The 72,089-nt window shown below is 35.1% G+C and overlaps 2 protein-coding genes, 1 long non-coding RNA gene, 3 other non-coding genes and 1 pseudogene across 6 annotated transcripts; 4 read left to right on the top strand and 3 right to left on the bottom strand.

The window, feature by feature from the left end:
* The first annotated feature begins 7,358 nt into the window (after window positions 1-7,358).
* On the top strand, window positions 7,359-8,654 carry LOC147485356 (uncharacterized; annotated as a pseudogene).
* Window positions 8,655-14,303: 5,649 nt separating this feature from the next.
* LOC147485355 (uncharacterized) lies at window positions 14,304-15,222 on the top strand. The gene is made up of 3 exons (XR_015202622.1): window positions 14,304-14,391; window positions 14,530-14,671; window positions 14,763-15,222. It is a non-coding gene; the product is annotated as an uncharacterized LOC147485355 (long non-coding RNA).
* A 16,299-nt stretch (window positions 15,223-31,521) lies between these two features.
* On the top strand, window positions 31,522-31,638 carry LOC147485354 (U5 spliceosomal RNA). Its single transcript, XR_015203442.1, has one exon. It is a non-coding gene; the product is annotated as a U5 spliceosomal RNA (small nuclear RNA).
* A 2,569-nt stretch (window positions 31,639-34,207) lies between these two features.
* Window positions 34,208-34,402, bottom strand: LOC147485353 (U2 spliceosomal RNA). Its single transcript, XR_015203462.1, has one exon. It is a non-coding gene; the product is annotated as a U2 spliceosomal RNA (small nuclear RNA).
* A 1,703-nt stretch (window positions 34,403-36,105) lies between these two features.
* Window positions 36,106-36,301, bottom strand: LOC147485352 (U2 spliceosomal RNA). The gene has a single exon (XR_015203454.1). It is a non-coding gene; the product is annotated as a U2 spliceosomal RNA (small nuclear RNA).
* Window positions 36,225-47,142, top strand: LOC147485351 (putative lipid-binding protein AIR1). Its single transcript, XM_086573515.1, has 4 exons — window positions 36,225-36,297; window positions 37,869-38,149; window positions 41,659-41,666; window positions 47,088-47,142. The coding sequence occupies exons 1-4, from the start codon at window positions 36,225-36,227 to the stop codon at window positions 47,140-47,142; spliced, it is 417 nt and encodes a 138-aa protein (XP_086429641.1).
* A 7,872-nt stretch (window positions 47,143-55,014) lies between these two features.
* Window positions 55,015-57,869, bottom strand: LOC147485350 (cytokinin dehydrogenase 1-like). The gene is made up of 5 exons (XM_086571700.1): window positions 57,209-57,869; window positions 56,923-57,050; window positions 56,569-56,832; window positions 56,146-56,408; window positions 55,015-55,651 (listed from the first exon to the last, which is right to left on the bottom strand). Exons 1-5 carry the CDS (start codon window positions 57,843-57,845, stop codon window positions 55,330-55,332), a joined length of 1,614 nt encoding a protein of 537 aa, XP_086427826.1. The 5' UTR covers window positions 57,846-57,869; the 3' UTR covers window positions 55,015-55,329.
* Window positions 57,870-72,089: the final 14,220 nt, after the last annotated feature.

The following is a 72,089-nucleotide window of genomic DNA, read 5'->3' as shown; positions in this document are numbered from 1 at the left end:
TTAATTTTCTAACAAATTGTTTTAAATGAAGTTTTAATTAAATTTTAAAAACCCATTTTTTCAATTGGGAGAGAGATCCTGTTTTAATAAGAAAATAATTCTCGTTTTAATTAAATATGCTAGATTTTCTCTTTTCAATAGGAGAGGAATCCTTAGATATATATTATAGCTATACCCTCTTGGCTCTATTTTTCAAGGCTTTACATAGTCTCCAACTTTTTGTAAACTCTAATACTAATTAAAAAAAAAAAAAAAAAATCCAAATCTTTAGATATTTATTATAGTTATACCCTCACCAATCTATTTTTTGGAACACTCATAGAGACTCTAGTTTTTTCTAAACTCTATTATTAATTATGAAAAAGTATGATATAAATAAAGAAACAATTCTATCTAGAGTTTCATAGAGTCTCCAACTTTTCCTAAAAAATATAGCTAATTACAAAAAAAAAAAAAATGCAAAAAACAATATTTTCAACCAAAAACAATTTTCTTACAACCCTTACGCCACAAAAAATAGTTTCCACACTAATCTCAGGTGAAGTTTAATATAACAAAGTTTATTTCTAGAAAATGATAATGAAACTATGAAAAAACAAAGGAAAAAATGAATTAAGTTGCTTTAACATTTACTTTATCTATTTGTTAACCACACATGTGGAAAAAAAAATAAACTAATCATAAAATAAGTAATAGTGTACACCCAAAACAAATAAAATTGTATTGTATGCACTATATATATTAACATAATAAATAAAGTTGGATCAATTTGAGGTGTCATCCACTGTGAGATTTAGACATTTAGTCATAGTTAAGGATTTCAAAAATCACAGGCCACAATAATTATGACATATTCTAATTAAATTTATGAATTTTATAATTTCTAATTTTAGTGAAATAACGAGGACTATTTTGTCTTTTTATGTGTTTATAAATTTTCAGTACTAATATTGTCCTTAAGGCTCTGTTTGGCAGTAGAAAAATTTGTAGTAGCCAACCTGGATTAGCTGATCTAATTCTGTAGATGTGCAACTTAAAGCGAGGTTAATCTGGAAGTTGTTTGGCTGCCAATTGTTAAATCACAAGTTCAGCGTGCCCATTGTTTGGTTCACATTGTATACATTAATCGATAACTGTTACATATTTGAAAAAATAATAATAGAACATTATAAGTCAAAGAAAATAATAACTTAAATACAATGTCCATATTCTCACCAAAAAAAACAATTCCACAAAATATTTAATTTGAAACAAGTATAAGCTGGTCATTTCATTCTTAACATGAAACAAATCCAAAGCAAAATCAAAAGTATTACATCAATCTGCATTGTGATAGTCACAATAGTCATTCCACATTGCAATGGCAATAGACTTTCTATAATCTGATGCAATTTCTCGTATTCTATTTCTACTAAGGTTTTCTAGATCTTGTCTCCTCATTCCAGAGTCTCCTTCAAGTTCTTCTTGCTCTCTTTGATCCTTATCAAAAAATTCATCATTATGTTTCTCTCTTCGTATGTGATTGTGTAGAATGCAACATGCTATTACTATCTTTACTTGTGTTTCAAACGGATATGGAGGTGGAAGAGCCAAAATAGCAAACCGCTTTTTCAAGATTCCAATGATACGTTCAACAGTATTCCTCAAAGATGAATGGCGAAGATTGAATAACTCTTTGTAATTTGTAGGATGCAACACTCCAAATTCTTTTAAATGATAACGAGTGCCACGAAATGGAGCAATAAAATTTGGTGCATTGGCATAGCCCATCAACCAAATAATATTTACCTACATTTCAAATTAAATAAAATTAAGCATTATGATCATAAACATGTTCAAATAGTATAAAGGGTTTTGGAATATTAAGCATGACAAAAGAATCCACAAGATTTAACATAATAATAAGCATTATGTACCTTCAGGTACTTGTAATTTAATCTTCCCTTGTTAGTGCTGAATTTAAAACATTTGAATCTGAGCGAACCTTCCCAACCGGCAAGAACATATTGAAACTGCAAGTCAAACGAACATGCCACCAAAACATTTTGCGTAACAATTCCTTTCCTATTTATAAAAGGAACTCTCTCCTTTGAACCAATCAATGCAGGGATATGTGTTCCATCTATTGCTCCAACACAATCCTAATAGACGTATATTTTAAGTAATAAAAAAAAAACAAACTATTTAAAATGCATCATGCAATTTAAGTTTAAAAAAAATTATAATCATACGTAGTCAATACCTTAAAATACGGATAAAATCTATAACCACCGTCAAGAATTTCAGGAGGAGTACTAGATCCTGCTGGTTGTAGAAAATCTTCGGATAGTGCTACTATTGCATTCAAGACATTGTTGAAGTGGCGGCTAATAGTTTCTCCAGAATGCTGAAAGCGTTCTTGAATGGTTCGATTCGTTCGATTATGACCAATTGTATACATAAATATTGCTAGTTGTTCCTCAACCACATCTTTGTATCGAGTGAGTGAGTAGACCTTTCGTTTGTAAAATATCACACAATCGCAAGAACCGTGGAAAGTTTTCTTGGCACCGCAGCACCATGTCGATAAGCACTTCTTCAACCCACTCTGGCCACTAAGAGCGAGAAGCGCGGCAAGGAATTTTCTTGACATAATATTGATAATAACCATTTTGTTAACATGGTAGTAACACATCTTTTGCTTGCATTATCATATCTTCTTCATCAGAGTCGTCAGACATAGTATAGCCCCTGTCAACACATTTATTAAGCAAATAATATATTTAAGTTGTATTACATAACACCTGATAAACATAATTTTCATAGCAAATATAAAAATACTACTCCATTGCATAAATAGAACAAACTTCACGGTCAAATAAGTTTTGCATTCTCATTAAATACATAGAACAAACACATGTTCAATCAAGCAAATTTTGCATTCCCATAAGTGACCATAATTAACAAAATAAATATATATCCAATACGTACCCTTGCAAAATATATACTACTAGACTCATAAAGTCTACGACACCTGGACACCTAATGATCTCCAATAGACCAACAAACAAAGTATGCATTTTTCCACATCAAATATATTGGGGATCAACAAAAAAATAAGTTATAAACTTGCTTATCACTTTTCTTCAAATTGATAAAGCAACCATTCCTTTCGCCTTTCCATACGCAGCCCCATGAACACCCTTGCTTTCTTTTCATCTTCTAAGAAATCCAAGGCTCGCATGAAAATACGGTCATCAAGATCAGGAATGGCTTCTAATTCAACAATCAACTTTGCTTTAGACGATGGTTCAGAATTAGGTGTTGCAATTTCTTTCTTCTTGTTTGCTATTTCAGTAAATGCTGTTGCCATGCTTTGAATAGCATCTACCATACCCTCTCCAGTGCTTTTAGGACGCTGCTTTTTAGAATCATGATGGTTTGGCGTCATCTTTGGTCGTCTCTTTTTGAGTTGGGCACAAGCTTCAAACTCACTGTCCAAATTGATCGGTTTTAGAGTATTATTACCCAAATCATCAGAACCAACAAGTGGACTTTGGGACCCCTCTCCATTCAGATTCCCGCATCTTTGGAATATGTTTTCATGGTTCATAACTTTCTCACTAGGCGCACGACTATGTTTCCCACTAGCCCCACCATCACCAAATATTATGCACAAGTCCTCATATCCTGTAATAGACTTAGTTCTCCAAATTCGAAATCCGGGTGTGCCTGCATATGGTGAACATAATTTTCTAGTGATGAATTATGGTTCTTTGGAAGACAAAAAGTTCTTAAAGTAAAGTAAGAAAATCACCTTGACATAATCATCCCAAACCTGGTCATCATCGGCATACACCATTTTCTATCATTATCGACCAAATCCACTTTGATCAATTAAAGTTCTTATAGCACTATGGTTCTTCTTCAATGCTCTATAGTGATTCTTTAAAATTTCTAGATCATAATTGGGACCAAATTTAGCTTTGAACTGCTGTACTATATGCTTCCAAGCATGTTTACTAAATTGGCCATCAAGGTATTGTCCATCATGCACTTAGCCACCATAAGTTTCATAAAAATTTTATCCATTGGAGGCGTCCACACCGGCCCCTCTTCTTGCTTTGGCCTTTAACATTCTGTGTCTCTTTCTCCATTCTTTCAAAGTTAAAAACATAATAATTCAGTGGTCGAGTGGTGCAAAGAGTATAACCCAAATTAGCTGAAAATATATATAAAGTGCGAGTTCTCAATTCTCTATAATATCACACAAATAAATAAATAAAAAAAAATAGTTTGGACATCATTGAAATGGATCTGAGGGGAGTGGACTCGTAAGTTTCCGATACATTAATGCTTGTGAATTATCTAAGGTGCATGAGGGTGTGTATATATTAAGAAAGTGATAATAGGAAGTTGTTTAAGATATCCCAAATATCAGAGAAGATAACCGATAACCAGTGCTAAAATATGGATGGGAACCAAATTATTGGTGTAAAAGTTTTTTTTTCTAACACTTTAAAGTGGAGAGGGAAAAAGTTAGTCAAAGTTATTTACTTCACTCCTAATATTTAGATCGCTGATGTGATACTTCACTCCTAATATTTAGATACTTCACTCTAATATTTCATAATCTCCATAAGATTATGTGAAGTGTCACTTACATGATTCTGAGGCTCATATATAGAGATTGATGTCTTGATACTTCAAACTGAAGAGCAAGCATTGGTATCTTTTCATTTTATGGTTATCTTAAAATGAAATAAGTATCAAAAAAGTTTGCTGAAGAGCTTGGTATCTTTTCATTTTGATAAAAGGTAATTACATTTATCTTTTAAGTACCAAAGCAAGCGAAGCGTGGAAAATAAGCAAAATGAACCAAACAGAATAGCATACCATCAGTATCAATAAGCTTCAAACTCAGCATTGGTATTATTTTCATTTTGCTTATCGCATTTTATCTTGTTTCATTCAAGCGCGCACCTAGCCTTGTACCGTGCACTTTGAGATCAAGAAGCTTCGGCACTCTTGAGTATGCTGAACAATAGTACATTCCATATATATAGTGGATTATAGAACTTCTTAACAAAGGCTCTGTCAAGAGAATGACAGATAAGTGTACTAGACAGAAGTAAAAGTGTCAAGGATATATACCCTGAATACAGAAACAGAACTTGTTTCATACTTATTAACAAAGAATTAGTAGGCCAAACTATGGAAAGAAACGACATATTTTTGTTTTGGTAAAAAAACAGGCAATTTTATTTATCTAATATCAATATTATTTATTTTAACCTATGATTCTCCCATTTGTTTATTTCTTCGAAAAGATTTAGTGGATTTTATAAAGACATACTAAGAAAACATCTCATCAGGGAAAGCTATATACTAAGCATGAGAGAGAGATAGCGACAGCAGGGGATAACATAAAAGATAAAATATGTAAGATAACAACTTCCATTACCTTACCAATAGCGAGAGAGAGAGAGATAGTAGCAAGAAGTGTCGAGAGACACACATTTCTTCTTATTTCTTGGTCTTTTTTTTTTTTTTTTTTCTTTCTCGTTTTTTTTTTTTTTATTTTACGTGTATACTCTAATGTAGATCAGAATCCATTGCTTTCCAATGGATACCATTATCCGTAGTTTTGGGGTTGGGCCAACCAACTAATAGCATCGGTCTCTGAGACTTGGGCCCAAAATATAGGAACCAAACAGAATAACAGGGATAGTGCACCCTAACCCATGAATAGGATGGGCTATACAGGCTACCAAACAGGGCCTAAATAAAACAATTGCTTAACACCTTTAAATGAGACCAATCAGTCTTTTCATGTGGGAGTATATTAGAAAACCAAATCCACGCAATTCTCAATTGTACGCATTACTATAAATGCTATTTATTAATTATTAGTGATAATTGGGTTATTTAATAAGAGGTTCATTTAATCAGAGAATACGAACCGATTCATTTCCCTTCTCTCCCGTCTCTTCTCCCTTCTCTCCCATCTCTTCTGTTTCTCATAATTTTTTTTGCTCATAATGAAACTACTACAACCAAAAAAAAATTCCAAACCTTGAAAACAATCCCAATTCTCGGAGGAAAACTGTTTGGTCTGCATTTTTTGCAAAACCCCACTTCTCATTCTCAACTAATATATGGGGCTTCTACATCTATCTCTCCCAATTGATATAGCCAATTGAGTCACTTTGTTGTAATATTAATACCACAGGGACACGAAGCAACAAAGACATATTTTACGTAAAGAGACAACATTTAGTTCGTTTGGCTGCTAAGACTGCATCTCTTGACATTAACGACATCTGCAGAAAGGGGTCAGATACTTTCCTAGAAATGAACTCCTTTCTATTTGTCTGATTTCAGTTATTGATTGGATTGAAAATTTTCAGGTCTATCCCTAAAACAATCTCTAGGGTTTTATCCAGAAAAAGAAGTCATCGAGGGCATCGAAACTCATCTGTAAGTCTTAATATTTTCGTCATCATCATTTAAACATTTGATATTTTCAAATTTCAGCATATTTCATATATCTAATTGCAATTTTACTCCAAATCCCTTATTACTGTAAACTTGAAATATATTAATCTTCAATGATTGGAAAACAAGATAACTCTATAAAGGTGTTCATCATATTAGTTCTTTTATTCGAGGATTAATCCATCCATTTTACGTTAATCGAACAAGCGGTGCTGCTCTGACTAATTGAACTAAAATACCCAGAAACACATACAAATTGGTCAATGCACTATCTAAGATAATGAAGGAAACAAAGAACATATCTGATTGAGATATGGTATAAAAAGCCAAGCTATCTCAACATGTCACTTCTATATGCAAGATGACAATCTTCAAGTGAATGCTAAAATGCTAACTATGATCATCGCATGCTAACTACAACCTAAAGGATGAAGTGGGATACTCCAAAGAGAGGAGTTTGGATGGCCTCTAATGGTCTAATTAAGAGGACGATCTTAAGAGAGTTAGAGCTGATAGTACTGCTGAGCTTCATTCTTAACTAATATTTAGTTTGAAGTTTGTCATGCAGTTTTCGTGTTTAGTTGTAGAATTCTAACTGTCTAAAATAGTTCAATAGGATTGATAGGTTTGTCGGTATATCTTAGATCAAATTTTAAAAGGCTTATGACATGTAATCATAATATACCTTGGAGTACTCATAAATTGGATGAACTTTAGGGTTTAGGGTTGCCAAGCCACAAACATTTACTAGTTTTTTTGTTTATTAATTTGCAACTGTGAACGCCTCCGGTTGATGTGCGTGAGGAGACTCAGGATACTAATGGGGGAAGAGGTGCATGAAAGTCATCTGGGTGCCTCCAATTAATGGACAAGCTAAAACTATGTTTCCTCCTGAATATACTTCTTCTGATCCAATACCAAAGCATACTAATTCCTTTGGTTGTCTGAATAATAATATTATTCTATTTTCTGGTCTTGATGAGTCTGGAAATGAAAAGCGTCCAGCCCAAGTAATTCTTGATGGCCATTTTCTTTCTTTGGATCATTAGAGTCGTGGAGGCAATTTAGGGGACAACCAATGTGGCAGTTTTGCTTACTGCCCTTCATCTCTAAGTTTGTGCATTTTGTCTAATTTTATTTTATTTCATTTTTGTGTTTGTTCATGTGTTTCAACGAAAAACAGACTGGGGCTGGGGCAGGAATCATCCGCGATGGATTGGGTGCATATGGAGAGAGAATTCTTGGTTCGAGCTTTGAGTATGTGCAAAGCAATGTATGTATCTTGTTGATAAAATATTTCCAGAGTGCATTAGGCAATGGGATATACAACTGAGTTGTGAAATTTATGGGAAGTAAGATATACTAATTCTTCTTTTTATCCTGTGATCGGGTAAGCAAGTACTTCTCGATCCTCGATTACTACTTCAAGTGAATGGACAATACGTGAGGAACAAGCTAAAAGTTATTCTTTTTCCTTTTTTACACCGAGTAAGCGCAAAGTGATTTGAAATTTCTCTAATGCTGTTTTTTTTTTTAAATTTCTCTTGGGATTTTTGTTTTGTTCTTTTGTTAATCCACTTTTGACTCTTCTATTCAGGGCCATTGGACAAGAATAACTGACCAATAGGTGGCAGACTCTCCTATAAAGCTCTTGCTTTTAACATAAATGCTCCTGACCTGTACATCCCCCTGATGTCATTTGGTACCTATGTGGTCCTTGCTGGCTTCACATTAGGCCTCATTAGAAAGTAAGACTGCATAATTAGGGCCATACAATGTTTTTTTCCGCTTACGAATACGTTTCCAATGTTCCTCATTTCCTTCATGTGATGCAAGTTTAGCCCAGAAGCTTTGAGCCTTCAGTTCACAAATGGACAACTTTGATGGTTTTAAGTGAATGCTGGCTTTGCTAAAGGTATCATTGTATTCATTGGGGAGTTGGGAAGCACCGTTGTTCGACATTGTCGCATATGCTGGATATGCTTTTACTGGGATGTGTGTGCCTGTTATGGGAAGGATCATGTGGAGTTACTCGTACTACTTTCTCATGCCGTTTATGTGCATGCATGGGGGTTTACTTGGTGAAGACCGTGAAGAGAATTCTATTTGCAGAGATAAGGACTTATGATTCCAACAGACAGAACTACGCTTTGCTCTTTATGGCTTATGCCCAGTAAATGTTTGCAGAGGACATAGAAGGATGGATATAGATGGAGGAAATATGGCCAAAAGGCTGTGATCAAGAATAGCCCTTATCCAAGGTTTGTTAATTTACTACATACACACAGAGTTAATGAGCACTTTTGCCTCTTTTTTTTTTGGTCGATAAGCGAGGTTTTTTTAGAGGTCCCCAACCCCTTTTTAACAGTGCAAGATTATCTTTAAGCTATGTAACTGTATATATACTTCTTTTTCTTCGAAAGTAAGATGTATTTGATCCATATAGTGAAGCCACCACAATTTGCTAACCGTTTAAAACTGATATGGTTATTAGTAAAATATTTCAGTTTGATATATATGTAGTGTTTATAGGTTCTAAAATGGATGTAAGATCATCTATCAATGAACTTCAATCCTTATCTAATTTGAATATATATACTTCTATATGTGCTTTAATCTGAATGCAAACACTATGATTGATAGTGTGATGCTAGCTAGAATTGCATTGCATCATATCATAGATTCTTCAACAAGGTAATTAAACTTCAGTTAGATGACTTGAGTCACTAAGAATGTACCCCTACAATTTCTCTCTTCCTTATTTCTTTTTTGTTTTTCATTTCATTGTCTAACAGGCCTTTGTTTGGCCATTGCAGAAGCAATTCTGGATGCACTAGCCGGAGCACCTTGTGAAGAAGCGATGTAGAGATATCATTTCAGAATCCATCAATTGTGATAACCACATATGAAGGCCAACATAACCACCATTGCCCGGCAACACGTACTGCGAGGAAATGCTTCTAGACTGCTGGCTAATCCGATGTTCACTTCAACGCCAGGGGGACCAAGTTTTCATCAAGAGCTACTGATGTAGGTTCCTCGCACTAGGTGGGTGAGGATGCTCACTTGCAACGACGTTCAGCACATTATTAGATTTATTTTGCTCACGAGGAATGACAAAACAGATAGGAACATCAACACAGCAGGAACTCCAAACCCCCATTTCCATCCAAAACGATCTGGAATGTAAACTATGACAGTCATTGAAATTAAAATAGAAAGTCCAATTGATGCATTGTACTAGCTGAAGTAACTCTGTAAGATTCTCTTATAATTTGGACTGTCTTCTTTTCTTTTTAGTTGATCTGCTCCAAAGCCCATGGAGCATGGTCTAATGCCGCCACTTCATATGGCCATCAGAACAAATGATGAATATAGAAGTGCCAACTGCCTTGAATTTGGGGATTTGCTTCGTTTGTGGCCATTTCTTTGGAATCATTTTTGTTAGCCATAGTAGAACTACTCTGCGAAGCGAGATATAAAAATGGATTCATAAATAAAAAGAAATTTTCTTTTTGTGCACTTAAAGATGATCGATCTCGACCAGATCATAGTATAATCCGGCTACCTATTGTTCGTGTTCTAAGCAATTTTTTATCCTTTGAATTTTGTTATAATCAATTAGCTTCGTAAAGGCATTTTACAGTTTTAGATTTAACAAGAAGTCATGCACATTTTTAAGGCCAATTAAAATGTTTGAACTTCGTAACATTACTTACTTCAGTGTATTGATGAATTAACCAAAATTTAACATGCTAAGTGAAATCAAAATAATTGGAGTTCTGCACAACTATATTTCAGTCAATAACTCTATACGTACTGTACAGGAAGGTTGTCAAGTACTCAAGACATGTTCTAAGTATATCCACGATTAACCACCAATCCATACAATTATTAACATTCTGTCTGGCGAACCGGTTACATAATTATCTTCTTCTTTTTTTCTAAAGGAAATGAATGTAATTAATTTGATTTCTTAAAATGGTGATTTCTTTCTTAATTGTTGCCAAATATCAATGAAAGTTGTACAAACTAATGGCAATAAGTTTCCACCCAAAAAAAAAAAAAAAAAAGTAAAGAATTTAGAGAACGTTAATAATTTGGTAAATGTTGTATAACTTCATCAACATAATACCTATTTTTTTGGTAAATTAGTTTGTGGCATATACACTAATAATTATATATTGACTAAGTTACAGGCAATTAAATACCTTTTCGAATATATTTATTCGAAACATGACAGTGCAACAAAAATCAAAGCAGACAAAGAACACAACTAGCATATTGAAGTGTTTTTTCTTATTGAAGTTTTATGTCAGACCTGAACCTGTATTAATCTAAACCATGTTATATAATATATCCATTCAAACAAATGTAATATGTTACTAATTTACATACATTCATTCCTTTGATTTTCTCCACCCCAATTTTCTTTCTTAGCACGTGCAACGCACATGCCCATTTACTAGCATCTGCATAAAAAAGATTGAGCGAAAATGAAAGTTGCAGCAAAAAAGGCATGTGGATGCCATGAGTCCTCACTTTTCGAATCTGCGCAAACAGACAAGGCAAAAAATAGGTAGTACACAAGTTCACATCTATTCCCATACAAATGTTCATATGGATGGTACAAGTACAACAAGGACCACTTCGATTTCTATTCATGATGATCAACTTCTATGTAATAAAATAGCAGCAAGTAAGCATACATGTTTTTTTGGTATATATAATCAATCAATTTTTTGTTATTACTTCGACCTTGATATTTAATTATGGTTTTGCTCTCTTTATATACCTTTGCTATCTTCAATGCAGGTGTAGTCTAAAGCCACCAATTTACTCTAACAGCTCATTTTAAGGTGTACCAATGCCTGTGGGGTATCCGTGTTTTGTGGAGATACCTTAAGTTGGAATAAGGGTTTTTAAAGGACTATTCTTCTGTATTTCTTTCATTTCGTTATTTCATACCAATAGGCACTCGCTGTCTTTTTAACATGTACAGAAGATATAATGTAAAACATTGGTGGGCCCTTTCAGAAGGTTTAAATAAAGCGTAAAACGTGTTTGGACTATACATGCAGCATATCCTTCAACCCCCACCTATAGCATCTCTGTTACCACTAAAGGATCTATGCTCCTCTATCCTTCTTCACATGTAGTCTAGAAATTTTGAGCGGTGCATCGTACCTTCAGTGATAATAATTCTTGCAGGCATGCTTGCTGAATGGCCAAATGATTGTAAACTTGGAATAAAAACAACAATTTGTATATCAGTTGCAAGGCTCTTAGTGCTTTTTCTATTTGGGATTGGTGTCATTGCTTTGGCAAGTAAAATAGTTAACATATTGGATTGTGGTGATCAAATATATAATTTTGTGCTTCTACCGCAGAACACAACTCCAAGTGTCATATTACTTGTTGGGAGCATTTGCCAGCTTGAAGCGGTATGCAGTTCATGCGGCTTCTTCCCTTCTCTTCTGGCCAGTATATCTTTGTCATTTTTTCTCTTACCCATGTAAATCGCCATTTTCTTTAATTTGCTACCATGTATTTGAGATACACAAGGAAGATTTTCTTTAAATATTCAAATTTTTTATTATGTCTACGTTCTCCATCACATGTCATCATGTCAACAAATGTTGCGAAATATCAGAGCCAACATCCTCAGTCAAATAGAAACAATTGCTCAAAACCACCTCACCAGTTCACGACTTCACACTCAACGAGCGTGCCCAAAAAGCTTTTAATTTATTGTCTAGCATGCAGTCAAGCGAAAAAAAAAAAGACTATGTGAGTAACTCTATATTAAATACTATGCCATTGTAACTCTATTTTGGATGATTGATTAACAAACCAAATGACTCAGCTTTTGGAGAGTATGTCCCATTCTTCCAATTCAATACCTACGGTTGCATATTACCTATTTACCTAAGATTTGGATATTGGTTTCAGTGCATAACTTTACATAGATGCTTTTGCTGCACTAGCCTTTTATCTTTGTCGTTTGCAACGTGCACTTGCTAGGATGAGCGGCTTAAAGTACATGTGATTTGGAGCTATACTTAGAAGTTTATTGCTTACGTATGTCTGGAAATCAAATAGGCATGGAGTTCCATTCAATTCAAATTTTAAACAGCTGCCAGTGTGTATGCTTAGGCATAATGTCAATTGTAAGTGTGCTCACCCAAATTATGTTTACACTAATCTTTCAGTTTTGTTTGACATCGCGTGCATAGCACGTGCATCTTGCTAGTGTTCGTAATGCAAGCTAGAGAATGTAAGCTTATAAGAGAATGTAATATCAAGTTGGTATTTATAGAGGGACGGTGATGGAGACTTGTTTAAATTAACAACTAATGATTAATAGTTTATTTTTTTTTAATCAAGTCGTATAACCATGTTTCGCCATGATTTAATTTGGATATAAATATGTGGATTCCAGAATTAAAGCTAATATGCAGTCCCTAGTGCGCCTCTGGATAAAACATGCATGTACAAGTCCAAGTTCACCATCTGGCTCATCCCTACGTAGTGGTAGATGTACATATAAAAAATCAGGAAATGTGATCATTAACAAATTACAGCCGTTATATTATTCTGAAATCCAATTGTTAGTTAACTGCCATCATCCTTCATAAAGGGATTTCTTCATAGTGTTTTAGTCCAAGTCCAAGAAGCTAGATATATATCCAACTAATTTTAAAGTGTTAGTTAGTCCAACAAGATATCCAACATATTTATGTCAATTCCCTAAAATGATGTCACATGGCATTTTAATCAGGGATGATAACAAAGGGATGATAACAAGGAAATTCTATTATTATTATTATTATTATTATTATTATTTATTTAATTTTTTTTTGGGCGGGGCAATACCAATTTCAGTGTGATATGAAACCCCGATGTTGGAAGCAGCTCATAGTCTGGAGGCTAGGCACCCACCACTACTACATAAAGACATATGCCACGTACATGTTTATATACCATTATTTTTGTAATAACCGTGCCTAATATTTGTATACCACGATATATAGTCATTTGATTTTTTTTTTGGATCTTAGTTTATACCACTAATTTACAAAAACCGTGGCATCTTGTTAGTTTATACCACGACACATTCATTTTCCACTTTTCTGTTATGAGTATCCCACAGTTTCCTGACAAACAGTGGTTTATATTTCGATAAATTATAATACCATGGGGATTGAAGATATCTCAGAGAAGAAAAAAAAATCCACTCGCTCTAATTTTCAATTTTCTTCTGCAACTTCCATTAACTCTATGGCCAATTTCTTGAACCCGAACTTTAAGAGAAGAGATCAGTGTATGTGCTTCATCAGGTTGTGAACTTCTCCGTTTTGTGCATCACAAGATTGTGCTTGTTTCGTTTTTTTTTATTTTCTTCATTCTCATATGGTAAGAATTTCTTGTTTATACTTTGAAATTCAAAGTGTTTTTTTTTATTACGCGTATAAAGTCTATTAGTTAGAATTTCTCATTTTCACTTTGAAATTTTTTGTGTTTGATCTATGTTTGTCGTTTGAGGAAATCTAATTACTAGAGTTCTTTCCAATTAAATTTGAGAGGGTTCGATACTAAATTGGTGATTTAGTTTCTCTCTGTGTTGTTTCTTTGTGATGATTCACTTTAGTTGGTTGGTTATTCTCTAAATTGTCGTTTGTCTTGCTCTTAATGTGTTTGATAGAATGAATGTGTGGGTTGGCTGGTGTGGTCTTGAAACAGGAAACAATGACCAAGTAGCATCATCTGGATTTAGTTAACCGTCCATGATAAAGTGTTTTACAACAACTCACACTAACATGATGTTTTTTCACGAGTATGCAACATTGGTGATCTCGGTAGATTATATGTCACAACCAACTAATCATACTTCAAGAATCTTAACGAACCAAGGTATCATAAGTGGTTACTTATACAATTTCTAAATTGTTTTACTTGTACTTTTCTTTATTTTTTTTAATCACAACTTTATATTTCATAAGGTGATCAAACTTTGCTTATTTTTGGTTGAATGTTCTCGGGTGATATGAGAAGAGAATGTTCATGGTGAAATTATATATAATATACGGTTTGGCTAGGTGAACAGCCAAAACCGAAACAGCCATCGAAGAACCCAAATACAACCGTTAGATCATCCAAATCTAAATCAGAAATCAAAGGCCCAAATCTAAAGGTATGGAAATCATAATTACGAAAGGTTTCCTCTCCTATTCCTCTCTCTAGCACCGAAATTGAATTCTCCAAAATCGAATTCTCCATTGCAGCTCCTCCAAAATCGAATTCTCCAAATTCAACCCATTGCAGCTTCTCCAAAATCGAATTCTCCAAATTCAACCCATTTTAACCTCCAAATTCAACCCATTTTAACCCAAATTGCGACTCTTATGAATGATGTTTTCGAACTTTCAAGAAGATGGAAGCCTTGAATTAGATTGCAGAACTTTCAACCTTCATGGAGTTTTTAAAGAGGTAAGTTGTTGTCACCTGATTTACCTTCATTAATTATCACTTACACTAATGTTGTCACCTGATTTACCTGTATGTACTGTTGGAAATGAGAAACAAATCATGCAGATAATATTGAATGTTGTTGGTAATGCTGTGAAGTTCACTAAGGAAGGCTATGTTTAAGTTCTAGCTTCTGTTGCCAAACCAGAATCCCTCAGAGACTGGGGGGATCCTGAATTTTACTGTGTCAAGTGACAACCATTTCTATTTACGTATACAGGTCAGTGAATGGTGCATGTGAATTTATTGTGTGTTAAGTAGTCTAAATTACTATGTTGTTCAATAAAACTGTTAATACTTGCTCCATACAAAAAAAGAAAAAAAAAATATACTCAATAAATTCTACAATATAATTGATATAGACGAATTTAAGAATAACAGAGAAGAAGGGCGGGGTGGTGAGGAATACTAATTTGAACTTCAAATATACTATGAAGTGTTTCTGATAGACATGTTACAGGAGTTAATGTTCATAAACATGGTGAAACGGCAATTGTTGAGACGTTTGGTTTCTTTTTATGTTGCACGTTAATTTACATTGTCACATTTTTTTTATTTGCAGGTTAAAGATTTCGGGTCGGAATCAATCCACAAGATATTCCACATCTTTTTACTAAATTTGCACAATCTAAGTAGTGGACCAAATCGGATTAATGATGCTACTGGGACTTGGACTTGCTCTTTGTAAGAGGTACAAATAAATAATCTGGTTATTATAGTCGACTCATGAGTAGGAACAAAGAAAACCGATAACTTCATATTTCCAAGTCAAACTTCATTGTGGTCACTTCTTGGTTTAATTTAAATTGCCACCGATGTCTGTTGATCTAGTGGCATATGTTTTACTACAAGATTCTAATGGAATGAGAAATGTAGGTGCTTGAGCTGTTGAGCTATGAACGATAGCACAGACTCTGCTAGCTTGATTTTTTTAATGGCATAATTCCATTTTTTATTTTTTTTTTATTTTTTTTTTGTTTTTTGTTTGGGCCCTGATAGTCAAGCTCAACTCTGTAAATTTACGTTTTAGTTATTGGCTTTTGTTGAATTTGTAAAATTATCATCTCACATTTCTAGGATGAAATCAGGTTTCTTAATCTCATGGAAAGTCATATTTGGATTGAAAGTGATGGTCTCGACAAAGGTTGCACAGTTACTATCATTGTGAAACTTGGAACCTGTGACAATCTGAGTGAATCATCAAGTCTACAGATTGTGTCTAGAGTAAATGGTTTTAACTTTCATTTCCAACAGTAGATTGATAATAATTAACATCACATGACGTCGAGTCTTTTTTAAATGAGTAAAAGAAAACTAGATATTCAGTTCAGAGATATTGAGAACGTAAAAGAGATGTATTTTTGGATAATGTTGGAAAATTTAAGTGTTCTGTTTTATATATTGTTAGGGCATAGCGTCTGCTGCAACGTTCATGAGTTCGAGCCATATTTCTACGTTAGTTGTCCTCAAGAAATGGGCCTTGATGATGTCGCTCGTTTCCATCACATTGCTCAAGCTGGAGGCATTTGCTGCAAAGTGTTGTCATTGAAGTTTTCTTAGACTGAAGATGATAGAACACCTTGAAGGCCTGAACCACTGCTAAATTGCGAGAATTAAAGAACTGATTGGTCTATACTAGCTATTGGTTACAGACAAAGATTAAATAACTTCATCAAGTTCATGGTGTGTTTGGTGGAATTAGTCTTCTGTTAAGATGAGGAGGTTGATATAACTATACAAGGACCATATACAAGGACCATGAAGTAGGATCATTTTTATTTTCATTTTGACTTGTAAGTTGTAACATCGTAGGAAAAAAAAAAAGAGTTGGCATTCTTCTTTGGCATGTTTCGCTTATATTCACTGATAGTAGCGTAATGTTTCATTTACAGAGTTCACTGAAAATTAAAACTCTGACAGCCAGCCAAAATTAAAACTCTTACATAGTTTTAGTCTTACAGAGTTCACTGAAAATTAAAACTCTGACAGCCAGCCAAAATTAAACCTCTTACATATAACTCTGACAGCCACATTATATAAAATTCAAGCCAAAATTATATAAAACTCTAACAGCTAAAATTCAAGCCACATTGTGTAAAACTCTGACAATCAATTCATTGAACCAATCCAACCTCTGAGAATGGTTTCTCCAAGAGTAGAAACAAGAAGTGGAAAGAACTACATAAAGGTTTGAAATATAATTTCCATAGTATGACAAAGTGACCAACATAACAAGCCGTGCAAAGAACTTTTGGGTGAGACTCTGATACGCAGTCCCCAAGCTTCTTCAGAAATATGGAGGCCAATAACTATACAAAAAATACGACCTTAAATTAAACAGATTTTACAACAGAATTCTTGAATTCTCTTATTGCCGCCAAGACCCAAAGACTACCAAAAATCAAGTTACAGTAAGTTAGACATAAGACGTCCTACTTCGAACATTTAATCTTCTTTGAGGCATCTACAACAATTTGGCCCTTTTGGGAGAGTTAACTTTAACAACTTTTGAAGTCAAGGAGTAGCATCAGGTGAGCTTAGCCTCATCGGCGTCCTACTTCAAACACTCAATCTTCTTTATGGAATCAAGAATAGTTTGCCCTCTCTCGGTGTGAATTAACTTTAACAGCCTTCTAAAGTTGAAGAGTAGCATCGGTGAGCTAGCCTCATTTGATGAGAGGGCCATGGGAAGGGCAAAAGAACCTCATTCACATCTTCCTCAAGCTTAAGGCAATATAAGTTGTTGAAGACACGAAAATAAGTTACGCACTAAGTAAATACCTACCACTTTTAAAAATATAAAGTAAGTAGAGCTGCCCTGCTCTAGCTTACGCCTTGACCAAGTAGTATATGTTCTCTTCGCCGAAAGTCTGAAAAGAAAAATTAGTTTATTTTGGCTTAAGCCAGAGAGAGAGAGGAAGGGAATTTAACCCATGTGATTCCCAAGGGAAGCTGCATGGATACTAAACTAAAAGGCGAATCTGAGGTGGAACCAACAAATTGAGTCTAGGTCACTACTGACCCGATTTCCGACGGTGCCGGATCACAATTGTGTTGGCAGATCTGCAGGCAAAGCACCTCTAATCATGAAGACGCAAACTGACGCCCTTATATCATTAAACAACCAAGGATGAATGCTTAAAAAGATCCTCTAGGATGAACTTCATGGTCACAAAGGTGTCCCTAGTAGGTCTTTTCCTTGCATGAACTAGGAATCATCCCAGGGATACGATCATACTTATGGTGCATAGTCGGGCCAGAGAGAGATTGGCACCATCAAAATGGTCCAAATAACAACCACCCACTCTATCGCATGCAAATGAAATATGTTGACTAGACTGATAACAGACAATTTAATACATCGGCATGGGAGAAGAGCTAGGTGGGACTACTTATAGAAGTGTTCCCAATCTTTGCAAATGATATGTGTAGCCAAGCTGTTGTTATTGATAGGGTTATATACTAAAAGCATTACTTTTGTATTAACTCTAATTCTTTATGTTTTAAATGAGAATCATATGGGCAAATGCTATGCATATTATATATGTTATTAGTTATATACATGTATCTAATACTTTTTGTTGTAGATGATATGGTGTGAACACACAGAAGATCATATCATCAGTACCTTATAAAGTATAAGTAATCGTTCACAACCTAGATGGATTTGGACAAACTATTGGTACGGTTGTAGTATAATCTGGTATTAGTCTATCTTGACTATAGGATTACACTAGTACACTTTGTGTGTATTGAACAGGACCAAGTGAGGTTGTTTCTCTTTATACTGACTATATAAGAGAACAAACGCCTCTGTTATTATGGATGTTTGTCCTCTTAATCCGGATATAATAACGGGCACTTACGTGCATTGTACATTACTTTAAATCATCAATGAGTGAGATTCATTTGTGAATCAACAAACTAGATGGATTGGGTAATGACATTGTATGTAAGGTCTGTTGTTGATTATAGAAGGAATTCGTGGCCCGCAGGAAGTCGGATTGATGATGTCCCCTTGAGGAGCTCAAAAAGATTGTCATGTAAACCCTGCAAGTGGCCGGATTTATTCCGACATGACAATGAGGTTGAGTGGTACTACTCAAGGACATAAGAAGTTGATTAATGTAGTTGTCAGTAACTTGACTTAATCAACGGGCATTCAATATCTTAAACACGGGGAGATCAACAAGCATATAATATGGAGCCCATAAATGCTGACACGTAATTTGGGATTAGGGCGGTAGTCCAACAATGACCTTTATTGGAATAAGTCATTTGTTGACGGACTTAGGCTGTGTGTTCTGGGCGAACATGGGAGGCACAAGCCCGTCGGGAGGCCCAACCCTAATTTCTCCTCATGGTCCCTGTTGTAGCCTATAAATATAATCTCTTCTCTCCTGGCCGAAATTAACTATTTACTGGATTGAAAAGAGAGGCAAGGAAAGATAGATCCAAAATTGGATCTAGCTTTGTGAGAAAGAAGGGGGTTAGTAGATCGTTGCCCACACAACGTCCAATCTATTGAAAGGAATACAATAAAAGATTAAGGGGTTGATTGTTGATTTGATTTCATAGCTATTGGATTCTCAGAGATATCACAATCGGATCTAAAGGTATGTTTCCTATCCAAAACCGTGAACCCCATTAATTCCGCTGCGCATGGGTTTTCGCGGTTTGTAGAAATTTGTATTATGAAATAACGGTTCCTACAGTTATAACACCCAATTTTTTTTTACAAAACATGCCTACTATTTACTCTGGGTAAATATTGATGCTAAACAAAATCTGTTCTTATTGTTTTAATTCTTGAAACAACCGTCTCCCTTATAGCTGTGGACCTTGAGACCAAGTTAATGACAAAGAGACCTCCTTCAGAAAGAGATTCCTTCACAGACATGAGAAAAGACTCTTCCACAAAGTCTGGATGGGGAGATGACAATCCCAAGCTGCAAAGGAAGGAACACACCAGTACCACTATAGCTTCCTATTTCTTGATAATCAGATAGTAAAGTTTACATCACAGATATAAAAATTGTATGAATTCTCCTCAGCTAGTGTATAAGGAACACACCATTATAGCTTCCATTTTAGTGTATGAATTCTCCTCAGCTAGCGGTCTTAGAAGCTCCTCAGCTTCCTCTGCTTCGATGTTAGCCCGCTTTCCACAGCTGAGCTTGGGTGAGAAGTAACTTTTTCAGTCACTTTACATGATCTAATTTGAGAAAGTTCTACAATCTAATTCGAGGCTTCCATCTTCTTGAAAGTTCGAGAACATCATTAATAAGAGTCGCAATTTGGGTTGAAATAGGTTAAATTTGGAGGTTAAAATGGGTTGGATTTAGATAATTCAATTTTGGAGAAGCTGCAATGGGTTGAATTTGGAGAATTTGATTTTGGAGGAGCTGCAATGGAGAATTTGATTTTGGAGAATACAATTTCGGTGCTGGTGAGAGGAATAGGAGAGGAGGAGAAAGAAACCCTTCGTAATTATGATTTCGATACCTTTAGATTTGGGCCTTTAATTTCTGATTTAGATTTAGATGATCTAACGGTTGTATTTGGGCTGTTTGATGGTCGTTTCGGTTTTGGTTGTTCACCTAGCCATATATATATACATATATATATATATTTATTTATTTATTTATTTATTCCTTTGTTGCAATATAATTTGGAATACAGAAGAACGTACAAGATGGAATATGTTCGTTTAGAGGTTCTTTATAATAAATTTGTATTGATTAAAATTTGAATTTTCGATTGGGAATAGATTGTTTAAAATTAGTCATGTGGTGGACCATTGTGTTTTGAATTTGTGATGAAGTGGAATGTGATATGCATAATTATTTTCTGAAGTTTTATTATGTGATTAGAATATTTTTTTTATCAGGATTTTTTTTTATATACCACGGTTTTGGAAGAATTGTGGTAAATATGGAAACTATATACCACAGTTTCTGAAAATACAAGTAGTTCATGATGGTCATATACCACGGTTTTGAAATACTTATTATCACAGTTCTAAGCTAAACAATGGTTAATAGATATAAGTTTATACCACGGTTTTGCTAGAAGTATTTACCACCCCAGCAAATACCACGGTTTAGAAATAGTAGCAAAAGGCCTTTTACCACTCTAAAAAACAGTGGTATATGACTTTTTCTGTAGTAATGCACGCCTATTTTTGCGTGCCAACATTCCTAATAACTTGGGGTCCCCAAGTGATGTACATAAAATATATAACCTATGTTTATTGTCTAATTGTTTTTAGTAAATTTGAATTTACTTAAAATAAATTACTTTTGTTTTTATTCTTTAAGCCTAGCGAATTTAGAAATGTATAGAAGTCTAGTTTGTGACTTCTAGTAGTCTTAGAAGGTTACTATTATCGTAGAGGTGTCAAAATGGCCCTCAAGCCCCCAACCCGCCCACCCCGACCCAGCCCATGGGCCGTAAAAGCCCTCAAAATGAGGCCCTCACACATTCGTGGGCCGGGCGAGCCTACCCGGCCCTCAAGCCTTTTAAGGGAGGGTAAGGGCCTAGACTTTGAAACTTAAACCCTCCTTTAAGTCCGGCCCTCAACATTTATCACATATATTTTAATAAATCTTCATACAATATATTTCATTTTAGCATTAATACACTAAAAATCACTTAAAAGAACGTTTATCTCTTAAGTTTGCCAACCATATAATTTCATTATAATATTTTATGAAATGGATTTAGTTGATCTTAATTGACTAATACAACTTTACCACGTTTTTTTAGTAGTTTGAAGGTTTAATTGTGAAGTGTATTCAATTTTATAATTTTTAACTAATGTTTATAAATTTATTTTGTAAATCAAATGTATAACATAGTATCCAACCCTCACATTTGGCCCTCAAGCCCGACCCTTCAAGCCCTCTCGAGAGGGATGAGGGGCGGGTAAAGGCTTCGAGATTTAAGCATTGGCCCGACCCGACTCGGCCCTGGAGGCAAATAAGGATAGGGCTGGCCCGACCCTCAAAGCATGAGGGCTTCGTTGTTTGAGGGTCGGTCCAGCCCGGCCCAGCCCATTTGACACCACTACTATTATGATATAGATAAATTAGGAAAATGTTTCTTAGTGTTTTAGTATGTTTATAAGATGATTTGATGGAGTTTTCTATATAAATAGTTTCATGGGCAAAAATTGTAATCAACTCTTCAATATTATCAATAAATTTATGTTTCAATTTATCTCTTTAATGTTCTAATAAACTTTTAATATCGTTTCCGCTACGTCACCAAAAAGTAGAGACCTCCCCTGAGGTGTGGGGTAATCCAAACTAAATGGATGCATGTTAATGTGTTAGTTTACGTTCAGCTTAAATGACTGCATATTAAGACACATCTCCACAAGTCCACACGTACTAAGTAAGGAACTAGCTTTCGAACCAGTCTTACGAACCGGTGTCGTTATATTAAATTATTCTAAAAAATATTAGCAACTATTCATAGCTATAAGATATGGAAAATATATAAACCATTTGTTCAAATTTCTTCCACCACTCTCTATCAAAAGAAAACATCAAACCTTGGTAAAACCCATTGATTTATTTTTGTTGTTATGTTTTATAATAGAAGTTTGATTGAAATTTTGTGAGAATGCCCAATGTGGCGAAGATGATATTCAAGCTACTTAAATAGCAAGGCATTCCCAATCATAATAAAATAATTATAATGAACACTACTTAAAATGCAAAACTATACTTGTCGAGATATTATATTCTTCCTATATATAATACAACTATGTTTTGAGGTTAGTTCAATGCATTTGCATAAAGTTTCCGATTTTATGTTAATTATTCTTTGAGGCTAACTAGTTCAATGTAGTTGTATCAAGTTTCTGATTTCTCGTTAATTATTCTTTGAGGTTAGTTCCGTGCAGTTGCACCAAGTTTACGATTTTCTGTTAGCTATTCATTAAGATTAATTCAGTGCAATTCCATCTAATTTTCAATGTTTCGTTAATTACTCTTTGAGATTAGTTAATTGCATTTGCATTAAGGTTCCAATTTTCCGTTAATTACTCTTTGAGGTTAGTTTAATACATCTGCATCCAGTTTCTAATTTCTCGTTAATTATTTTTCAAAGTTAGTTCGCATTTAGGTTCCAATTTTCGGTTATTTATGCTTTGAGGGTAGTTCAATATAGTTACATCCGGGTTCCGATTTCCAGTTAACTATTCTTTGAGGTTATTTCAATGCATTTCCATCCTGTTTCTGATTTCCCGTTAAATATTCATCAAGGATATTGCATCCAATTTCTGATTTCCCGCCCTGCTAGTTAATATATGATTTTCGTTTAATGCAGTTGCATCCAGTTTCGATTTTCCGTTAATTATTCGTTGAGGTTAGTTCAATACAGTTGCATCCAATTTCCGATTTTCCGTTAATTGTTTTTTGAGGTTAGTTTAATGCATTTGCAGCAAGTTTTCGATTTCCCATTAATTATTTTTTGAGGTTTGTTCAATGCAGTTGCATCAAATTTATGATTTCCCGTTAATTATTCATTGAGATCAGTTTAATGCATTTGCATCTATTTTTTTATGTTTTATATTCGTTAATTAGTCTTTAGATTAGTTCATTGCATTTGCATCCAGTTTCCGATTTCTCATTAATTTTTTAGGTTAGTTCAATACATCTGCATCTAGTTTATGATTTCTGATTATTTATGTTTTGAGGTTAGTTTGATGGATTTCCCGTTAACTATTCTTTGAGGCTATTTCAATGCATTTGCATCTAGTTTCTGATTTCCCGTCAATTATTCTATGAGGTTAGTTCAATGCAGTTGCATTTGGTTTTTGATTTCCTATTAATTATATTTTGAGGTTAGTTAAATGCATTTGCATCTAGTTTCTGATTCACCGTTAATTATTATTTGAGGTTTGTTTGTAGCATTTTTGCATACCGTTTCCGATTTCTCGTTAAATATTTTTCAAGGATTTGCATCCAATTTCTAATTTCCCATTAGTTATTCTCTGACGTTAGTTTAATGCAGTTGCATCCAATTTCTGATTTCTAGTTAATTATTTTTTGAGTTTAGTTTATTGCATTTGCATAAAGATTCCGATTTCCCGTTTATTACTCTTTGAGCTCAGTTCAATGTATTTGAATCCAGTTTTCGATTTCCTTTTAATTATCCAATGTGATGTATAATACCAACTTTCTACTTATCCATCTGTAATGTCTTTGCAAACATGACATAAAAATAAATTATGCTTGATTTACTATATGGGATCATCAAAGATTATCCAGTTCTTGATTTTTCTTTAATTATTCTTTAAGTTATATACCTGACTCACTATGTGGGATCTTCAAAGATTATCTACGAACAGGTTCTGTCATATTAATTATTCTGAAAAATATATGCATAACTATTATATACAAATATTATATTGCTTACTCATCCAAATTTCTTATAACATGAAAACCCCACGTACTCTTTACTAAAAAAAATAACTCACCATTGATAAAACGCTTCAACTTTATTTGTTGTTTAATAATAGAAGTTTGATTGAAGTTTTGTGAGATTGTCTAATAAGACGAAATTCATATTGAAGCTACTTGAATAGCAAGGTGTTCTCAATTATACGAAAAAGATAAGATAAACACCGTTTTAAATGCAAAACTATACTTATCGAGACATTCCCACAACATATAACACAACTATATTTTGAGGTTAGTTCAATGCATTTGCATTCAGTTTCTGATTTTCTGTTATTTATTTTTTGAAGTTAGTTCAATGCAGTTGCATCTAGTCTCCGATTTCTTGTTAATTATTATTTGCAGTTAGTTTAATGCATTTGCATCCAATTTCTAATTTCCTGCTAATTATTCTTCGAGCTCAGTTCAATGCATTTGCATCCAGTTTCCGATTTCCCGTTAATCATTTTTTGAGATTAGTTCAATACATTTGCATCCAGTTTCCGATTTCTCGTTTATTATTCGATGAGATTGCATTTGCATCTAGTTTCTGATTTCTCGTTAGTTATTGTTTGAGGTTAGTTCAATGAATTTGCATCCAGTTTTTTATTTTCCATTAATTATTTCTCGAGGCTAATTTAATGCATTTGCATCCAATTTATTTTTTGAAATTAGTTCAGTGTAGTTGCATCCGGTTTCCGATTTCCCGTTAATTATTTTTAAAGATTAGTTTTACGCATTTGCATTCTGTTTTCAATTTATAGTTATTTTCTTTTAGGTTAGTTCAATACAGTTGAATCGAGTTTCCGATTTCCTATTAATTTAATCTCTAAGGGTTAGTTCAATACATTTGCATCCAGTTTCCGATTTCCCAACAATTATTTTTTGCGGTGTTAGTTCGATGTATTTGCATTCAAGTTTTGATTTCCCATTAATTATTCTTTGAGGTTAGTTTAATGCAGTTATATTAATATTCCGATTGTCCATTAATTAATTTTTAAGATTAGTTTAATGCTTACATGTGCATCCAATTTCCGATTTTCCGTTAAATATTATTTGAGGTTAGTTTCGATGCATTTGCATCTAGTTTTCTGTTTCTCGTTAATTGTTCTTTGACGTTAGTTTCATGCAGTATTATATATATTTTAAAAATATTTGTTATTATTGGGTGGGTTTTCTTTTTTCCATTTGCTATTATATATTTTGTGATGTTATTTTTTGTATAATTTAATTTTCCACATGTAATTTGTTTTGGTTTGGTTTGATATATAATTTATTTAAGCCCAACGTCCACTTTAACTAAATCAATAGTTATATAATTTATTTAAGTCAACGTCTGTTTTAACTGAATCTTGTTATTTCGCTAAAATTGGAAATTATAAAATTCATAAATTTAATTAGAATATGTCGTAATTATTGTGGCATGTGGTTTTTGAAATCCTTAACTATGCTAAATATCTAAATCCCACAGTGGATGACACCTCAAATTGATCCAACTTTATTTGTTAGGCCTATATATATAGTGCATACAATACAATTTTATTTGTTTTGGGTGTACACTATTACTTATTTTATGATTAGTTTTTTTTTTTTTTTCCCAGTCACATGTGTGGTTAACAAATACATAAAGTAAATGTTCAAGCAACTCAGTTCATTTTTTCCCATGTTCTTTCATAGTTTCATTATCATTTTCTAGAAAGAAACTTTGTTATGTTAAACTTCACCTGAGATTAGTGTGGAAACTATTCTTTGTGGTGTAAGGCGGTAAGGGCTCTAAGAAAATTGTTTTTGGTTGAAAATATTGTTTTTCGCAATTTTTTTTTTTTTTTCGTAATTAGGTATATTGTTTAGGAAAAGTTGGAGACTATGTGAAACTCTAGATGAGATTGTTTCTTTATTTATATCCTATTTTTTCATAATTAGTAATAGAGTTTAGGAAAAACTGAAATCTTTGTGAGTGCTCCAAAAAATAGATTGATGAGATTATAACTATAATATACTAGCTATGCAGCCTGGCCTATGGCCAGGTCAGTTAATTTAAGGTCTGTTGCTTTAGGTCCTTATGTTGGGTCTGTTATTTGTGGGCCTTTTTTTTTTTTTTTTTGCAATAGTTTGTACGGATATGCCTGTTAATTTAAATCTTGTTAATTTGTATTTCAACTTTTTATGTGGTTGGGTCAATGAGTTTCTGATAGATATAGCTATATGGGGAATACTTTTATGTATTAGATAAAGTAGGCGTTAAGATTAGATAAGTAAGAACAATAGAACTATTAATAAAGGGTTCATCTCCATTTACATCCTCTCAAGTGATGTGTCACAGTTCATTCAACGTGTTACATAAGATATTTATACACCTAATTTGCTGACTTCAACCTCAGAAAATGGGTTCACTTTTATGTATTAGCTTAAGTTGGTAAAAAATATCCTAAGTTTTCCCGTACTACGCCAATGCAGATGGGAAAAAAAAAATATGTATAAAATAGTTGTCAAATAAAAGGCAATTAGGACGATGCAATCATCTCTATGGTTAAGCATATGCCCAAAAAAATCTCTATGGTTAAGCTAATTAGGCCATTAATCTGAATTAAGATGCAAAAATATCCAACCATATCTATTATATTCAACATGATTTTGGTGTAATATGTTTCACCTCTGCATTTTCAACTTAAATATATTTTTTGATATATGTTGTTCTAACCTTAACATATATGTTATTACTATTTGTTGGAAACTACTATTTAAGCCACAAAGAGCAAAATCAATGGGTAACCTCGCCAACTTTCCTAGCATGTGAAGCCATGAAGGTATTATAAAATTTAGTTATTTATCTACTTGAATCAATAAGAGAAAATAGGGCAGATTGCACTTTAAAATCAATGTAATAGAAATGTGTTGTCATTAAAAACAACAGTTTTGAATCCACACATACATATAGAAGAAAACTATAAGTGAAATATCATTTTCTGAAATATAATATAAGACATAAAAAATAAACATTGGTCGCACATATGGCAAACCGGCCTGCATGCTATTTCAACAAGAAAAGTTCACAATTGTCATGTGCATTGTAATTTGTACATTCGATATACCAAATTATTATGCTTGCCTATTTTGGCCATATATATAATATAAGTTACATTCCAAGGTTTCGATATCTAGGAATTGGGTTTTGAGATTACAACACACAATTGATTGAAGCATTGCTATACTAACACGTAATAATAAGGTTAATTCACTTAGAATGGAAAAAGAGTGAACATATTCATATAGGTGTGTAACTTTTTTTTACTGAAATTTGATCAATATAGTTTTCGGTAGCAAATCAAACACATCAACTTCCATGATTTATTAGCACCTTTGAAGGCTAGCCAACGTGCACCAACCCTAACTATGAATTGACATATTCATATATCAAATCTGGTAATGCATGACATATAACCAATTAACCAAAACATTCTCACATTAAAACCGACATAAAAATCAAAACATGAGTGAGCATTACCAAAGAAAGATCATATCGAAAGGATGGCGACCACCTAATATCCTCAAACACACTTATGTTCACTCTACTTGGTGCAACATTCAAATCTTATAAAGAAAGAGATATATCATCCCCGCCACTGAAATAAAACAAACAAAAGTCCCAAGCTCATCATCTAAAGGATGATTCTAACCGTGTCCTCCAAAACAAGCTACTACCATAGCACGCCAATATTTGCACCACCACTAAAAAGTTATCACTGCCACCTCCATTAGTGAGACCATACTCTCCACCGCCTCCACCATAACCGGCCACCAGCAATAGCACTTCCATCAAAATTGCTTCTACTACTATAGACACCACCTCCACTGCTACCACAACTTCCACCACCACCACCATAGTCTCCGTTGCAATTGTGTAGTCCTCCTGACCGATCTGTTGCAAAATTTACCCTTATCTTTCTGCTATGATGTTCCTGTTGGTACATGGTCTGTATAGCACTCTGTGCATTCTCATGAGATGCGTACTCAATGAAACCAAAACCTCTAGACTTGCATAGTCTCACGATCCATGCACACTTGTTAAAAGTATTCTTTAAAATGAAAGAAATATCAACTATATAGCATTGATTTATAATATGAATGAGACAAATGTTTCACTTGGATGAAGATGGCATGGGACTTTTTAAACTCTTCAAAAAAAAATTCAAAGTTTAGGAGAGCTAAGTTCACTTGCTACATTAATAGGTTATATGTTTAAATCAACATAAGATGAAAGTGTACGTCCCATGACTGGTAAAAGAGGTGAAACACCCTCCATTAGGTTTCCTTCTAAAACCGTGCAGAAGGATTTAGAAGCTTGGATGAGTTGTTCTCATTGAAGACAAATAACAATAAAAAGTAGAGATTTAAAAAAAAATGATGAACACCATACCAGTTGTCTAAACTCTTATGTTAACTTTGAATGTTGTACCCACATAATGTTACCCTTTTGACTGAAACGTAACATCAACACATCAGTACCTATTAAAATAAAAATAAAACACAGGTGGGGGTCTGCCTTAACCCCATAACCATTTCAAATATATATAGTCATGCAAGGAGCAAAATAACTCGAGCTGACTCACCTCACATCCCGACTCCAATGCAAGCTTGAACAATGAAAGTGAAACCGAGTGCTTTGCTTTGGTTTGAGTGAGCGTGATCTGTGATAACCAATATGAAGCTGAGGATATAAGAATGAACTTCCTTGATTTAAGAAAAAATGATGAACATCATACCAGTTGTCTAAACTCTTATGTTAACTTTGAATGTTGTACCTACGAATGTTACCCCTTGACAATGATATGAAAACATAACATCGACACATCAAATTACCTATTAAAATAAAAATAAAAAAAACGAGGTGGGAGTCCGCCTTTAACCCCATAACCATTTCAAATATATATAGTCATGCAAGGAGCAAAATAACTTCGAAGTGACTCACCTACAATGCGATCCGACTCCAATGCAAGCTTGAACAATCCGAGTGAAACTAAGTGCTTTGCAGTTGACTCAGAGAGTGTGATCTGTGATAAACTGATAACCAATATGAAGCTGAGGATATAAGAATGAACTTCCTTCTACTCATTGAAACTCGTTTTTCACTACTACTCCCTTGCCCTTTGCTAGATATCATTTTTGTATTGGTCTTTAACTTAAACAACTTAAAAGCTTATCTAATACTTATTTTGACTTTTTTGGAGAAACCAAAAGATGATCCTAAAACCCTGGATATCTTATCAGATGGTTAAGATTGTCAGTCCATACAACTATACTTCCTAAGACTTGTACAATCCATCAAAACAAAGTTTTGATATGGCTAGCTGAAATTACTCTTTGACCCATCTATATTAATAAATAGGATATGATATAAACCAACTAAAAGTAATGTACACACACAGGAACAAAGAGTAAAGTAGACACTTCTTAAAATGACATTCTAAGCAAGATGACTAACACACTTTAGGCATTAATAGGAAACAAATGCATATCATTGAGGAAAACAAAATTCTACTATTGAACATTGAAGTAGTGATGAGCAATACTTTAACATAAACAGGATATATTCGCTAACCAATGTTTTTTACAGTTCCAATTACCTGCTGTCATTTATCACCATGAATTGTAGCTGCTAGAAAACCATTCGAGCATAACCAATATTCCAGTGAGTCAGCTCCTTTCTATGTCTCGACAAAAACTGAAGTCAGAGCTTGCTGTGAAATCAATAATAGGAATCACTATACAACAATTTACACTATCAAATATTAAATAAACCAAGTCAGAAAGGGGAAAACAACCTAGGAAGAATAATAGAAAAAGGACAGATTTCCAAGAGAGTGAGGAACAGCTCCTGCGAACCCCGCAGAAGAGAGATAAAGATATATCAACAATTTGAATTCGCCAATGAATAGGGGAATTTCACTTGCTGAAAAATTGTTAATACTCAAGTCCAAGTATTCCAAATGCTTCAGCTTCATTAGTGAAGGATTTACCTCACTGGCAACTAACCAAGTACTCTCGTGAAGTGAAGAATATTCATTGTTTGGATTTCGAAGGTCGAGTTTGATGACTTGCCCTGTGTTGTTGTCGCACTCCACTCCAACCCAGATGCAGCAATCTTCGCCCACCCAAGAGGAGAGTCTGTTTGAAGGATCTGTGAAAGATTGCTTGAGGTCATGAAGAGCTTGTTTCTCTATTTCGATGCACCAACTGAAGTCAAAACAAAACACAACCAAAGCCAAAGCCAGCAGAACCAAGTGAATATTATGACGGGACCTCATTCCCTTGATTATATATGCAACACTAAACCAATCAGTTCCCCTGGTTTCTGATCAAGTGCAACAAAGCGAAACCTTTTCTTATGTGTACAAGGCAAAATGCAAATTGCAAAGTGCATGCCAACGCATGGTAGTTCTATACTTCTATTTATAATAGGACACTGCGTCGGTGCTCTAAAGCTTATTAAAAATAGTCAAAATTTGAATAGCTAATTGGTTACGCATGTACTTTAACAAATACAACTCGCAACTAAACATGATAGCCAGTTCATACTTGATAGTCTTCAATTAGGTTACTTGTGGTTTTCTTATGAATGGCAGATGATTGGTGAAGGTTTGTTAAAATAAAATCATTACCTTAAAATTGCTGAAAGGAAGATTGGAGGAAAAGGAAAATTCTTCAAATCAGGTGAAAGCTATATGAAACAGCTCATATCAACCGTACTACCTTTCCATGAGTATCATTCTTAACCTATGAGGTCCTCCTAAAGAACCAAGTGGGACAATTGTTTTTAGCTAAGAATTAGAATTAGATTTTCAGGAATCTCTCCTAATAATTGACACAGTTCCCTGTCTTTAGGGTTTGTAAAGTGGCACTAGTACTTTTCCCACTTTGGATGTTTTTTTGTGGAGTGAATGAACAATGAAAGCATGGCTAACTTTTAAATTCCCTAGTATAGTGATAGTCCCACATTGCTGAAGTAACAAAGCACAAAGTTCAGTGTTAGTATATAGTAAGCTACTCTTTTTCTTCAAAACCACGCAGTTACGCAGTGAGCACAGAGCGAACTATTCTTTCGCCTTTTACTAAAGAATACCGTGTGCTCGCTGCACATGGTAGCATACGCCAATTTTTGGAGGGTTTTTCAGTCTGAAAAAGGCCCTAACAATACAAAATGAAAAATGTTTTGCAAGTGTTCCTGGTTATTTTCGTTGGGTGGGTTTTGAGGCACAACTATTATCTCTAGTGATGTCTTGACTCTTGACCCGAAGATCTTTTGTTGTTTGACACACTGGGGGGACCTGGAGTGGAGTTGTTGCCTCCCTCCTAAGCGTTGAAATATTCAAGATGGGCCGTGATAATAATTATGCTAGGAAAGGCCTTGGACTTTCATGGGTTCCCAATGTAATTGTGGTGGCTAATGCGAACGGTAGCCTTAATAATATGGCCTGGATCCCTGGACATGGTTGACATCAAGGTGGGCATACGTTTGGCCATAGTACAAAATATCATGATATAGGTATTTATTGATACTCAATTTCTGGATATGTATAGTGGATATATCTCTCTTTGGGGATATTTGATATTGTTTCACATGCAAATATCGTGGATATATCCAAAATATCGACAAATATTGTGGATATTTCTTGATATATCATGATACATTATTTATATTTATTTAAAATATAATGGTAAATATTAAATAAAATTGTTATATGTACAAAATATCGCTAAATATCTCAAAATATTGTAAAATATCTCCAAATATCACAAATATCGCAAATATCATCAAAATATCACCGATATTTGCAGTTGTATATATCTCTTAATATATCATGATATTTATATATCTTTTTCTGAAATCTGGATAGATATCTCCAAATATCGCGATATATCGGGATATTTTGTACTATGCGTTTGGCAACTGCTTGTGTGTGAGTGACGATCAGAAAGCTACATTTTGGAATACCAAGAGCATTGCTTTGATGTGAATTGTCTTACATATTCACCTGATTCACAGCTGCCTACTGGAGCTGATGTCTTGCATTGCATAGTTGCATGTTTGAGCTTGCAATTTAATATGCTATATTGGCTCTATTGATCTAATTTATTTAATTGCATTCGGGGATGAGGAAGGCAATCAAGACTCAAGAGAGCTCTCACTGGGTTAACCAAAAGTACTACGATACTAACGATTTGTCTGTTCTACACAAGCCTAGAAGAGCACCCATTACAGTTTTTAAGAACCACACCCCCAACCAAAATGACTTCCAACCCCAGTTCTTTGCTTTTTAGGTCGCCCCCTTAAAACTCGCAGCATGACCGAATCAACTAGGGTTGACTGTGATCCTTCCATCCAAATCACATGAAATGTCCTAAGTACCCTTTGGAGCATGAAATTACACAAATGCCCCTTGACTCTCTCAAAACCAAAAGGGAGTTAATGACCCGTGTCAAGATATCAAACACTTAAATCAACAGCTACGATCTAATAAAATAAAATCAAAATGTCTATTGGTATCTCTTTTGCGCCATTCGAGATCAATCCTACAACTAACTCATCTTCATCTCTATCTTGCCAAAAAAATTCATCTTTGAAACTTCTTATTTTGATTTCCCAATTCAATTTCATTTTCCATTTTCAATGTGTATCAATAACTTAATCAACAATGAACTAACCAATCACCATTAATATTCTATTTAGTTTTTATGGGATTTGATCCAACTTAGGAAGGTTATTATGCTTTAATTTGAAGATTGGTTTTTTCTAGCAGTACCTACAAAACTTAGTTTTTACCCCAAACCTAATTAGAGGCGGTAGTGATGTTGCAAACTCTTAAAAATTAGTTCTTGAGAATAGGGGAGGGGGGCGGGATGTTACTAATTTTTGTAGATACGAGGGGAGGAGGAGGAGGAGGAGGAGAGGTAATACTAATAAAACTTTTTTGTGCTTTTTCAATATCAACTTAGATTAAGTTTGTAAAATAGTGGCACGTGTTCTGTGTTTTGACTTGATTAAATTGTAGCCATTCATTTAGGTGTTTGAGATCTTGACACGTGTCATTAACTCTATTTTGATTTTGAGAGAGTAAAGGGGTATTTGTGTAATTTCATGTTCTAAATGGTACTTAAGACATTTCATGTGGTTTGGATATAAGGATCACGGTCAACCATAGTTGACTCGGTCCTACTGTGAGTCTTGGGGGGAGTCTTAAAACCTGCACCAATTATGGTCAAATATTATTGGATTGCATCATCAAATGACATGACAAATATCAATACTACGGTTCCTCCTTGGGGAACTCGGGACATTCAGGTTAGGGTGGAGTATTCAGAGACAATAGTGAGAAACTGAAACATCATAGGTCTATATTGGTGGCTTGGTGTTGAGAACAGTTATGTTGCGGAAACACAAGTCATAGTGCAATGTATTGCAAAAGCAGTTGGTTTGGGCATGACTAAGCTAATGATCGACTCTGACTCGGGCAATTGTTGTTCAAGCTAGTTGGAGGGAAGCAAATTATTAAGACGTGTCTCAATGGAGGGAGCAGTAGACCAACCTTTCTTACTAGAATTGCGTATTTTTCTTTTTCCTTTAATCCAATAGGTTAGACGCTTTTTATAAATCATGGCTATTGCGTATAAATCTATTTATTTATTCAAACCCATAGTTCTTTTCTTTCATTATGAGCAAGCAGCTTTTGCATGTTAATAATTTTCATTAATTTGGTAGTTGAGCCAGCCCAAGCAAGTAGTGCAACGAATGGGCTTACTCTTGAAGGACTCAATAGCAAGCTATTGTGGCAAACCTCCCCAATCAAAATTAATTTAATATCGTGTGAGGCAATGCCTCACATATCAGATATTAAACTGATAAGAACAGATACTACACTTGATCTTAGCCAAAAGGCCGAGAAAGGTATGAATTGTTTATTGTTCAATGTCTGCTTTTGTATCCTATTGCTCTGCAAATATATTTTGTACGTAGCTGATGTGGGAGTAAACACATAGTTTGTGTACAAGTCACAGCACGCCCTTGGACGTAAGAATGATATTCTAACATAAACGAACATAATATAAATCCTGGAAAAAGTTGTAATCCACAAGGTTAAGAATGTGAACGGATCGTAAATGCAATACGCATTTAAAGAGAGAATGAAGTCTCAAGATAATTATGCTTTGATTTAAACAGTCAAGAGATGCATATTTAGGTTGGGAACTTCGGCAATTCAGGTTGGGGGTGGTGTATTGAGACAACAAAAGAGAAACTGAGAACATCATAGGTGTATATTGGTGGCTTGGGTGTTGAGAACAGTTATGTTGCAGAAACACAAGTCATAGTGTAATGTATTGCAAAAGTAGTTGATTTGGGCATGACTAAGTTATTGATCGAATTTGAGAAAAGGGTTTCATGAGGGGTGGGATTGACGATGGTTTTTTTGCTCTGGTCATTTTTATAGTCTGACCAAGGGTTTTCAATTTTTAGGTTTGTATTACTAACGCGAACAGTAGAATCATGCGTGAGTTTTGTTTTTTTTTCTCGAAATATTTGAAAAGACCAAAAAGTGTTTTAAGAAATTACAAATTACACCAATATTAAGGTTAGTTTGGTGATTACATAATTAATTATTTTTTAAGTGGGGACTATTTTAAAATTTTGGCTGAAGTGGCTCACTATGAGCATTCTGGGAGAATGGATATTAATGTAGGTAGGATATCTAAGGATTTGGAATTTCATTTTTTTCGTAATTAGCATTAGTGTTTACAAAAAGTTAGAGACTCTATGAAGTCTTGAAAAATAGAGCCAAGAGAGTATAGCTATAATATATATCTAAAGATAAGTTCAATAAGTTTCTTGATTTAAAACCACAGGCTTATGGCCAAGGCTATGCTACTTTCACCACGAGTTACCGAACAAATGCAATCAGTGAAAATTCAATATCAACTTAGATTAAGTTTGTAAAATAGTGGCACGTGTTCTTTGTTTTGACTTGATTAAATTGTAGCCATTCATTTAGGTGTTTGAGATCTTGACACGTGTCATTAACTCTATTTTGGTTTTGAGAGAGTAAAGGGGTATTTGTGTAATTTCATGTTCTAAATGGTACTTAAGACATTTCATGTGGTTTGGATATAAGGATCACGGTCAACCATAGTTGACTCGGTCCTACTGTGAGTCTTGGGGGGAGTCTTAAAACCTGCACCAATTATGGTCAAATGTTATTGGATTGCACCGTCAAATGACATGACAAATATCAATACTACGGTTCCTCCTTGGGGAACTCGGGACATTCAGGTTAGGGTGGAGTATTCAGAGACAATAGTGAGAAACTGAAACATCATAGGTGTATATTGGTGGCTTGGGTGTTGAGAACAGTTATGTTGCGGAAACACAAGTCATAGTGCAATGTATTGCAAAAGCAGTTGGTTTGGGCATGACTAAGCTAATGATCGACTCTGACTCGGGCAATTGTTGTTCAAGCTAGTTGGAGGGAAGCAAATTATTAAGACGTGTAAATCATGGCTATTTCGTATGCCTTCGCCCTATTTATTTATTCAAACCCATAGTTCTTTTCTTTCATTATGAGCAAGCAGCTTTTGCATGTTAATAATTTTCATTAATTTGGTAGGGCGAGCCAGGCCCAAGCAGTAGTGCAACGAATGGGCGACTCTTGAAGGACTCAATAGCAAGCTATTGTGGCAAACCTCCCCCAATCAAAAATTAATTTAATATCGTGTGAGGCAATGCCTCACATATCAGATATTAAACTGATAAGAACAGATACTACACTTGATCTTAGCCAAAAGGCCGAGAAAGGTATGAATTGTTTATTGTTCAATGTCTGCTTTTGTATCCTATTGCTCTGCAAATATATTTTGTACGTAGCCGATGTGGGAGTAAACACATAGTTTGTGTACAAGTCACAGCACGCCCTTGGACGTAAGAATGATATTCTAACATAAACGAACATAATATAAATCCTGGAAAAAGTTGTAATCCACAAGGTTAAGAATGTGAACGGATCGTAAATGCATACGCATTTAAAGAGAGAATGAAGTCTCAAGATAATTATGCTTTGATTTAAACAGTCAAAGAGATGCATATTTAGGTTGGGAACTCGGGCAATTCAGGTTGGGGTGGTGTATTCGAGAGACAACGTTGAGAAACCGAGAGAACATCATAGGTGTATATTGGTGGCTTGGGTGTTGAGAACAGTTATGTTGCAGAAACACAAGTCATAGTGTAATGTATTGCAAAAGTAGTTGATTTGGGCATGACTAAGTTATTGATCGAATTTGAGAAAAGGGTTTCATGAGGGGTGGGATTGACGATGGTTTTTGCTCTCGGTCATTTTATAGTGACCAAGGGTTTTCAATTTTAGGTTTGTATTACTAACGCGAACAGTAGAATCATGCGTGAGTTTTGTTTTTTTTTCTCGAAATATTTGAAAAGACCAAAAAGTGTTTTAAGAAATTACAAATTACACCAATATTAAGGTTAGTTTGGTAATTACATAATTAATTATTTTTTAAGTGGGGACTATTTTAAAATTTTGGATGAAGTGGCTCACTATGTGCATTCTGGGAGAATGGATATTAATGTAGGTAGGATATCTAAGGATTTGGAATTTCATTTTTTTCGTAATTAGCATTAGTGTTTACAAAAAGTTAGAGACTCTATGAAGTCTTGAAAAATAGAGCAAAGAGAGTATAGCTATAATATATATCTAAAAATAAGTTCAATAAGTTTCTTGATTTAAAACCACAGGCTTATGGCCAAGGCTGTGCTACTTTCACCACGAGTTACCGAACAAATGCAATCAGTGAAAATTCATACGCATATAAGGCATATTAGTAGTCACTGGTAAATGTACTTAAGTTTACAAATTCTTCGAGATCTTCAACACCTGTTTTATTATGATAAGTAGACAGAACAACAGAAGTAGATAACAGATAGAATGATAGATGAGATGGACTGATAGTTAGACTCTTAATGCTAAAAAAAACTAAAGGGGTACAATTATTATCACTGACTGGTAATGGCAATGCCAATAATTGAAGATATAAATCAAACTCAACGTGCATCCACGAACGATTTGCGTATCCAAACATTTTGATTTGCCAGCAGAACCATAGCTGAACATGGCCGCATTGCTGATTAATCTAAATTACCAATTTTACAAAAATTCCCCCTCTTTGAATGCCTATTAATACACTCCTGAATCCATTCCCTCCATCACACACCACCTTTCTCGCCCTTCAATTATATTCTCGCTACAACTATTACTACAGTACTACCACAAACATTTAAAACAAACAATTAAAATGCTTTCAAGAACTCTACATCAGCTGTTTTGTTTCTTTCGCTAAACATTCTCTTCTTTGCAGTAGTCACTGCTTGCTCTCACCCTCCTAAGCAAGCACCAAACCCTTATGTCCCAACTCCTAGCACTCCCACACCTGCTACCAAGGGTACATGCCCAAGAGATGCCTTAAAGCTAGGCGTCTGTGCTAATTTACTTGGTGGGCTTGTTACTGTTCAAGTGGGTAGTCCTCCTGATATCCCTTGTTGCACCCTTATCAAAGGCCTTGTTGACCTTGAAGCAGCAGTGTGCCTTTGCACTGCCATCAGAGCCAATGTCTTGGGCATCAATCTTAATGTCCCACTTGTTGGAATCTCTTGTGTATTTCTAAATACTAGTGTGTGTGTGTGCAAAGTGGAGGAGATGAACAAATGGTGTTCTCGCCACTTTAGTGCATAGTAGATAGTCCCACATTGGTTATCCACCACATCGGGTAAGGTTCGGGCCTGGGCTTGGGCTTACTATTGTGGGTAGTGGTTTGACCAATAGCCTAAACTTGTTTTGCCTTTTTCTTGAGCAGCAAGTTTCAGTGTTCTATTAGGAGTTGGTCTCTCTTCCTCCTAACCTCTATAAATAGGATTTGTGAGTCCATAGAGAGAGGAGACTTGATCGAAACTCAACTCGAGAAAACGTAAAACTCAAACCAGGTCCTTTTCTTCTTCTCTTCTTCTTCCCCGCCCGAGAGAGTTATATTATCGTTTCCAGAGGGTTTAACCATTGAATCCTGTGAGGAAACGCATTGTTGCCTTTCTCGCACCATTGGAAGGGGCTTAAATCTTTCCTTAAGGACGACCTTTAATCCGCGCGCCTTGGTTGTTCCCGATTCATCTTTGTCCTTGTTTCTTCATTGCTTGTTCCTTACGTTTTTACTTTAGTTCTTTGTGTTCATACAACTATTCTAACAATCTTAAGGAAAGATTTTTGTAGTAGAACAAAGGAGAGTGTTTTAATATCGACAATCAAAAGATAAGTCTTTTACTTTGAGTTATTGTTTGTGTTATTGGGTTATGACTTTAGAAATTTTTTAATAATTTCGTTTTTGGTAGGGAAACCAATTAAAGATTGAATATTTATTGATCTTTTGTGGTTTATCAAACCCTATATGGTTGTAGACCTTTCTCCTACGTTTGTGGGAGTCAAATATGAGATTTCTATCAAGAAAAACGTCAAAGTTCGTCTTTTTGACAGCTGCGTCACTCGTTACGGAAACTGTTATAACTTTCAGTTCAGAGCTCGGTTTTGCAATCCGCTTTTTGTGTTGGATAGCTGATTCAAAGAGCTTTCCAGTGGTATAAGGCTTGATACCCAATTCTTCATGAGCTGGTTCAGAATTACAGTTCTTTTGAACTGTTTTTTCTAGAAGGAGGAAAATATGGTAATCCGATTTTTCAATCGGTTAGGTATCGTATTCTTTCACTCTTTGCAATTCTTTTGGTTTGATTATATGGTGATATTCTTGCCTTGAGTTGCATGCTAGTTTTTCTTAGGAGGGAAATCCCTAAGTTTAAACTTATTTAATAACCTAGTCAACAAATTATACATGTTTATCACTAAGATATTAATTGGTTTGATTAGAAGTAGTTTGATATTATTTTTCTTTGTACATATGTAGATGTATGTAGATGGTCTAAGAGAGACCTTAAGATATTTAATATCAATCACACTCAAATCTTGGATAGTAATTATAATGTATTCAATGCATAATTACTTACCTTTATTGAGTGAACGTGTTGTTAGACGATGGTTATAATTGTACTGTTGTGAAAATACATGTTAGATGAAGTAACTTGTAGCTTATATCTAATATAGCATATGTTAAAGTTGTAAAGCATGCTAGTTTTGGATATTAATCATCGTGGAATTGTTTTGAACTTGATGATAGTTTATTGATAAAATTTTCTAGTTGAAGACATTAATGGGCTGAGCCATTAGATGTTGTGGTAGTACTTGAGGTCTTGTTAATAAGGTATTTTATCTTGCTTGAGCTCATGTAAAAAGAGGAGGTGGAGTTCTCAATTATTTTGCATATTCAGTGGCTAGATTTGCTTAAATATCGTATACTTTTTGTTGTGAGAGGTACAGTTAAAGTTTACTTTTTCTGAACCTATGATATGATATTTACCATGTTTGGCATGAATGCATTATTTAACATTGACATGAAGTTTAACCATGTCATATATTATTAAGTAATAAATATCGTTGTCTACGAGAGGAAACAATATGGAAACAATCAATATCCTCTTAAACCTAATTTAGTCAAGGAGATGTAAGGGTTTGTCTTCTTAGACAATATCCTCCAGTGACTATTTTAGATAAGGAGATGTAACGCTTGTAGATTGTCTTATTAGACATTATCCTCCTATGACTATGGATAAATAGCCAAGGTGATGTACAAGTGCGTGGATTGTCTCCCTATGACAGTTGGAATGTTGAATGATGAAAAGAATGATGATAATGATATTATCTCGGGTAAAACCCTTTTCATCTAATTCTTCTATTTTTTAAGATTCATTAGAATCTTTTGTGGATTTCCTTTCATATAGATAACATGAACATAATATGACTATGTTTAATATGATCCAGAATCATAGACTTGAGTAAAGTATATTCTTGTCATAAGAGTGCATTTTATTGTTGTTGTTTTTTCTTTTTGTTGTTAGAGGTATAATGTGTTTTGCATGTAAGTTTGATTAGATTGAGTAACTATTGAACTGTGGGGGGTGGTGACCCATATGCATAACACTGTTTTACCATAGTTCATATCACAAGATAATTGGAAAGACATTGAACTACAAAGTATGGAAAGGTCTTGGGCCTATCCAAAAATACTTCAAAATGTGGGGGGTGTCTTGCCAAGGCTATTGTGAATGAATCTAAAAGAAGTCTTTTTGAGACCTAGAATTATCTAGTAGATGTTCATTGGTGAAACTCATAATAGTGATGTTTGTTTTCAGTTGTCATGAGTGATAACAATTTTGTAGATACCACACTATTATTGAATGTCTTATATGCTAATTTTATTTGAGGTTGTGCTTTCTGAGAAATTGGCATAGAGTGGTTGAATGTTCATAATGAACTACATAAGATAATCCCATTATTTCTGCACAAGAAATTTGGAAGACTATCAATGAGTGTTTCCACCATTCACGGTGATGATGTTTATATGTTTCTTGAGGAAGATTCATTAACCTATAAGGAAGTTGTCTGTCTATGAGAAGTGTCCTTTTGAAGGATACAACTCCTCTAAACCTGGACTCTTGATTTATTGGGGGATCTATAGGTTGAATTGGATCTTCAAGAGAAAACTAAAGCGTGATAGTTGTATTGCAAAATACAATGCTAATAATAATAGCCAAGGGGTTTCAATCGAGAGACAAGATTTATACTATTTTGAAACCTTGCTCATATAACTAGAATTTCTTCTACATAATTCTAAAGACTCTAGTTGAGTAGTTGTCTTGGAACTACAATACCAAGTAGTACCGGTGATGAAGTCAAGGTATACAATTTAGTTAAATCTTTGTATGAGTTGATTCAAGCTTCTATAAATGGCATGAGCAATTCAACAACATATTAGTGTCATATGGATGTCAAAGTACAGTTGTTGATAAAAATGTGTACTTTCTTTAGAGCAAAGCAAGACATATGTGTTAATCTCTTTGTTTAGATGATTTAATATCATGAGTGCTAGCATTGAGAATGTGTATGAGACAGAGAAATTCCTATTTTGAAACACATCATAAATCGTCATTGAAAATGATAGTTTATTATGTTGTTAAACTCATTTCTATAACTGCTATATTCAGGTTGTCAAGATGTTGACGTTTGAATATGGTTGAAGGTCACAACGCATACTTTAAACCGGACCGGCCGGATGGTATAAAGGGAATTTTGGGCACTCTGAATTGAATTTGGTGAATATAGGAATTAAAACTCATGTTGGTCTCATTATATTGTTATAGCACTTAGTAGAAATATTTTTCATTGAAAAGTATGGGTATTATGATAGTAAGCATGTGTTAACACCTTTTGTGGCAAATATCCATCTTATGAAAAATAATCTCCTTGTGTTTTCTCATACTAAATATGTCAATATCATTCGTAGTGTCACAGCCCGATTTTCTAAACAATTAAAATAATGAATATTTGAAATATAAATATCTCAAACATCACTATATTCAATTGTCTAAAAACCCAGGCTATGACGGGGTGATACAACACATGTCAAAACCTAAAACCCACATCACAACAGGATCAACTTAACAACAAAAAAAAACTCCAAATTCCTCAACTATCACTTTATTAAAAACTTTCTTCCATCCCAATACAAACATAAACAAACTTTAAGAATAAGTGTCTTCAACATTGTATTTCATGTCATATGAAAATGTAACCTACGTTATTACATCCTTCCAAAAGATCATACCTAATAAACTAAACTCCCAGACTGCTCCAGGCGAGAATCCCAATCACACGCCGCGATTCCACTGCCTTCCACCTATGTTCCCAATAACACACCCACGTTGCCAAAACAAAGCAAACATGGGTCAGCAAATTGAATTTGCTGGTATGAGTAGACTAACTACATATAACATTATCATACTTTAATTATCCAAACAATCACTTTATTTTATCCCATAACTCAAACATTCTCAGCTTGGAAGACAGGTAGTTCCGTCATTTTAACTGGCATAATTTCTTCCCAAGCAAGACTTCCATTATATAACTCATTATAATACATCATTTTAATATCTAAACCTTTGAATTAAAACTTACCGATATCCACTGCTGTATAAGGGTAGGACCGCGTCCCTGCACAAAATATTATTAAGTCCTACCCTCCTGCAAAAGAAAGTTAGAACTTCTATCATTTGTCGATATCCTATAGGTATTCAAAAGTAAACCCAAACACACTCGCACAATCAAAGAAATTTCTCTTATTAATTAATCAATTACTTTTCTTATACACCCACCCTTTAGTACCTACTCCACGATTTGCACTCCACACATTTGCCAAATCACACATTTCTGTGTGCCTCTCTCCCAATCGAATACCACAATCTCATAGCCATCTCTCGGGCTTTCATACACATATTTCACGGCCTCTTTTGGGCACAAAACTCAGGTCATTCATGGCACATTCAATGAATACCTTAGGTCATTCCCGCCACATTCAAGGAACACCTATCATATCACTAATCGGGTCATTCATGGCACATTCAATGAATGCCCCGGTCATTCTGCCACATTCAAGGAATACCCAATCCTACATTCCTGCACACTCAAGGAATACAACTAACCCAAGGCGAATACCTTAGTTCCTTTGGGGCGGTCTAACTACAATCGGTCATTCATGGCACATTCAATGAATACCCAGGTCATTCATGGCACATTCAATGAATACCCTTATATAACACTAACGGACCATTTATGGCACATTCAATAAATGCCCACCTACATATGACATCATCAGTCATAAAACTCAATTCCAAAACTTGAGGCGTGGAGAGTTCTAAAAGGGTGCGGTAAATTTTGTTTACGCATTATTGTACTTTATTGCATATATTATTTCAGAGAACGTAGGAATATCTTGATTCAATTATTTTTGTGTACGCGTTATTAATTTCATGAATGTATAAGTGTCGTAACGTTGTGTATCGCAAAAGACTGAAAAATCACAAAGCAGTAAATACACGTACACAAGTATATTTATAAAGGTCCTAGCCTAAGGTCAAGTATGCTAATAGTCCTAGACCTATCTTAATAGCCCAAATCATAATCTGAGTTAAAAAGTCAAATTGGGTCAACTGGTCAAAGTCAACCCTGGTCAAAGTCAAAGTCAACCATCATGGTCGAAGTCAAACTATCGTTTCCATGTTCAACAGGTTCGAGGTCATAGCCATGGTTCATGGCTAAGGTCAATGTGCATGGCTCATAGGCTCATGACTAAAGTCATGGTTCGGACCCAACTGGCCAAGCCCAAACCTTAGAACCCGAAAGTCTGAACATTGAAAGACCCAAAAAGATCTATTTTAAGTCCAATGGACTGGCCCCAATCAATATTAGAAACTGGCCCAAAACAGTTAAGTGGTTCGGTCCAAAAATTGAACTGAAACCGACCCTAAAACTAAAAACTGAAATTTCGGCCCAACCACCATTGAAATTTCAGCCTAGCCACTAAAAGAAATCGGCCCAAGACAAAATACTTAAACATTTCGGCCCAACAACTTAAAATAGAATCCGGGCCCAAACAAAACCAAAAGGTTTTGGCCCAAGGCCCAAAGCCCAAATCGGCTTGGTAATCGTTTCATCTTCTTTCCCTAGCTACCACCACCACCGCCACCAAAATTTTCCGGCCACCCACTCCCATTTCGACAAGTCGGTTGGACTCACAAACAAAAACCCTCTAACATTAATTAAGGCATAAACCTCAATTCCTTAAATCTAACCTTCCCCAAAACTAGATCTGGACACAAATTTCGGCCACCATTAAAGCTTGTTCCAAGCTCCAATCGACAGCCCCCAACCATCCCCACTACCACCAAACATCATCAAACCCAACCAACAACAATATCAAATGATTCAAACAACGAAAATCACCCATCAAAAACCCAACCCTCAGTATCACAGTAATGGCGTTCGGCGCCATTAAAGCCTCCCTCAAAGCTTCCCAATCGCCTCGGCTCGACAAAGCCCCCCACACACACAACCAAACAATCCATTCAATCCGACGAAATTTAGAATCACAAGGACAAGGTTTCAAACCGCATCAGTACCGGCGATGCCATTACTGCCGGATACAAAGCTTCGACAGTTCTATCAAACCCACAAATCTCCAAATCAAAACAAACAACATGAGTTCACACAATCATCATGCTAGGCGACGCCATTAGCGCCTGTTCAAAGCTTGAACAGAGCTTCCACAGTTTAATTACAAAAAAACGAAATTCAACAAAGTTAAATTATACAAATGACACGAAGTCCAATACAACAGGTTTTAACAATGCTACAGGACGCCGAGTAATGAACAGTAAAAATTTAGTGAAAACATTGGACAATAAAACGGGTTCTATATTCCGGTGAAATAGCAAAATAGCTACTCACCTTAACTAACAGCTCGACGAATTTTCCTAGCCTGAATCGTCGTGCTCCACCTCTCCAGCAAACCAGCTTCTTTCTCTGCCTCCATTTTTTATATTTTATTATTTTTAAAACCCTATTATCTAGAACAATGTGTTTATATACTTGGGTCCGAAACCCAAGCCCAACACCGACTTGGGCCCAAAACCAAGCCCACGTATCCCGAGTCCAATCCGACGAATTTTTAAAATAAACAATTAAATTAATTAATTAAATAGAAAAATACGTATAAAAAAACACGGGGTGTTATAGGTAGCCAATTGTACTTGATGGATAATGTATGTGAGACATGACATTGCCTACATTAATGGCATACTGAGCTGATAACCCATTGTGTCCTTATAAGGAACTTTGATGTATATTGTCAGATTATCCAAGTACTATAGCAGAGCCATTGATTATGGATCGATATTTAGTAGATTTCCATCATTGTTAGAAGGGTAATATGTTATAAAACTGGATCCAAGAATGTTTATGTGTTTACCTTTGGTGGAAATTGAGTGTCTTGGATATCATCCAAGCTAATCGCCTTAGAAAAGGCATGTGATGATGCCGGTTTGGGTTAGCAACCTCTTGGCAAATCTTCCCATTGGCTCTAAACAGCCTCTCGATGTGTATATGCTTTTTTGTCTCATTGCAATAGCTAAGACATGTTATCTTATGTGCAATGGGAAAAGAATACATGTAAGTTGAGATATAACTTAATCAAGCATTTGCTAGAGATTATGTTAGGTTGGACTTAGTTTGGCCACATGTCTAACCGCACCACTTCTTTGGAGGCAAGTGGTTTATCGTCGAGGGGATGGGACTTTTGCCTTAGATAGAGGGCTTATTAATCGACGGCAACCCCACCTATGTGATTGGAGATCCCATGAAGTAGGTTCAAAGGGAAAAACAAGTCACCTCGCAAAATTAAGCTCTGGTATGCTATTGTCTTTTTTGAGACGTCCCACCCTATGACTAGATAGCATTATTGTATACTTTGTATAACTTGAATAGCAATGAGAAAGAGGATGAGTTATTTTACTCTTAATGGAATCCATAGTCCATTATTTTTATGAGATAATGTATTTTAACTGCTATGTACACTTGATGGATATCCACCTACGTGAATGTAGAACTGGTCGGTTCTTATGAGTATTCAGGCAAATACTCTAGAGCATTCACATAACACAGGCAGCGCAAGGGCCAAAAAGCGCAACACCGTGAGAACGGGCATATAATGAAAGAGCAATGTGGGTGCATGTCCTCTATTTTACTACAAGGGAATGTTGGTTCAAAGATTTTTAATCCACCACTTTCACGTATTATAAGACATGTTACCCTATGGTGGTTCAAGCCCGTAAAGCACCAAGATCTTATGCATTGTTTTTCGATTCTCTCGGCATTTCGTTAACCCATTTCTTTTGTAATATCCTATTCCAAAATAGTGGGGGACTATTAGTATTTTGAAATAGTGGGGGATTGTTGGAATCTCTTGTGTATTTCTAAATACTAGTGTGTGTGTGTGCAAAGTGGAGGAGATGAACAAATGGTGTTCTCGCCACTTTAGTGCATAGTAGATAGTCCCACATTGGTTATCCACCACATCGGGTAAGGTTCGGGCCTGGGCTTGGGCTTACTATTGTGGGTAGTGGTTTGACCAATAGCCTAAACTTGTTTTGCCTTTTTCTTGAGCAGCAAGTTTCAGTGTTCTATTAGGAGTTGGTCTCTCTTCCTCCTAACCTCTATAAATAGGACTGTGAGTCCATAGAGAGAGGAGACTTGATCAGAAACTCAACTCAGAGAAACAGAAAACTCAAACCAGTCATTTTCTTCTTCTTCTTCTTCAGCCGCCAGAGAGAGTTATATTGTTGTTCTAGAGGGTAGTCCGTTTCTAGTGCAAAGTCAGTCTTTGTTAACCATTGAATCCTGTGAGGAAGACGGCATCTTTGTTGCCTTTTCGCACCATTGGAAGGGGCTTAAATCTTTCCTTAAGGATGACCTAAATCCGCCTTGGTATTCCGATTCTTCATCGTCCCTTGTTTCTTCATTGCTATCTTTCTTTTCGCTCTACTTTAGTTCTTTGTGTTCATACAACTACTCTAACACCACTTTCACTCAGCTTGCTTCTTAACACTTGTGGAAAGAAAGCCCCAACTGGATTTCAATGTGCTTAAACCTGTTTATTCATCTCTTCGATTCGTCTACCAATTGTTTTTGTATTTTTTTTTAATCTTATACTGGTATTCAATTGAATTTGATTTATTATGTCAATTATTATTTGTTAAATCAATGAAAGGTGTTATTACATAAATAAATGGAATAATGGTTGTACCTTTTCTTAGACTTCGATTTGTAACTATGTTCTTGAAGGTTTCGAACTTAATCACCAAATTGGAGATTTGAATTCGTATATATCGCCCCCAAGTCCCCAACGAAAATGGAAATGCAAAACTATAACTAGGCTCTATCACCAATTTCTATTAGTACTTGTAACGGCTATATGGGCACCTACAGTACGTATTAGCTGACCTCTACTTACATTGACTTAAAATTTATCAACTTCAACATGGAAATTTACTAAATTTATTTGTAGAAGTATATCATCATGGCATAAAAATAGGAAATAGGAAATTGACAAACAAACAAGAAACAACAAAGAAAGAGGCATGCTCAGTTCACTATAAAACCCGCAAATTTAGTGGCACCTTGAATCCTTGATCACCTGTTAAAAGGTAAAGAACAAAAAGATGGATGTTTAATTTGGGGGTTTCCGACCCTTCAGTGTGCCTCTTCACTTGTGACATGGTGGTAATTTGCGGCCCGTTTGAGCACACACGTCCGATTGCAGATGGCAATCAGGTTGACCAATCGTTTGACGGTCATGGACTAACCAACATGGCTGAGTCAACCTGCTGGAACAGCAGTACCCGCTGAGATCAGCAGGCCCTTCCACAACATTGAGGACGCACACGATCATGTCGGAACCCCTATTACAACAATTCATCCACTTTAATGTCCCCACTTGGGTTACAAGCCCGCGTTACAGAGCTCGGCGTTTTCTAGAGAAAATGGATGATATATAAAGACGTCAACTTACAAGTAAGTGATTGGTGTGGGACTAAAGTCTACGTGCCCGCCGAAAAATATTGTTTATCTCGGTTAATCAATTTCGTAATTGATATCGGTACCACCGGTAGAACAAAGATTAAGTACAAATGTAATTTAGGATTCCATCAGTATTCAGTAACTGTCCTCTAAGCTAATTTTAGGCTATGCTATAACCTTCTTTAGGCTAAGTCCAATGGTTTGGTGCGCTATTCCACCAAACCACAATAGTACAATGGATAGTGATAGCGGATTAGCGTTTCCAAAACCAACGGTTTTTTTGACAGTCGTCAATACCAATGGCGTATATGAAGGAATTTTTTTTTTTTTTTGGACTCTCCACTCTCCAGCCGCCATTCCCAAAAGCTTGGGGGGAAAAAAAAAATTTTTAAAAATATACCCGCCACACAGTGTGGCGTGTGGCTTAGATTTCTTCTACCCACCATTCATACTGGCGTGTAGACTTCACGCTATCTTGTTAAAACTGGCGCTATATATAGGTAAACTTATACCGATAGCGTTGGCGGGTTAGTGTTTTGACGCACCATTAGATTAGAATTTTTGTGATATTTGGTGTTTTGCCGCACCATTGGACTTGGCCTTAATCACTTATAAGTCCAAGAAATTATAGTTTTGATACTAGGTTTTTCCAAAATTAAAAGCAATATGAAAAAAAAAAAAAAAAAAAAAAAAAGTTTTATAGATCTGTACTCCTATTTTGAAATGAAATTAGACTTGCCCCAACTCACACACCATGAAATGTCTATGTTATCTTGTGGTGAAATGTCCTAACTACCCTTTCTTGGTTATTTTAGAATGGAAGTGTTTCTCTTGTTTCAGGCTTGTATTAGGAGGGCAAGTCTAAATAAAATAGTAATGTTGGGGGTGTTTCCCTAATTATAGGTTTATATTAGGGGTGTAAGTCTAAATAAAAAGTTAGAGAATAGTGTAATTCAGGTGTAGTTATTCTACTTATAGTTTTGATTATTTGAAAACCTTATAGTTATGAATTTTGATTACTTTTGTTATTAAACCAAGTTAGGTTTTAGGTAAAATGAATGTTTTACACAAATGTACAACTAGAATGCCAAGTTATGACATTTCACCACGAGATAACATAGGCATTTTGTTATGCGAAGTTTGGGGCAAGTCTCATTTATGGATTTAGGTTTTAGTTTCAAAAAATGAATGTTTTTACACAGGGTGTGTTTGTTACAACTAGAATGCTTTTACACAAGAAAGGAAAATAGTTATGACATTTTTTCGTAGTTTTAAAGACGTTTGACATTTTGGGAAATGAAGCTTTTGGGGGAAACAAAGAAAAGGTTTTTTGTCTTTAGCTAACCCTGAAATTTGGAGGGGAAAGGAAATCTAATTTAGGAACTTACTTCAAAATAGTTATAGGTTTATATTAGCTTTTGTAAGATTATTCCTTTCTAAATAAAAAGTTAGAGAATAAATTATTTCCTTTCCATTCCAGTTATTCTAGTTTTATTTCCTTTCCTTTATAGTTTAAAATTTAACAAAAAACTAAACTAGAACTTTGAGTTATGAATGCCAAACTCGATGTACTTTTGTTATTAATGGTCTGAAGTTATGGAGTTAGGTTTTAGGTAAAAATGAATGCTTTTTACACAAATGTACAACTAGAATGCTTTTTACAAAAGAAATAGTAGTTATGACATTTCACCACGAGATAACAGAGACATTTCACGGTGTGCGAGTTTGGGGGGCAAGTCTCATTTCCCTGAATTTGGAGGGGCAAATCTAATTTCATTTCAAAATAGGGGTGCAGATCTATAAAACCCAAAAAAAAATGAAGTCTAGCTTCATTTTAAACGTATTTTGTGTCTAGGTGAAGTATCTTTACCCTGCAAACTTCGGCTTTAAAAGGCTGTTTCTTTTTTGGGTTTTTTAGACTTTGGTCCTAACAATAGTTGGTTTATTAGGGTTTGGTCCAGAAAAACTTGAATATTAGGGTTTAGTCCTAGTTTTGGTTGTTGACTGTCAGTAAACTGAGTTGACTGTGGTCAATCTGCTTGTATTTTTGGAATGACAATAATACCCCCGATGCAACATCACGTGAATATATAAGTTAGACTTTGATACAAGAAATAAGGTCATCTTTTAGGACTTGGTCCTTACTGTTATTTGACAAATTAGAATTTAGTCCTACTTGTCAACCATTAAAGAATGGGCCAAAAAAGGGACTGAACAACAAAAGGCGCTAAGATGACTTGACTACTATGAAGAAAGCAAAGCTCTCTCCATGTTTACCAGGACCAGACGAATTAGTGGTTTTTCTCGACTGTGGTGGCACAGAAAGGGCTCTGTTCTTACTACGCTACAGGATCGAACAAGTTCACCTTCCACATCGAACAAGTCTTGCCGCAAGCCAATCTAGAAGCGAACAACACACTGAATCAAATCAAAGACCAGACTCATCGAATCGAGGAGAACGACAGGGATCCCTAGCCGTCGAGGGAGGTTATGTCAGCCCAATTCCCAGGCCTTGGAACAAAATCGGGTAGTTCACTCCTGAAGCGGACTTTAGAGTCCATTCAGGCTCTTATTGAACACTTTACCAATCGGAAACGTCGATTTCAACACTCGACGCACATCAAACGCAGTTCAAGGATTGGAATCGTACCTTCGAGTAAGGTCAGCTAAGCTAAGCTCAATCACAATCCACGGCTCCATTAGCGACAACTGAAATTGAAATAGCAATAATACCCCTCCTCTCCTTGGTGAGGGGATTTATCGAAATCTCATTCAGAGTCAATGAAGGTTTGCTTGTGGTTCTATTGATATGTGTTTGCAATGGGATTTCGTCTCAGGCTCAGGTAGTTCAGTCTCCGGTGAAGTAGGGTTAGATAGGTCTCAGGGTCCGAAGGAGATAGAGTTATGGCATTTCTGAAGACGTTAAAGAAATGGGCTGGTCTTGCCTCAACTATTAAAGGGAAAGGGCTTTGGATCTCCCCTCGGTCGATCCTGGTGAGAGAAAGGTTTGTTTACCCATAATCCATAGAAGAGGAACGAGCATAGGTTATAGTTGTTCCTTTTCCAACGTCTGAAGTTGAGCCAGGGCCGGGGCAAATAAGAAGGAAAAGGGATCCTCCTAATGGTTGACAAGTAGGACTAAACTCTAATTTGTCAAATAACAGTCGGGAGCAAGTCTTAGAAGATGACTTTATTTCTTGTATCAAAGTCTAACTTTTAAATTCACGTGATGTTGCACGCGATGAGTATTATTGCCATTTCAAAAATACAAGAAGATTGACCACAGTCAACTCATTTGACTAACAGTCAACAACCAAAACTAGGACTGAACCCTAATATTCAAGCTTTTCTAGATCAAACCCTAATAAATCCACTATTGTTAGGACCAAAGTCTAAATACCCCTTCTTTTTTTGTTTTTATGAAAAAAATGCTGATATTTCGTTTAGGTGTAGTTTGCTCCTCAAAGGCTCAAACACAGTGCCGCTTTGTCACATAGAAGAGCCGCCACCCCTAGTGACCCGGCTCGGAGTTATAATTTGAAGTTGGTTTGGGTTTTGAGTCTGGATGCAATTGTTGTAATGAGTATAAGTCAATGTGTACGTTGCACAGCCATTTGTTAGTTAGTTATAGCATTTTTGTAACGAAAATAGGGGTGTAAAATGTCCGCCCCCCCCCTTTATTTATGCTATGAGGGTCGGGCCTGTGAGGGCCAACACTTGAATTATCTGACCTTTGCCCTCACCTCACCCTTTTAGAAAACTATGGGCGGGCACGAGGGCGGGTCTATGGGTATGGGTCATAACTTGTCAATTATTCAAAACTCTTGAATACAACTTGTTTAGACTTCATTAACATATTTGTTTTTATCGATTTCATTAACTCGATTAACATATTCATTACAAAAATTCTTGAAAACCTATCAAACTTCATTAACATATACAATAGAATATATGAATATATTCTATAGGATAGAGATATATCCATATAATACAGCTATATCCTATAGAATATATTCACATATTCTAACAATATATTCATTACAAGACTTCATTATATCAACTACTATGCTTGAAATTTACATTTCTACCCTATGTAATAATAAGTAAAACTTAAAACCCTAAGAGGATATTATACGTAATTTTGTTTAGAAAATCTAAATATCAATGAAGGCCTTAATACGGGCTTTGTGAGGGCTTTAGAGGGTCGGGTGAGGGGCCCTCATGTTTCCATATTCCAGGTTCTTACCCTCCCCTCAAAACATGAGGGTCGGCCGCCCCCCTCAAATTGCATGCGGGCTTAAATTTGAGGGCTTTTTTTGTCTATGGGCCGGGTCGGGTCAGGCGGGCCGAGGGCTTGAGGGCCGTTTTTACACCCCTAAACGAAAACATAAATGTACATGCAAACTAGATGCTCTATAGTCCACATTATTCTCCGCTTGTTTGATCAAACTATTACTGTATTAGTCTATTAGCATATCCAAAACTTTGATTTGCCTGTACGCCCAGTCGTATGTCACGGCCAAACTTGGCTACATATTGCTCTAGTTTATATCCTCTTACGGTCTTACCTATTTTTTATCCTACTAATTCAAATGAGAGTGTGTTTGTAATGATAGAAACACTAGGAAAAGAAAATAAAATAAGAGTGGTCCACCTTTTTTTTTATAGTTTTTAAAGTATTTGTTTATCCATGGAAAAAAAATGAAATTTTCCATAGAGAAACAAAATCATGGAAATGGAAAAAGTTTTGTGTCCTTAGCTAACCCTAAATAGCACTAACACACCCAACAATACAATTATTTCTTTGCATAGTTTTTACAAACAAACATTATTATTCTTTTTCCCAGTTTTTACTTTCCTTTCCCCAGTTTACCAAACACATCATTTAGAATTATTTCTTTTCTATTCCATACTGGACCACCCATTTTATTTCTTTTCCTTTCCATGAGCTAAAATTTAGCAAAGATACCCTGACTCACCTATTTGCACATAACTTAAATGATATGAATCCATGAAACATTCAAACATGTGCGTGCAAACTAATTAGTGAACTAAGTTAATCTCTACGGAATACCTCTCACTCCCTGATAAAGTGATAATAATCAAAATAGCATATCCACATCTGGATTTGACAGCAAAATTCACTTCTTAACACTACTTAAATTCTTGTATGATTAATTCAAACAAATCTTTCTAAGTTTCTATATAACACCCATCACTCGTTGCTTTCTCTCCATCTTAAAGTACACTTGTTGCTGGCTAAAACAACTTAAAAACAGTTAATCTAGAGTACTGAAATGGCTTCCAAGAACAATGCGTATTTAAAATAATTGATTTTGGATGTTAAGGCAAACAACTTTATCACTAATACATGATACAATTGAAAATTAATTAAAAAATTAAATAAATAAATAAAACAAACAAGCAGAATACAAAGCATCATAATACAAAATATCGTGATATATCATGATATTTATCGATATCTATTGAGATTTCAGATAAAGATATATAAATATTACGATATGTTCAGAGATATATACGATTGTAAATATCGATAATATTTCGATAATATTTACGATATTTTGTGATATTTAGGGATATTTTACGATATTTTATATATGTAACAATTTTATTTAATATTTATCATTATATTTCAAATAAATATAAATAATGTATCATGATATATCAATAAATATCCACAATATCTATGATATTTTAGATATATTTACGATATTTACATGTGAAACAATGTCAAATATCTTCAAAGAGAAGGATATATCCACAATACATATCGATAAATTAAATATCGATAAATATCCATATCATGATATTTTGTACTATGCAAAACATAACGTCAATTTTAACATCAGAGAAACTATGGACCACACATCCGTAATGACACCAAGCAACTAACACAACTGGGTGATGCAAAAAGTACAAAATCAACTCTAGGCACATTGAAGACAGGATGGGGGCTTCTTTCCACAGGCATTAAGAAGTAAACTGAGAGAAACTGGGACATTGAGGATGATACCCAATATATTGGCTTTGATAGCTGTGCAAAGGCATGCTGCTGCTTCAAGGTCCGCAAGGCCTTCAATTAGGGTGCAACAAGTTGGGTCAGGAGGAGAACCCACTTTAACATGACAACAAATGCCTAGTTTTGACACATCTCTTGGGCTTTTGGCCAGGGAAGGTGTGAGACTACCATTAGGAGGCTAGGAGCTGTGTCATAGCAAGCAGTGACGAGTCCAAAAAAGAGATGCTAAATAATTAAAGCGGAAGCAAATAGATCGACGTACCTCAAACCATTGCAATTAGATTTGATTATGAGAAATGTTATTCGTATGTTTGATATCAAAGTTGATGTAGTACCACTCACAACGAATTATGATCAATAGCAAATGTCTGTCACTAAGAATCTTCTAGTCTATCCACATACTCGTAAATGGATTCACAGGCCGAGAACTCTTATGTTAGATTAGGGACCCTTGTGTTTAATTCCTATTTGTACTCTTTCCATTAAAGAGAATCAGTTAGTTAGTGAAACTAACTGGAGGATAGTTTATTGTTGAAACAATTCAACCCGACTCTTAGAAAATACATAACATACGTGAGAGTTCCAGTAAAGAGAAAGTTAGTTGCCAAAATGGTGATGTGGCATATGTGCCACACAAGCATGTCTAGCAAGAGAATGTTTAGAGTGAGAACGAGAACAACAGATGGCGAGTTTATGGAACCCCTTAACTTTCAAACTTTTAAGAGTTGTAGTAGTAGGTTTGTAGGGTTTTTTTTTTAGCAAAAAAAAAAGTTGTAGGTTTGTAGCGAACCGGGAATATTCTGCTTGACGCGATGGTGAGAATGTCGCGAGGTGGGTTGATGCAAAGAGGGAAACTAATTTCAAAAGCAATGTTTAGTAGTAATATATATTAAGAAGCAGCTGATCAAACGTGCAATCAAGTTTATCAATGAGTTAGCTGGCAAATCAAGATTTGTCATACACTTTTAAGAGTTGTAGTTGCATACAGGATGCAGCGCATCATGAGATACATTTTAAGCGCGTCAGTTTGTGCATAAAATTGAGCGCATTCAACTAAACTTAGGGTGTTTCGCGAACAAATTTTATCCCAGAAGGCATTTGAAGTCATGAATGTAATCTTACAATCAAATGAACCATTTGATCGAGTTTTGGCATTCTCCCAAGTCTCATGAAAGATTATGTAAAATTTTGTTTTCTGCCGAGTGGCAAAGCAATGTCAAGAAAAGGGAATTGCCTTCTGAAAAATCCCATGCCCAGGAGCAAGTATTGCTAAAGGATCATGGGAAGACTTTCTCTTTACAAAAGTTTCCCATTGAGGGCCAAAATGTGATTCCCACTCTTTCTTTGAGTCGTAATGTGCCAAATATTGCTTCATCCCAATATTAGTTCTGTCACAAAAATTCAAGATTCTTTTGCTCTGGTTTAAGATATTCTCAAGGCTATGGTCTCCTTTGCTAGATGGCAATGCAGAGAAAAGGAATGACACTATGTAGAAAATATCTTCATCTGGAATAACAGCAGAAGTTCTATTGTCCCACCTGCAAAAGAAAATTGCTCAATAAATTGGTAATTCAAACATAGGTTTGGCTCAAAAGCTGGATTGAAGACTAACTTGGTGAACTTCATAAAAAGTGAAAAAAAGGTGAAAGTTCATGGTACAAAACGGCAATTGTTTCCATTTCCAACTATTCATATAAACTTCCTATATATATAACTAGGTGCTTATTTATGAGTAGTGCTACACGGACTTACTTTTTAGACCTACTATTGCGACTGACCTATTTGGATAACGTTAGTTTGCATGGCAATACATACGGACAAGTATCTCTATGTAAATCAATAATTAACACTTTTGACACATCAGTAGGTTCAAAGAGTAGGTCAAATAAGTGGGTCGGTTTAGCATTACTGGCTTATTTGTAGCTTATATTTTCTTTCTAATATAAGCTACAAATAAGCACCTAGTTAAGCATTCCAAACTGATTGAAAGATTTCATGGATTATTATAACAAAGTAGTAATAGTTGTATTACTTGGATTTGTTAAGTGGGTAAAGTAGGATAAGACCATCGCTAGAATCTGTAAGAATCTTGCCAAAAACCTCCTGAGCAAATTCGTGAATTCTACTTCGAGGAATGAGAAGATTGAGCCATGGGTGCGGAACTTCCCAAAGGCCTTTGGACCGAAGATTTATTTCAGCAAAATGCACCCTGTCTAGAAATTCTAAATATGAGACTTCTGTTACAAAAAGCGTCGATGAAATGAAGTTCAACTCTGATAAGAGAATATCCAGTTCCTGCACAATTATGAGCGAAAAGTTTAGGCACTATTATATTTGTTCCATAAAGTGCTTCCATGCATATGCCCGTATAAGCGAACATAATTGTGTACTAAATAATTTTGTTCAAGCAGGCACTAGTGACTGTTAAGTACACACTGTCAATTCATTGTTTCACCTGATTTGTGTTATTATCTGTCTCACTGGGGGTGAAGTACATGGCCATTTCTAGACAGAAGAGTATTTTCCCATCCGAGTTAAACTGACTGGCTTCAAGTGGATATCGGGGACTAAAGGAAGATCTCCAGTTATTGAGCAGACCTGATCTGTTTATTGCAACAAAACCTTCAATAAAATCAAATGTCTTCTTGGAAGATATTAGATGTTCTTGGTCTTTGGTGAACATGAAAAAGTCCATGTACACAACTCTAATCCATTTTACCTGCGCACGGATCATGGTCCATTTCAAACTAAATAAGTAACTATCAAGTCTTGATAACTAACAACAACAACAAAAGTATATGTTCCTTACCATTTTTGGTGCAGGTTGTAGCTTGATTTTAGCTCGAGTTATGATACCAAACTGACCTAAACCCCCTAGAACACCATGAAAGAGATCCGCATTTTGCTTTTCTGAACATATTTTTAGTTCTCCCGTCCCTACCAGTCACAAGATAAGTATTTTATTCAGAGTTTCAGACTCGATACCAATTTGAGCCAAGTCAAATTAGTCTAGTTTCAAGTGGACTTTTAGAAAATTAGAAACAATAAAGTATAAGCAGAATATGAGCATGCATGTAATATACCGATCTACAAACCTGTAACAACCTCTAACTGGTGAACGTTACTGATTTGAGGACCATGCTTGAATGCCTGACCACTAATTCCAGCATTCGATAAAGTTCCACCTACAGATAAATGAAGGTAATCTGTCCAAGACTTTGGTGTGAGTCCATACTTAAGACTCTCATGCAGAACATTTATCCATAACTCTCCACCAGAAACATCAATGTAAGAGAACTTCTTACCACTATGAACCTTCGGTTCAGGTGTTAAGAGTGATTCCATTTTAATTACTACACCTCTATGAGATTGTGCTTGGCCTTGGGTTGAATGACCATTGCCTCTAGCAGCAATCGTGAGTTCTGAGTATGACCCCATTTGGAAAATATAGCTAACAGTTGTAGCTATATCTAAAACTGAATATGGATGAAGAATGGCCAAAGGGTAGTAGTGGTATTGGTTACCGAAGTCTTTAGCAGCAAGACCTACACTGTCGAAGTCGAGATAACCATCAAGATTAAGTGCTTTTAGTGAACTAGTTGATGAGGTGAGAGGGAAATTGCAGCAGAAGTTAGTCATAGCAGTAAAACAGCTTAAGAATGTCACCATGATGAACCTTAGGAATATAATGTGATTGTGCCTATGGTAGAGGATGGGAAATAGGATACTCATACTCGCATGAAGTATAAAAGTCGAAGAGATTTATCAAGTTGGATGCAAACAAAGAGCTAAAACTGGTGAATTTATAGAAAAACTGTGAGTGGCGTTGGGGCAGTGAAGCCTATTGGTTACCGCTGAAAGTGTTAGCACGTTTGTTCATTGCTTTATTAGTTCATCTCCTTTTAGGAGATAGGAATTGCGTCACAATTCACAACAACCCAATGATGCTCTACCACGTGTACAACAAGACATAAATTTGGCTTGGATTCTGTACTGTTCTGAACTTTTGTATTGTTTTCTTTGGCAAACTGAGCAGAATCTTGGTCTCAGCCTCTCTGACGACCAACCTAATTAAGCATGTGAAACTCGGAAAATTTTGCTTCCTTTTTGCTTTTGAGGGGATGACAAAAGATGAAGAAAAATCTACTCAAAACAATAAAACAGTTATAATGGGATCTATGATCTATTTGAATTGAGTAAAAATCCGCAAAACATTTCTCAGTGCTTAAAGCCAAATGCAACATAGTTTCCAGAGAATGAGGCTAACATTCTTGCGTGTTGGCTACTTGTACGTATAGGACAGATAGAATGGTTCAACGATTTAATCTTTTTTTTTTTTTTTTTTCCGATGCAAAACGATTTAATCTTTATGATATATATGGTAAGTTGGTAACAGTTAGGTATAGAACACGATTAGATTCCGTAACTTAATTTGTAAATATAGAGAATATAATTTCATATCGATCGATTAGATGTATTTGGATCATTTTCAAGCAATCACTCATATAATCTTCCAATACCTGATAAGAATACCTAGACATAGACAATAATGTGTGCTAAATAGGACTCTTGGAGAAAAAGATTCGGAAACGTGTGTCTTATACAGCTATTACTCTGTAATAAAGCAAAGAAGCTTTAGTCTCATAGAGAAACATGTGCTTACATCCCACAGGCTTTTGAGGGTAGCGAATAGTATGGGAGATTGCTATATCGGATCCCAGCACTTAAATAATGCCGACAAGCATCTCAAAGTGTGGTGGTGTACTTAGTCTTACTAAGAAATGGGATGTAGAATCACAAAATATTGTCTTAAAACTTGATCCCCCAGGTAAGAATGTGTTGTTCTGGTCGCCGAACCATGTAATGTCATCTCCTTATCTAAGTATCCATAAATATCAAAGATACCAAAAAATTCCCAAAACCTTTAGTTACAAGACACGTCTTGTACTATGCTCAGAAAAGCTGAAGAGTCAGGGAAATTTGACTTTCACCTACTAAAATTGCCTGTGAACCAATTGTTGAAAGGCACGGATGTACTTGTGCTCCAAAGGCTGCATGATAGGGGATATGATCCTGATCAATTTAAGTGTTATTTTGAGATACCCCTTATATTTTTCACGTACTTGGAACTGTTTTTTTTTTAACTTTTTTTGCTTACAACAAAGTTTTACCACTCTGGAGGGGACGGGGTTTGGCGGACCCCTACCAGTTTAAATTAAATGAAAAAGTGACTGATACAATGGGATAAATTATCGAGCCTTACCCCTACAGGTGGAAAATGTGCATCCTAAAACAGCAAAAGCATCACGCATATATGTTATATATATACGGTTGTACCAACTTCCGTTTATAAATCAAGTCAGATTCGCAAAACTACTAAAGTTATATGATTATCAATTTATCAGTATATATGAATTTCTGAAAATACAAGGATTCCCCATCTCCAAAAGTTTTTAAAATAATTTACAATTATTGCCCCTCACATCAAACTTAGTTCCTGGCTTCATCCCCGCTTTCATATGCTAAACATTTCCCAGCAAGTAATGGCCTGAGGGGGTTGCACATATTTCTCTCATTGTCAGAGTGCACAAGAGAAGGAGTTCAGTTCTTCATGAGTAAAAGTAAGATATTGGAACTTGGAAGAGCAATCTGAAGGTTGGCCCCTACTAATTATGTTGAAGTAGCTATATTGGTCAACAACACACATGACATTCAGATGGTCAGTTGCATTTAGAGCAACAATAAACTAAACGATTGGTTAAACCAGTTACAATGGTTTTTCACTTTGTCATATCTGTAGGGGCCTGATATATTGTTTCATCTGTTGACATATGGAGGCATGGTAATAGACTGAACGCAATTTGACGCAAGAATGATAATTTTGTAAAGGCTACTTGAACTAATTCATTTCTCTATACATGTACCTACTAGGCTACTACCTAGTGCCTGTCTGCTAGCATTTTAAGTCCGAGATGCCAGAATGTACTTCGATAGAACATGAATTTCTGACATCGCCCTTTACATGTTAGTGACAATGCAATCGGATTTCCAGTATAGCATTTTCTTTTCTTTTTAGCCAATCAAAAAAAAAAAAAAAATCTTCATACACAGTTAATTTAATTTTGGATGCTATACAAGGCTATACAAGGCTCTAATGATAATTTAATTTGGATTGCGATGCAAAAGCACAAAGGATCCATATGCCACGCTTACTAATTGGCGCACGACTAAAAGTAAAAGAAGAAAATACTGTTAAGCAGAATTTGTTGTTCCATTACTACCTACACTAGTTATTAGTGATGGTATGCTAGCTACTGCGAACTGCTAAAAGCCTAAAAGTCTTTAGTTAAATCAGATCAGTCAATCCATGTCTCCTTATCTGCCTTCTTCAACTGAGCAGCAGTTACAAAAATTGTTTCCATCTTGAATCATCGCTTAGTTAGTCTGAATCTAGTAATTAATCTATCTATCTATCATCAAAACTCCGAAGTGCCTTACATGATTGTCTCAACTATATAGACACGTCCTCAAAGTCTGATACAGCCTTCCATCTAGTCAAGCATGCCTTGTTTTACAAAACAAAATAATCTTGGGATTTTCTTCACCTTCCTTCAGAGCATATACTTAAGGGTTACTTTGCTACCTCCACCAAGGAGCCACAGTTTAGTTTATTAGTAATAATAGCTTAAGTTAGTGTAGCTAATAGAGTTGCCCATCGCAGTGCATTGGATAACTTGGTTTTTCTAACGGATCACCTAGCCCAGTGACTGGTGATAGATCCTACACGCAACTTAGTTCTACCTCGGATAAAAAGTATTCAATAAATTTTATATATAAGTATTCATCATACACAATACACAAGATTTATTAAAAGCTCTGGACTATAGTATGCTGGAATGAAAGAAATTCATAATCATTGTTCATTTGATCGGGATTTCATAATGGGCCCTTTCATAATTGCCAGAATTCTGACAGCTCAAAAACCGGAATTCAAACATGTTCCAATCAAAATTCAAAATTTGCATTTTTTGACCCTTACACTATTGTTTTGATTTCTTCAAAGACAAAAATTAAAATGTTCAATGGAATTATGAGATTCCATTCGAAATCACGAACTATGATTAAAATTGGTGACTTTCAATATTCGAATCATAGTACAAAATATCGCGATATATTACGATATATATATTTATATTTCAACAAAAAATAAATAAATATCGTGATATATTTAGAGATACTTACAACTGCAAATATCTACAATATTTCGATAATATTATCGATATTTTATGATATATTGTGATATTTATAAATATTTTACGATATTTTGTGTATGTAATAATTTTATTTAATATTTATCATTATATTTCAAATAAATATAAATTATATATCAAAAAATATCAAAAAATATCTATAATATCTATGATATTTATCGATATTTTAGATATATCTATTATATTTGCATATAAAACAATGTCAAATATCTTTAAAAATATATATATATTCACCATACATATCCATAAATCAGAAATCTATATTTTACTATATTTTGATATTTTGTACTATGATCCGACCAACCCCTCAGTTGATAATCGTGATCTGCCACTAGACCATACGATTGATGGTCGGCGAGCCCATGTGTATGTAAGTACAACCTTTAAATAATGTAGGACTATCGCATTTTCATTTGGGATTGTCCTCTTTGACAGACACCCCAAAAAAGGGGAGACGAGTCACAATCGCGCTTAACCACATAGCCATTTCAAAGCCATACACGGGTCACGGGCATACCTACGAAAAAAACCACCCAATGTTGAAGCCTATATATAGACAGTGGAGACCTGATTGACTGATTCCCACTTCAGAAGAAAAAAGCATCAATTCTTGGTACTTGATCTCCCTTTTTCTCGGCTAGGATAAGAACTTACAAACCTTCACTCCTCAAGTCGACAAGAGTCTACTCTTGCTAATTAAAATTGGAGGGATACATAGACTATTAGTGATAAGCATCCAAAAACTGTGTAAATAACCTCCTTAATAACATTTAACATTTGGTTTGGGTCAATAAGATATTTAGTAAATGAAAATAATAACGGTTTTCATGTTTTTGGCCAAAATAGTCAATGTCAGATATGTAGAAAAGATAACAAAATTTCGTAAAATCATATCTTTTGATTCTGAACTCCGATTTGGGCATGTGAAGTATCAAAAAAATCAGTGCGGTGAGTTCTACGCAATAGTATATAATTTCTATAAATTGACTCGACTGGAAATTAAAACAAGTCAGAACCAAAACAAAATAAAAATCCAATTACTATTCACCATGGTTAAGTGGAAGCTTATGTGTTTTTCCAATTTCTCCACTTAATAAGTGCACAAACCACTCTTAATTATTTATTTTGTAATGGGAATTACTATTCACTCACTTTCTCCACTTATATTAAATTAAAAAATAGTAATTTCCATTATAAAAGTAGATTAATTTGTAACATTTGGATTGAAAATGTGAGATGTAATCTTGGCTACCCATTTCACTATTTTGTAACTATAAATAGGAGGGTGGTGTTATCAATAAATGTGCCAATTCCTTTGTGGCCAATTCACATGAGGCTTTTTAGCCAATTCTCTCTCTCTTTCTTTCTAAATTAGTTAGTTAGTTAGTTTTAAAAATAGTTAGAGTAATATAGTTTAATCATAATTATGAAACATCTTAGTTTAATGATCTTAGGTTAAACCCTTCCCAAGAGGAGGGTGTAATGAAGTCGTGAAAAATAAAACTCCATTGATAGAGGTGCTCATAGCCTTGATATAACAAACTTGTCCTTTAAATCAAATTACAAAATAGTTGTTATGGAGAATGAGTTAGCGATCAAGAATGTTCTCTAAGCTAGAGATAGAGTTCACTCTTGATTCCATATGCTAGTAATACTCTTTAGAGATAAAGAGATATTACTAGGGATCAAAAGTTAAGTTTTTGAGTTGATTTGTCTATGAATCAACTAAAAGATGATAATTTGGAATGAATCTACTAATATAAATGGAGCATTTGAAATCAATAGGTGGATTTAAACTCTTCTCTTCTTTCTTTCTTCTTTCTTATAATTTTATTTTATTATTTTCATAGTAATAAGTAGTTTAGTAATCCAAGTAAAAAAAATTTCTCTCTTCCCTATTGATTTGACTTTAACTTGATCTCCATTCCACATACTTTGATACTCTAGCTATAACACAACGAAGATTTAAGAGAGTAAAGTATTGATTGTAACTGAGTTGCGTGTGTGTTGTGTCTTTGCATTACATACATACAATTTGGTAAACATCAATTAACATGCCCCCTGCCGCAAGGATGTTGTTGCTACTTACATAACAAATAATGGGTACCCAAAATAATTTAACGAAATTAGCGAATTGGCGATGAATCAATTTACTGGGATAATACATATCATTTTACTCTATTAGTTGTTGCCTTAATGGATCAAACAATTACATTTACAATTTTAGTTGATTGTAATGCAGTGAAATGAACTTATATTATATAGTTAGATTGTGGCTTCATCAAGTCATTGTTGGGGAAAATGATACCAATCAATTCCCGCTAAGATAGTTTGTATATGGACACTCTAAACTCCAATCAAAATACAAGTTTTCACTGCAACCAACAATCTCAAACCTAAGCTATGAAATTAATTCAATTAACTATCACAAACAAACAATAACAATGTAATGTATGGGGTTTTTGGGTTTGTTAAAGTGTGAGGGTTTTTCACAGGGAGGAAAACCGCTGGGATGAAAGTGGAGGAAGAGGAGAACTCATGGTATTCCTAAATTAATAGGAGGAGTGTGTGTGGAGGAGTCATTGACAAAACTTTGGGTGATCCATTATTGTGGTATGGAGGAAGACTTCAAGAACTTCTCTTAGTTGGGCCTTGTTCAAATTGGGTTGAAATTTTGTGATTTTAGTTTTGTTTGGTTGGGCGGAACTTATTAGTTGTTTTGGGGCAACACACTTTTGCAACTTGATTGTCATGAAACTACTATAACAATTACATTTAGTTTTGTTTCTTTGGGCAATGGGAATAATGTCTTTTGTTTGGGAAAAGTAGTATTTTGAATTTTGAATTTTTTCTAGAGGTTTTTTTTTTTAAAATTTTCAAAACCAAAAAACTTATTAGCTCTTGGTTGGCAAAAACCTATTAGTTGTTCTTGGGCCAATTTGATGTTTGGGGTTTGTGGGTTGGTCCTTTTTTTTATGTCCTAAAACAAAAAAAACGGGGGTGGTTGGATAAATAGGTAATTTTAGACTTTGGGCTTGAGTAATTTAGTTTTTCTATTTGGTCTATACATATATTGGTCTTGACTAATGTCTTGACCTCATTCCAACCTTTTGATTGTTGACCATTGACTATTGATTGTTTATTATGTTACTTTTTATATATTAAATTTTATGAACTAATCCAATAGTAGAATGTTGTGAAAGCCTGCATAAACTGGTTTGTCATTATCTAAGAGAGATTTGACATTGATATTGTGCAATTTTTGTAATAAAGAGGACTTTTGTTTATTTGAAATTTTTTATGGGTTTTTGGAAGTTGAGAGTGCATCACACCTCGAAAATCGAAGAGTTGGGAACAAATATTGTTTTTCCGATTTTGTCAAAATTTGGGGTGTGACAACTACTCCCCCTGCAAATGTAAACAGACAACTAGAAGTGGACTTCACCAAGTCAACATCACCTGCCATGTCTGCATCTGTGTAGCCTTCAAGTAAGGTCTTACTCCCCCCCAAAACACAAACACGCTTTGGAAGTGCCCTTGAGATATCTCGATATCCACTTAACACCTTCCCAATGCTCTTTACCCGGATTTGACAGAAATCAGCTTACAACACCAACAACGAAAGCACTATCCAGTTTTTTACACATCATTGCATATATCAAACTGCCCACTGCAGATGCATAAATAATCTTTTGCATTTATTTCTTCTCATGCTCACCCTTCGGACACTTAGCTTTGGTCATGCGGAATTGGCCACCAAGTGAACAACTCACCAATTTCACTTGATCTATGTTGAATCTCTTCAACACCTTCTCAATATATCTTTCTTAAGAAAGCCATAATTTTCCACTTTTTCTGTCACGAGTGATCCGCATACCAAGTATCTATTTTGTTTGAACCAAATCATTCATATCAAAAGACTTACTAAAGTCTTTCTTCAACTTGGATATTTTGTTGATATTTTGGCCAACTATCAACATATCATCCACATACAACAAGAACACTATGAAATCCCAATCTGAAACTTCTTAACAAACACAGAGTGATCGGAAGTAAACTTCTTGTAGCCATATTTCACCATAAATTACTCAAACTTCATGTACTCTGCCTCGGTGCCTCCTTCAACCTATACAAACTCTTTCTCAGTTGCATACTGATAAGCACCCAAAAGTGTAGTTTTGAACCCTTAATAGTATTCTATTTAAGCCAATTATGTTTATAATAAATAAGAATTAGTAATGTTTACGTGTTTTTGTGTATTCCAGGTCTTGAAGATGTTTATGTGCTTAAAGATGCCATTTTGCATGGAAAACGAGTCAAGATGATTGCTGAGGAAGTTCTACGTTTAAACCCCAATAATCATGAAGAAAAGCCTTTTTCAATCCTAGTCAAAGTCAATTCGGGTAGAAAAAGAAGAAAAGTCAACAGAACTTCAAATTGGCGTATCTGTAGACTCGGGCCTTGGAATTGGGCCTAATTTATGTCAAAATTACCAACTCGGAATAAGTTTTTCAATGGACTCGGCCTTGCCCCAATCAGAGCTATAAAAGTATATAAAAAAGGCACTGAAGTAATTTCCAGCATAATTGGCCCTTTTAGACTTAACCTAATGGACTTTGGCCGGGATCACTTTATAGAGGCCTAAAGTCCCCCTTTTTGGCCTATGCACGAAAATGTAACCATAACCCTCTCCTATATAAAGAGGGTTAAGGCTAAACACTCTCACTCCTTCCCCTTCTTAGTTAATAATTAGTTTAGTGTAGTTGTAGTTTAGTTTAGGGTTAGAATTAGTTTAGTTGTAGCCACCATTAATTTCCCATCAATAAAAGCTTAGTTTAGTATTCAATTCTCTTTATTCTTATGTTTTACATTATTGTTTTAATTTAGTTCTTCCAATGACACAAGGCTAAAACCTCCATTAGAGGGGGTTTATGAAGTCACATGGGGATGGTTAGTATTTAGTTTGTTATTGTTTTTGCATTAGAATTTCAAGTCTTTTGTTGTGAGTTTCTAGAGATAGAACTCATAACAAAGGGCTAGAGTTTAGAGCCGCCATCAAAGAGATTTGTCTTAGAGCTAAACTCTCATGCTAGTGAAACCATGATCAGAGATGACTTGGTATTCACTAGGGATCTATATTCGATTCGATGACTAACTAATAGCCAATCGAATCGCTTGATGGAATTTCCCCTCTCTAATTATGTTTCTCATATTTAATACTTTTTCATATCTTTAATAAACTGTTTTCATATCATTATTACTCTCTCATTAGTGCAATAGTTAGCTAGTCTAAATTCGTGTTAAATACGTACAAGCAAGAGTGGTTCGAATACAACTACTCTCCTCTTCAACACATGTTTAGAAAGTATAAATACTGATTGATAGAATGATTTTAGCATGTTAAAACTACTGTTTTCACATCTACTTTTATCATCTTGTCACATACCATGTGCTCCTTGTCTTTTACTTCAAAACCCTCTCGCTGGTCCATGTAGACATCTTCATCAAGATCACCATGAAGAAAAGTTGTCTTGACATCTATTTGTTCAACCTCTAGGTTCATACTTGCAGCCAAACCTAATACCACACTGATAGAAGTCGATCATCTTAACCACTGGAGAAAAAAAAAATTCATCAAAGTCAATGCCTTTCCTCTGACTAAATCCCTTCATAACAAGGCAAACTTTGTGCCTTGGATCTGGATTACTATTTTCATGCTTGACTTTGAAAACCCACTTGTTCTTGAGAACTTTTCTTCATTTGGTTTCTCAACCAAGTTATAAGTATGATTCTTATACAAAGAACTCATCTCATCTTGCATGGCCTTCAACTATTTCTCACTGTCTATACCTTCAAGAGCCTTTTGATAGTACATAAGTTCTCCATCATCGGATAGTAATACATACGTATGTGGAGGGTACCCAGTTGAAGTTTGTCTTTCTCTCTTAAATCTCCTCGCCTCATCTTCTTATTGCTCATGAGGATATACTTATTCTTGCCCTCAGGTGGTGGTTCATGCACATTATCTGCATCTTCTATCTCAATAGATTCAATCTCATTATAAACAATAGGATCATCATCATTAGCCTCAAACCCATGGTTATCTGCATTCTCAATGTCTTCTGCCGGTTGTTCCACTACCGAAACTTCCGGTTCTAAATCAACAAGGTCATCAACAAAAGCTTCTAACTTCTCACCATTCTCAAAGTTATCTATTGTTTGGTTTTCCAAGAACATAACATCTCGACTTCGAATTACCTTCTTGTTAATCGAATCATAAAGTTTGTAACCAAACTTCTCATCCCCATAACCAAGAAAAATAAATTATTTGGTTTTGTCATCAAGCTTAGACATCTCATCATTCGGAATATGAACAAATGTTATACACCCAAATACCATCAAGTATCCATAACCAACATATCTCTGCCTGACTATACTCTCTCTGGATAATCACTATTTAGAGGTTTCGAATGTGATAGCTTGATCACATATACGGTTGTGCGCATTCCTTCTACCTAGTAACTCTTTGGTAACATACTTGGAGTGGGACAACATGCATCTCATCCTCTCTACAGTGGGATGATTCATCCTCTCGGCTATACCATTGTGTTGCAGTGTCTTGGGCACTGTCTGCTCATGATGAATGCAAAACTCTTCAAACGGCCCAATGCACTCTTCCCCATTATCTAAACGGATACACTTCAAAAGCTTTTCAGTCTCTCTTTCCACCATACCATGAAAAGTCTTGAACACACTGAGAACCTCATCCTTGGTCTTCAAACCATATGCCCATACCTTTCTTGAAACATCATCAATGAAAGTCAAGAAGTATAAAGCTCTTCCGTGGGACTTTATTTTCATGGGACCACATAAATTATAGTGTACTAACTCAAGAACATTTTCTTTGCGGTGAGAGGGGGATTTTTGGAAATTAAAGATATTATATGTTGTTTTCCAACCAAATAATGAATACATTTATTTAAATATGTACCTTTGATATTTGACAACACATTTTGCTAATTGGCAAGAACTTCCATGCATTTCTGTCCCATATGACACAATCTTTTATGTCATAGTTCGGTGGAAGCTTCTTCTTATGCCGCATTTAACTCTGTTTTACACAAACTAACTTGTGTCTTGTAACAACATTTCTTCCTTTTGGCTACCACAAAGAAACATTTGCTTAGTTTCCATACCTCATTACCAAACGAGCTCTGGAAACCATCATCTAACTTCCTAACAAAAATTAGGCTTAGTCGAAGATCAGGGACATGTCTTACATCCTTTAGTGTCAAGGTGTAACCGGCACTAGTTTCCACATGAACATCACCAATCCTTGTAATCCTTGAGACTCCACTGTTACACATCTTCACCTCACCAAAATCACCACAATTGTAGGTAGTAAATAAACTCATATGCGAGTGTGACGTGATAGGACACTCTAGTATCTACCACCCACTTTGTATCCTGACAATGAGGTACTAACATAATACTCACCACAATATGACACAATTCCCAATAGATCATCATCTTAAACTACTGTGGTAGTATCTCAACTTGTGCTTCAATTCCATTCATCTTTACCATGTCTTTGTGTACATAGTTATTCTTCTCATCTCTCTTTAGTGATCTACACTCATACTTGAAGTGACCCTTGGTGGCACAGTAGTAACATTGTCTCTCTTTCTCAGGAGTTCTAGATTCACCCCTAGATTTGCTTCTATCATCACCTCTAGAATGAGGTGGTTTTCTACTCTTACCTCCCCCCGTTTTTCTATGGCAAAGATCTCTAAGTGAGAGGAGCTACTCCGTGAACCCCTTCTTGTCTCCTCATTCAATAATGCACCGCTAACCATTTCCATTGAAACAATTCCATCCTTAGCGACTCCGCCAAAAGAAACTCCCAAAGTCTCCAAACTATCGAGTAAAGAGTTCAATAATAACAAAGTTTCAACTCGTTACTCATATCAATCTTCATCAAATGCAACTGATTGATGGTATTATGTACTTCATTAAGATGCTCAGACATTGAAAAACAGTCTTTATACTTTGAGTTAGCAAACTTCTTAATGAGTAACACTTTGTTTCCCGCAGACTTTCTCTCATAGTGGTCTTTCAATTTCTTCCACAAGCTAAAAGCGATAATCTTTTGGGATACATGTATGGTGGAATACACTATCATCAATCCACTATCAAATGTGCCCAATAACTTTTCTATCAAGCTTGCTCCAATTGGCCACGGATACTGCATCCGATTATACTATTTCATTCTCAATGGGTTGTACCAAGTCTTTGCAATAAAACAAGTCTTCCACGTTGACTTTTGAAATTGTGTAGTTACTTCTATTTAAACTAGTCATACGAATGTTTATAAAATGATCCATCTTCAACAAACTATTTCAACTCAAACCTCCTCTTAGGAATTTAATCAAACACCTTTCGAGCAAAGCTTGGAACAACAACCTTTGTGATTGATCTAGCTACGGCTCTGATGTCCACTTGTTGGGGAAAACGATACCAATCGATCCCCTCTAAAATAGTTTGTATATGGACACTCTAAACCTCAATCAAAATTTAAGTTTTCATTACAACCAACAACCTCAAACCTAAGCTATGAAATTAAGTCAATTAACTATCATAAACAAGCAATAACAATGTAAAGTAAAAACATAACACAATGAGACACAAGATATATCGTGATTCGGCCAATGATGACTACTTCCACAAGAGCAAATCTTTTTATAAGAGTGAAAAATAAGATTACAATCACTCCTCCCAAGTATCTCCACACTTACTAGATCTCTCTTCACTAATCTCTCTATTTACAAGTTTTATCTCTTTGCAAGAGTTTTCTCTTAATTTTTGTTGCCTCTCAAAATTGGTTTTCTTTTTCTCTTGTTGTTATTTGTAAGAAACCCTAAGAGCATCTTTAGGAGAGATACCAAAAAAATACCAAATATTTGAACCAAACCAAATACCAAACCAAACCAGCACCAAGCAACTTCAGAAGAAACATCAAATATTTGATACCAAACCACGCACGGCTTTCACAAAACCGCGCAAGAGACCAATCTCAAGCCCACGCAGTTTTCGGTAAACTGCGACACATCAAAATTTAGTGTTCGAAACACTACGAGACAGAGGCCCAAACTAACACCAAAGCCCACGGAGTATTTTGCAAAACCGCGCGGTTTATCCAAAGCCGCGAGAGAGATTTGATACAACACCAAAGCAAACATCAAATTTTCACCGATTTAGTATTTGTTTTGGTGTTTTCATCAATATGTGTCTCTCCTAAAGATCCTCTAACTTTTTTTATATAGTATGCTGAAATTTTGGTGAGCCACAAAATTTCAATTAATCTCAGTTTATCTAAAAAAACCAAAACTCTCTTCTTCTCATATGGTGAGGGATTACGCAACAATCACATCACTCGCATCACTTACGAGAATTTTGAGTTTAGTATAACAGATTAATTGGTAACATAAAACATGCCTAGTACTATAAAGTTAAACCAACCAACTCACGTACACTTGAAGTATCCTCTCTAATATCACAGTTCATAACTTTTTTTGGGTGTAGGTTACGTTCATAACTGGAATAAGAACAAGAATTATGAAAAGGAAATATCTACTAGCTAGACTATTTAAACCAACCTTTTTTTTGGTGAACTATTTAAACCAACCTAATCAGCGTTCAAATACAATCAAACTTCAATTCATCAATGCTTGTCAAGGGAACTTGTAAACATTTTGCATCCTGCACCCGCTTTACTGCAACAAATATATTCGTATCAAATGCATGAAATACATGACTACTATAACTCATTAAATTACCATTTCACCCTAAGTTTGTTACTCACGAAGTCACAATATGCAAATGCCAAGTACTTTCAAGTACTTTCTCAGCTAACTTTGACTATATTCTCTTTCAAGAACCTTCAGTTTATTTTCACACTAGTGTGTATCTCTCAGCCACTTTAAAGTTTGAACATTCCGAAAAACTCCATTTTTCAGTTGAAGAATGACATACTCTATCCAAATAAGACAATCTAACTTTTATAATTCATGCGTCCATTAAAGTAAAATACGCTAGTTAATTTCTACCTAGATGAATTTCCATCTGGCTTTCTAATACCTCTATAAATTCCATCTTCCTATAGATGAATGATCGAGCACCTTTCAAAGGTTAGACGGAACTATAAGTTTTTTTCCTTCTTTTGCATGCTTTATTTAATCTTTTTTGTTCTCTTCTATATTCTACATTTCTTGATCTATACTCTTCTATAACATCTAACATGTTCACTCCTAGACGAAATATAATCCCTGGTCGTATAGTTCTACCTTTTTATAGTTTAACTTGCATCAAACTTTCAATTGAGCTTAGAAGAGAGAATTTGTATACTAAAACATATGTTATTATTCTTCTTATGTTTTGTCGATATATAAAAAAACAAATGTTGTTCCTAACTACAATTTTCTTGATATCTATGGTATACTTTTCATTCCCACCAGGGTTAAAGTCTAGCCAGACTTACTGAAAATTGCAAAACAAACCTGTGAAAAGACTACCCCATGACCTAGGGAAAAATAAACCAGGGACATTTGGGGATGAATGTGAAGAAGCTAGCCCTTTAGAGATAAGCAGCGAGGTGGAGATGTTTCCCTCCAAAGACACGTTGAAAATATTTCAAAAACCGCATCTC

This window comes from Coptis chinensis, chromosome 7, assembly GCF_015680905.1.
Source record: "Coptis chinensis isolate HL-2020 chromosome 7, ASM1568090v1, whole genome shotgun sequence".
NCBI classification, from domain to species: Eukaryota; Viridiplantae; Streptophyta; class Magnoliopsida; order Ranunculales; family Ranunculaceae; genus Coptis; species Coptis chinensis.
Note: the sequence above shows the minus strand (reverse complement) of the source record. Positions and strands in the feature narration are given on the sequence as shown.

Bases quoted from the DNA above. Each gene is read 5' to 3' on its own strand.
- LOC147485351 (XM_086573515.1), top strand. From the start codon at position 36,225: ATGCCTCACATATCAGATATTAAACTGATAAGAACAGATACTACACTT. The intron at 36,298-37,868 runs GTATGAATTGTT...TCTTCTTTGCAG, and splicing joins TAGCCAAAAGGCCGAGAAAG to TAGTCACTGCTTGCTCTCAC.
- LOC147485350 (XM_086571700.1), bottom strand. From the start codon at position 57,845: ATGAGTATCCTATTTCCCATCCTCTACCATAGGCACAATCACATTATA. The intron at 57,051-57,208 runs GTTTGTAGATCG...TGTGACTGGTAG, and splicing joins CCAGTTAGAGGTTGTTACAG to GGACGGGAGAACTAAAAATA. The intron at 56,833-56,922 runs GTAAGGAACATA...ATCCGTGCGCAG, and splicing joins TACAACCTGCACCAAAAATG to GTAAAATGGATTAGAGTTGT.